Source organism: Heterocephalus glaber, unplaced genomic scaffold (assembly GCF_053883595.1).
Source record: "Heterocephalus glaber isolate CG9 unplaced genomic scaffold, H.glaber_assembly_v1.0 deba00001600, whole genome shotgun sequence".
NCBI classification, from domain to species: domain Eukaryota; kingdom Metazoa; phylum Chordata; class Mammalia; order Rodentia; family Bathyergidae; genus Heterocephalus; species Heterocephalus glaber.
Window position 1 is genome coordinate 24,614,384 of NW_028258372.1, and position 72,089 is coordinate 24,686,472.

General features: G+C 35.6%; 1 pseudogene; it reads right to left on the bottom strand.

Annotated features, from left to right (window-relative positions):
* Nucleotides 1-23,709: 23,709 nt before the first annotated feature.
* On the bottom strand, nt 23,710-24,258 carry LOC101697063 (PRELI domain containing protein 3B pseudogene; annotated as a pseudogene).
* Nucleotides 24,259-72,089: the final 47,831 nt, after the last annotated feature.

Genomic DNA, 72,089 nt, shown 5'->3' on the forward strand with positions numbered 1-72,089 from the left:
CATTGCACTGTGGTCTGATAATATACAGCGGGAAATTTCAACTCTTTTACATTGACTTAGACATGACCTCTGAGCTAGCATGTGGTCTATTTTGGAGAATGACCTGTGTGCACCTGAAAAGAATGTGTATTCTGATTTTGTGGAGTGGAACACTCTGTAAATATCTATTAAGTCTATTTGTTCAATAGCTTGGTTCAGTTCTAGAATTTCATTGTTAATTTTTTTTCTAGATGATGTATCTATTTGTGATAGTGGGGTATTGACGTCCCCCACTACAACTGTATTAGTGCTTATTTGGTTTTTCATGTCCATTAATATTTGTTTTGTATAGTTGGGGGCATTCGTATTTGGTGCATATATATTTAGGATTGTCATCTCTTCCTCTTGGATTGTTCTCTTCACAAGGATGTAATGACCATCTTTGTTTCTCTTAATTAGTTTTGGTTTGAAATCTACTTTGCAAATAAGATTGCTACTCCTGCTTTTTTCTGGGTTCCTGTAGCATGGAGAGCCATTTTCCATCCTTTTACTTTCAGTCTATGAATTTCTTTTTGAGTTAGGTGTGTTTCTTGTATACAGCGTATTGCTGGATTTTGCTTCTTAATCCATTCTGTCAGCCTACTTCTTTTGATTGGTGAATTAAGGCCATTAACATTGATAGTTATAATTGAGAGATATTGACTCATCCTTGTCATGATGTTTTACTGTTGCTGGCTCTTATTTCTTTTTCCCCCTTTCCCTTTAGTTTCTTACCTTGTCTGGTGGCTTCGCTCTGTTGAGCCTCATGGCATTGCGACCTTCGTTGCCTTTTTCTAGGATATTGCTTAGAATTGTTTGGAGTGCTGGTTTGGTGTTCATGAAATTTCTCAGGTGTTCTTTGCCATGGAGGTATCTAATTTGCCCATCAATTTTGAAAGATAATTTTGTAGGATACAACAGTCTAGGTTGGAAGTTATTTTCTTTTAGGGCTTGAAATACTTCACTCCAGGCTTTCCTTGATTTGAGAGTTTGTGTTGAGAACTCTGCCATGATTCTGATGGACTTTCCTTTATAGGTGATTTGTTTCTTTTCTCTAACTGCCTGTAGGATTTTGTTATGCTGCTGGGTTTCTGGAATCTTGACTATTATATGTCTAGGTATAGATTTTTTTTAATCATGGCTGGGTGGAGTTCTATATGCCTCGCTTATCTGTATGCCCAATTCTCTTCCTCTGTCTGGGAAGTTTTCTACTGTTACTTTGGTGAACAGTTTTTTATCCCAATTGTACTTTCTCCTGTTTTTTCGTGGACTCCTATGAGTCTTATGTTATTCTTCTTTGCATCATCTAGCATCTGCTTGATCGATTTCTCATGGTCCCTTACTATTTTTAAGAAATCTCTGTTTTCGTGGTCCTTCACCACAATCCTGTCTTCTATATCTGATATTATATCTTCAGATTCTCTTAATATGCTCTACATGCTTTCAATGGAGTTTTTAATCTCCTGAATATCTGTTTGAATCTGTTTCATGGATTCCATTTCTTCCTTATGTTGGGCGATCATGGTTTCCATTTCTTTCTTATGCTGGGCATTCCTGGCTTCCAGCATGTTTCTGAGCTCATCTATTTTTTTTTTATCAGTTTCTGTTCTAGAGCCTCTAATCATGTCTTTCACTCTGCTTACCATCTCTGTAGTTATCTGGGAGATTATTTCTGCTTTGAATTTTTCTAGAGCCTCATTCTTCTGTTTTGTTACTTCCTGTGCTATCAGTTCAGGTTGGCCAGGTGGTTATCAGACTTTTGCACCTCATTTCCCCCAGAAATTGCCTTTTGTGGGGTGCAAGTCTGGGTTTGTGACTTGCTTAAATGTCTTCTCATTTTTGTTTTTGGTACTGTCCCTGGTTTAGTTCCTAGGTTGATATTATGAAGTTGTTTATTGTAATTATCTTTGTTGATCTATTTAAAACCCTTATGGAATGATTGCTTCTCAGTTATGTCTACCAGATATAGCTGGTCTTTACTAAGTTTTGAGTCTCTGATGACTCTGAGGCTATCTTATTTTCATTATACCAGGAAGGAAAACTGTTTAGATCAATCATGACACCTTAGACCAAGTCATACAATCAGCAACACCATAGCATCAAATACTTCTTAAAGAATGACAATTTGTGGTAGTTATTAATCGATCACCTTTAAAAAATAAAAGGCCTCCTTCAAGGTGTGTCTCTGCTGTCACAATAGACAATGTGGGCAGCAGTGTGCCATTATAAGTCAATGAGTCTCAGTAAGCTAGTCCCAGACCCATGAGATTCAGGCAGATTTCTGGTTGCAAGTCCCAAGTTGAGCTCCCTGTTCTCCTGCAGGGTTGCACTCTGCAAGTTTCTACTGCAGGTTTCAGCTGCTTTTCCCCTGAAGAAAATCCAGTTTCGGATGGGAGCTGATAATCCCTCCAATTTACCAATCATGGTGGTCTGGTGTGCCTTTATTGAAGAGATTTCCTTTACTTTTCCAGTGGGCTTGTTTTCATCAGGGAGTCTGAGATAGGCACTCTCTCTGTTGTTCAGTTCTGGAGCTCAGGACAATGGCTTTTGTCCCCCTGTGCCTCTGCAGTGCGTAACCAAGTAGCTGCACAGCCAAAAAACCAGAGGCCAGGGTGGGGTGGGGTGGGGGTGTATTGTTGGAGCTGCCTGTGCGGCCAAGCCCTCAGCTGGTGGACCTACCCAGGGGTGTCCTCCTCACCCTGTCCTGGTTGCTGGTGGAAAGCTGGTGGAGCAAGCCGGAGCAAGCAGGTCCCTGTCAGCCTGCAACTGCTCAGCCCCACTCGGCCCCACTGGATCCGTTTGGCCTAGCTGTCCAGTTTTTTTCTATTTTTTCCTTTTCCTTTCCTTCCTTTCCCCCTTCCTACTCCCTTGTCCTCCTTCCCACTTGACCATTTTCTTCCTATTTCCCAATATCTATTATACATTTTGGATCTTATTTACCCTTTGAGTTTCTCACACAAGAGAAACAATGCAATATTTAAACACATGTATCCAATTTATTTCACTTAAGAGTATGATCTCAAGGAGCATCCATTTACATGGAAATGTCTCAAATTTATCCTTTTTTATGGCACTCTCTCTCACTGAAAGAGAAACTAGAGAAACCACATCTTTCTCAATTACATCAAAAAATTAATACTTAGAAATCAATCTAACAAAGGAAGTAAAAGATCTTTACATTGAAAATTACAGTAGTCTGAAAAAGAAGAATGAAGAGGATATCAGAAAATAGAGATATTCCTTGTTCTTGGTTAGGTAGAACCAATATAGTGAATATTGTTATACAGACCTAGTGCAATCCCACTCAAAGTAACTAATAGCATAGGAATTAGAATTAAATCTCACAGAATTAGAGAAAACAATCCTAAAATTCATTTGGAAACAAAAGAGACCTAGAACAGCAATTCTGTCCAGGAAAGGCAAGGGAGGGGGCATCACAACCCCTGACCTGAAATTATACTACCAAGCTACTATGATAAAAACAGCATGGTACTGGAAAAGTAAAACAGCTGAGGACCAAGGAAACAGATTAGAAAATGCAGAATCAACTCCAAACAAATTTAGCCACCTTATCTTTGACAAAGGGACCAAACCTTCACTGGAAGAAAGATAAGCTTCTTTAATAAATGGTGCTGGGAAAACTGGCTTTCCACATTCCAAAGACTAAAACTAGACCCATGTCTCTCACCATTCACTAAACTAAAATAAAAATTGATCAAATATCTAAATTTTAAAAGAGAAACACTAAATCTGCTGGAAGAGAGAATAGGTAGAACTCTTCAAGACATAGATATAGGCACAGAATTTATTAACAAAATCCCAATCACACAGGCACTATCAAAATCAACAACTAGGATCTCATCTTATTAAAAAGCATTTGGATAGCAAATAAATCACCAACAGAGTGGGAAAAATTTTGCCAGCTGTTCCTCAGAAAAGTGACTATTACCTAGAATATATAAAAATCTCAAAAGAAAAATCAGACCCCTCCATTTTTAAAGACCTAAACTAAAAGTGGGAATCTCAAATGAATAGATACTTCTCAGATGAAGTACAAATGGCAAATAAATATATGAAAAAATGTCCAGCATCATTGGTTATTCAAGAGATACAAAATTAAAACAATGCTGAGATTTCATCTCACTCCAGAAAGAATGGCTAGTGTCAAGAAATCAAAAATATCAAATGCTGGTGAGGTGGTGGGAAAAATGGAACACTTCTCTACTGTTGGTTGGAGTGTAGACTGGTACAACCACTGTGGAAATGAGTGTGGAGATTCCTCAAAAACTAGGACTAGAAGTTTCTTTTGACCCAAATATTTCCCTTCTTGGTATCTTCTCAAATTAATAGCATCATACCACAGTGATATATGAACATCCATGTTTATAGCAGCACAGTTTGTAATAGCTAAATCTTGGAAACAGATCACATGGCCATCAGCTGATGAATGGACAAAGATTTTGAAAAATTTACAAGCAGAATTTGGAGTCTCCCTTTGTGCTTTCCTTGAGACGTTTAGGTGACTTTTAATGTGCATTTTGTCCTCACACTCTTAAGGCCAGAAAGACTGAGAATTTGTTGTCATGAGTGCTACAGTTTTGAATATTTGTCCCCTCCAAAAATCAGGTTTAAATTATTTTGTGCTGATATTTGGAAATGATACTTTTAAGAGGTTTTATGCCATGAGGGCTCCCTCTTCATAAATAGATGAATGCTGTCATTTTGGAGGTGGGTATATTTACTTTGGTGTTTATCTCTCTTTATCTTTATCTTTAGCATTTATCTTTCCTTGCCTTTCTGCAATATGCTTCTTTCCACCATATCACAACACAGAAGGAATGCCCTGAAAAATATTGGCCCTTTGGACATCAACTTTATGCCTCCAGAACTATGAGCCAACAAGTTTTGTTCATTATAAATTAACCAGTCTGTGATATTTTTTTATAGTAGCACAAAAACATACTAAGAATCACAGTTGTAGCTGTCCTGTGGTGTGAGCTGCAACCATCCCTCAAGATATAATTGTAATTTTCACAAATTAAATTATTGAGAAGACTATACAGATCTCATAAAAATAGCTATTGAAATAGTTTTATATATTGAATATTTAGGAACCAGGGTTTTGTAAAAGAGAGAATAATATGTATAAAATGCAACAACAACTCATAGCTATTTGTCTAAACTCATGATAATTCTAAAATAGATTGATTTAATTTGTATGCTTAATTTTAAAAGACCCATGTAATGAATAGTGAGTAGTGAGTGTCAGCCAATGATCTACCCTGAGGAGCTGCATTTTTAAATGATTGAGTAAAACAGAGGAAATAAATAGAAAACTACAAGAGCAATTTCTCCTAACTCTCAATTCAGAAAAAAAAGGTTTTTTCTTTTAATATATTTATTTAATAAGATTTTCACCATCTTATAGTTTCATAATCACTTAATCATTTAAGTAAATTTTTTTTATTCATTAAAATTATTGGTACATTTTAGGTATACAATATGATCGTCATTCATCATTGGGAATTTGTACCTTTACATGGTATATCTTGGTTCTTACTTTTTTCCCCATTTCTCTATCCTCCCTTCAACCTCTCTACCCCTTCCTATTTACAAAGACTGTTTCATTTCTTTCTTTTTCTCATATTTATTCCTTTCCCTTCTTTTCTTTCCCCTACCCCTGCCAATTCCCCCTCCCCTTTGGACCCTTTCTTCCTATTTCAAATTATCTATGATACATTTTGATCCTTATTTCCAGTTTTAGTTTCCTATAAACAAGCATCACCTTGATGTCAAAAGAGAAAGACACAACTGAAAAAGAGAACTATGGGCCAATCTCCCTAATGAACATAGATACAAAATTCCTTAATAAGATACTGGCAAACAGAATGCAGAAGATCATCAAGAAGGTCATACACCCTAACCAAGTGAGATTCATCCCAGGGGTGCAGGCATGGTTCAACATACACAGATGAATAAATGTAATACAGTATATTAACAAAGCCATGGACAAAAAGCATTTGATCATCTCAATAGATGCAGAAAAAGTGTTTGACAAAATCTAACACCCATTCATGATAAAAATCCTACAGGAAATTGGAATAGATGGTCTTTATCTCAACCTTATAAAAACCATCTATAAAAAAACAACAAACAAAACCGTTATCATACTAAGTTGTCAAAAACTGAAATCCTTCATGCTAAAATCAGGAACATCACAAGGATCTCCATTATCACCACTCCTATTTAATATAGTTCTGTAAATATTAGCCATAGCAATTAGATAAGAGAAAGAAATAAAAGAAATAAAGATAGGAAAGGAAGAAGTTAAACTGTCATTATTTGCTGACAATATGATACTCTACATAGAAGACCCAAAAAATTCAACCAAAAGACTGCTACACTTAATTGACAGATTCAGTAGAGTAGTGCTATATTGTATCTCTAGTTATTTTTTTCTCTTTTAAATTCCATTTCAATATAATATACAAATTAGCTTCTCAGACAGATATTAATTTTTAGTTTCACTTGTTACGTATAATTCAATGGACAAATAGAATACAATTTAAATATAAGAACAGCTTTTTTGAACTGACAAATTCTTTCAAATAGGCATTATTTTTAATGTAATATTTGCCTTTTTCTGTACTACCTTTCTTTTTTAAAACAACTGAATTGAACTGCAATGATGTATCAAACATTACAGATATTTAATACATAGAATTTTATGATACGGCACCAACATACACCTGTATAACCAGCAATATAATCAATGTAAAAATCAACAATTCAAAAACTCCTCTTCTGCCTCCTTGCTTTATTTTTAAAATAACAACAATAACTGAGATTTATCTTTTAAGAAACGTTTAATTAAAAAATAAATATCATAAGTATTACAGTATTTATGTCAGATAGGGACTTGGTATTCAGTGAATATGACTGAAATTTTGTAGACGTTTAACATCTTCCCATTTCCTTCTCCACAGGCTCTGGAATCCACAGTCTATTCTCTGTTTCTATGACTAAGGACTTATGCATAGAACCTGAAAATGCTAAGCCCTTAGAAGGAAACATAAAGGAAAAGCTTCTTCAGGTTGGGCTTAGCGGTTATTTCTTGATGTGACAACAAAAGCACAGGTAGCAAAAGCAGAAATGAACCAGTAGAACTACATCAAAACTAAAAAATTCGTCAGAGTGCAAACAACTGAATAAAAGAGCAATCTATATGAAATAAGAGAAAATATTTGCAAACCATATATATAGACAAAGGATTACATTTTAAATAATGTATAGAAACTTGTACAACCCTACAGCAAAAAATAGATAACCTGAATGTTAAAAAGGGACAATTATTTTCTTCAAAGAAGACATAAAAATGAACATGTATATCAAAAGGTGGCCAGCATTACTAATCACCAGAGAAATGTAAATGAAAAGCACAGTGAGATAGCTCTTCATACTGGTTAGGATGGCTATTACCCAAGTGTGGGCAAGGATGAGGAAAAACTGGAATTCTGTTATACTGTTGGTGGAAATACAAATTAGCGTAGCTGCTATGGAAAATAGTGAGAATGTTACTAAAAATCTAAAAATAGGACTAACATGATTCAACAATTCCTCTTCTGAGTATATTTTCCCTCTCACATTTGTTGCAACATTATTCATAATAGAAAAGATATGGGAAAACCTTAATTATCAAGCATCAAGTGAAGAAATAAAGAAAACATGGTATATTCATATAAAGGAATATTATTCATACATAAAATGAAGGGAGTCTTGCTATTTGTAGTAACAGGGATGAACCTAGAGGGCATTATGCTATGTAAAGGAAGTCATTCAAAGAACAATTATTGTATGATTTCACTTATATGATGTATGTAAAATATATTTTTCTTGATGTGTCAGAAAGTGATTAAATGTTTTTTCCAATATACCTTTATCAAAATTGATTTCAGAACCATATCTAACTTTATGTTTAATTTTACAAACATTGGTATCAAATAAGACCACTTTATATATAATTATGATTAACAGACAGCTTCTTTGCCACATTTCAAAGTGCTTTCTTAATATACTCATTATTTTTCTTTATTTAAAGATATTTTACAGAAACTTGTGGGATGTTTTCCCACTGTTAATCCTAAATAATTTGCTCAAAAGCAAATGTTTTGTACATTTGGATAATTGAGGCCTTTGTACTTGAACTGTTTATTTTATATTCTGCTGTCCTTACTGGAAAATGTTGTTTCCAAAACAGTAACTTGGGATTGATCTCCACCCCACCCCCCTCATGGCATTTTGGCTGCTTTTACTAAAGTGTCAAGAAACAAGCCCATTTGATTTTTTTTTATTCTTTGAGTTTATTCATACATTTTAGGTATACAATACGATGACATTCATCATTGGAAATTTGTACTTTTACATGATATGTCTTGATTCTTATTTTTTCCCCCATTCTCCTGCCCTCCCCTGCTCCCCCTCCCTTTTCACAAAGACTTTGTTTCTGTTTTTTCCTTTTCCCATATTTATTCCATTCCCTTCTTTCTTTTCCCCTACCCCTCCAACTTCCTCTTCCCCTTTGGACCCTTTCTTCCTATTTCACATTATGTTGAATTTAAAGTGCTTAGTTATGAAATTTAAAATGTCTCTGGACACTGGATTTTTTCCTGCAAAATGTTTGGTATATGTGGGGAGACATGCCTTATCTCATCAGTCAACATTATTTTAGACATGGTACTTGCTTCTCACTAGGTGAAATATGTGCCGATTATCCAGAGAAATTTGATTTTGTTGCTTGCTGCTTCCGGTTCTTAGGTATGGATCAACTATTTGACAGACCATTCTTGATACGCAGCAAATAGTCTAGACATGTCGCCCTCACCTCTATGAGGCAAACAATTTTGATAAATATTGCACTCAAGCTTCAGAAGTAGTCTAAATGTAGGGGACACATATGGCTTTGCTAATTTTTTAAATATATTTTGTGATCAAGATACTTCTGAAACATAAACACATATACTGTATGAGAATAGTAGTGATTGAAGCAAGGTTATTGCCCTAAAATTTTACTTTGTTTTGCTCTTTGAAAACACTCACATCCTATAGTAAGGACTCTTTGCACTCAGAATACATATTTCATCTTAGATTGTCACAGTGCGATCATCAGTCTGAAGGCTGAGTTAGTGTTACATTCACTTCTTAAGTATCTATAGTAAAACCACTGCGAAATGACACAGCAAACAATTGAAAAAATAAGTTGAATCAGTCAAAATGGATGCTCACTGACCACATAGCAAACTTTGATTATTATGCCGCCTCATTCTATTTTCATAGGTTTGACTGAATTGATTGTAGATTTGAGAGTTAGGTTTTATTCTTTGATCATGCACATGTGACAATATGCTCTTCAGAACTTTGCTGTATTCTTTTCTTTTTTCTTGGTACCGGGGACTGAACTCGGGACCTTGCGCTTGCAAGGCAGGTGCTGGAACTACTGAGTTAAATCCCCAGCCCTTTTGCTGCATTCTTGCAACTAACTATATAATCAAATTCTATTATAGTGTCAGGAAAACTGGTCATCCTGGTTACTCTACCATGTAAAGTGCAGGAAATTTATTATCTCAACATAGGGTGAGAATATTCTTAGACAGTTGTCTCAGTCACTTTTTCTTTGCTGGGACAAATACCAACACCCACATCTTAAAAGAAGAGAGCTTTATTTGGGCTCATGTTGTCAGTCAGCTGGCTCAAAGGCAGGAACACTGTGGTCAGTATGTTATGGTGGAAAGGCCTGAGTGAAGGAGATCTGCTGGAGCAGTGAGGAAGTAGAGAGTAGGATGCAGCTAGGACAAGGACACAGCCTTCCAGTTCTCGGCCCCAGTGACCCACCTCCTAACAGCAGGTCAACTGTGTAATCACCTTCCCCCATCTGCACTTCTGAATATGTGAGTTTTGAGGACATTCTAGATCTAAACCATAGCAACGGCCTCTATTCCTGTGTGTATAGATGTGTTTTTGATATTTAGATTGTTATAGAATATTACACTTAATCATTTCACTAGGCTGAAAATGAAGAAGTGTTTTTGTGATGTATTTGGCTAAAACTTACATATTTATGTAAGTCTGTGCCATGCCCAATTTGAAACACTGCGAAAATTAGCTTTATTTAATCTTCATACAACTCAAAATAGATGGACATTATTATTTTACCCATTTTAAAGGTACAGAATACATGGAATAGTTAAATAATGAAGCCAAAGTTACAGCTCTATTACCTGATAAACTGTGATTTTTTTCCCTAGTAAGTATGTTACCAGGTTTCCTAGGGATAGTTTTAATAATGAAACATCAATAAATGTGTTCATAATTTATTCTTAGTGCCACTGTCCTGGCACTGGAACAAAATATTCAGTGCCTACAGGTTCAAGGAGGAGAGGTTTATTTTGGTGCACCGTTTCAGTCCATGGTTGATTGCTCCGAGGTAGAGGGGAATGATGGAAGAAAGGTGCTCATTCAATGACGGCCAGAAGCAGAGAGAGAAGGGAGAAGCTGAGGAGCGCACCTTCATGGTACACCTTCAGTGACCCACCTCTCTGAGCAGTCTGAGCTCCCAACAGCACAGTCAGCCATGAAATCATCAGTGGGCTAATCCAGTGAGGAGTATAGCACAGCTACAACTCCAACACCTTAGATCTAAATCAACCCTTCGATTCTGGCACATGAGTAGAAAAGATAATAAGTGTATTAATTGATTATTAACACTCTAAAATTAGAAGTCACCTATTTGAATACACACACATATTTTATTTTGTGTATCTAAACGTTATTCCACTTCTTCTTAAAGTTAAACCACCACAGGTCACTTGTGAACAAAATAAAACATAAATCATGCAGATTAGAAGTTGTGAGATTCCTAAAAAGAGACATCTAACTTACCTCTAAATATTAAAACAGCTAAAGAGAAAAAAAGATTGGAAAAAAGAGTCAAGGACAAAGGTGATAAAGTAGGATGGCTGATGTTGTAGTTTTTAAAATTGTTTTCATGTATATTCTGATTTGACCTTCAATAAAATCCTTGAAGAAAGGCATATCATCTTCAGTGCATGAAACAGAAGGAGCAAAACCAGAATTTGGACCTGCTTAGCAAGTGCAGCATTGTTTTATTCCATTTTACCTCCAATGTAGAACGCATCCACCTAACTTCACTACCTGACATAAATTCTCTGCATCCAAATTTCCCATGGAATTTATTTCTTGAAACTTTGAGTAAGCAGTGATGAATACAAAAGTGGACAATACCTTTGGCTAATCTTTTCTAAAGACTATAATGTAGCAATTTAAGTGGATGATTTTCGTATCTAACCCATATTAAATGATTGTCAAGATACATCTGCCAGAGGGGTGAGTGTAGGCAAAAGGAACACAAGGGACATATTGAAGGACCCTAGCTAGCAAGACAGACTCCATATTGCTGCTTGACCCACCTGCCTGCCCTTTAGATGAACTCAGAAAGAGGAAGCTTAGAAACCTCCTCCCCTTAGAGAGTCTCTTAGAAACAACAATTAATCAACTATTGTTTTACAAATGTTCTAATGACCTGGATTCTGCTTCTGTACCTTTTGCTTGCTTTGCTAGTTCTATCCCATAGGGGGGCCTAGAAACTGCTGGCCTCAAAGGTGTATAAAACATGTTAATCTCCCCCCATTTGAGGCTCCAGTCCGAGGCTCAGCTCAGGTCCTGGCTGGTAATAAACTCCTGTGTGGATTTAATATCGGTCTCTGGTTGGTTCTCTCTCACTGGGTACAACACATATAAAGCAGGACAATTCATACGAAATGACCAAAGATGCATTGGGATCTGATTGTTGAAGGAAGAATGAAACTTAACTTACCAGATACCTAGAGGAAAACATTGCAAAAGAGGAAAAGTAATAAATATGAAGGGCTCAGAAAATGCTAGTGTGATATAAAAATGCACTTCTTCCCACAAAGCAGCTTCTTAGTATGTATGACCTCGTTACAACTTTCCTGAATAATAGGTATCATTATTAGCATTTTAGAGAAGAGGAAACCAACTGAGTAGTATCGTAGTATGGGTAAATAAATAGAAGAGGGAAGTAACAAATTACATATTAATACACAGAAATGCCTGGCAGCTGAAGGGAGATCTTAGGAGGCAAGAGCTGACTAGGGAAAGTGAATTAAATAACTAACCGTTATGCTGTACTCATGGGATTCTAATCATTGTAGATGAAATTTCCTATTTAAAACTTCATGGAACTTTGAGAGCTCTAGTATTATTACCATTAATGTTTGTATATTTTTTTAAAAAAACTAAAACAGAGAAATTAAGTAAATTTCTCATTGTTACAATGCTTCTAGCACAAATCTCTTGAGATTTCACACATTTTTCTGCAGATGTTTTTATACACATTTTCTGGAGAAAGATTTTGTAGCTATTATCAGCTTCTCAAAGTATTCATGATTTTTATTTATTTATTTATTTATTTATTTATTTATTTTGGAACCGGGGATCGAACTCAGGTCCTTTCGCTTGCAAGGCAGGCAGCAGAACCACTGAGCTAAATCCCCAGCCCGGTATTCATGATTTTCAAAAGTAGTTAACCTCTGTGTTGGTTCAAGGAGGGCACAGGTACAGAGGGGCATAATAATAGTAGAGCAGAGATGGAGTCCCTGTAGGAGGAGCTGCCAACCTGCATAGCTACTGGAAGTGTCTGCAGCTGTCTTCATAGAGAAAGACAGAGAAAAAATAATCTGAAAGCTAATGGAGGTTGTCTTTTCCAAATAGGACAAAGGCTTCTTACAAATATTTTCCTAGATTAGCCCATATCTCAATTACTATTGTAAAATATAAAGATATACATCTGTTTGGTAATTCAAATTGATTCAGATCAGAATTTACTTTACAGTAATCTAAGGGCAAAAGTAAAGTAATTGCTAAATTTCAGGAAACTTGTAAAACTCTAGGTAGTGCAATAACTGCTTTCTGTAAATGATGATGAATCCAATAAAGTTGTTAAATAAGTTGCCACAATAATTTAGTTTAAAGGACTCTGTTTCACCACTGATTACTGTGAGTTTATATGCATTTGTGACAGAATCAAGTAGGTGGTGTTTTTGACTCAAATTTTCTAGATATCCATGAGGAAGAGATTGAGCTGAGATATATCTGTTTTTCAAAAACAAAGCCTCTTGTGGGAAGTGACTGGATGACACCTTCTTTGTAGTCTTGTTTCACCAGGGATAGAAAGAATACTATGATATTATAGGGAACTCTTTGGAGGAACTTAAGGATAGTTGGCATGCAAGCACATATCAACTTTTGCTACCAGACTTTTTCTTTCAAGACAATATGTTGCACTGTCTAAAAAAAGAAGTATTTTATCATACAGAGATAGGCCTAGAGCTAATGTGCTCCACACATCTGTCACCTACAGAGGGATGAGTCAATTGGCAGAAATGTTAGCAAACTAAAACCCAGGCTTAGAAAGGCTTTCAAGAGATCTGGTAGCATTGCATTTGTTGAGAAAGAGGTATGACTATAAGCCCCAAAATGACTCATCTCAAATTCCAGTAGAGATTTGAACTGACTACAGTTAGAAATACAAAGTAGAAGCCCTAGAAAACAGCATAGATAAAAGGAAAATGGTTACATAAGGCAAACAGAGAATTTGTGATAAAAAAACATATCATACAATTGCCAGTAAAGGGAATAATAGAGTGGATAAAGTTTAATCAAAATAGAGCATTCAGAAGAATGCATACCCTTTAAATATTCAGATACAAAAAATACATACCCCTAAATACTCAGGCAACCTGATGAGAGTGCAGTTTATTTTTTACACATTTCCCTTATTTGAATGATTAAATGTTTTCCATTTTATAGGAGATTTGATATTGGGAGAAATGTTAAAATATTTTGAAATGTTCACAATTAGAATTATTAAAAACAAAGCTTTGTTTTTAAAGACTTTACTAATTTTACTTTTTTCTTTTGGTACTGGGGATCGAACTCAGGACCTTGCACTTGCAAGGCAGGCAGCAGAACCACTGAGCTAAATCCCCGGCCCAAAAGGCTAGCTGTCACTTAATTTTTTTTTTTTTTTTTGTAACAGGGATCGAACACAGGTCCTTGAGCTTGTTAGGCAGGTGGTGGAAACACTGCGCTAAATCCCCGGCCCTAATTTTACTTTTTGATTGACTCATAATACCCATACACATGAGACACAATGTAATATTTTCATTTTGATGTTTGTATATTTTGGGTATTGATCAAATTGGGGCAATTAGCAAATGCATTTCCTCAAACATTTAGAATTCTTTAGGGTGAGTAGATTCAAATCCTCTCTTCTAACGATTTTGAGCTACACAATGCATTACTCTCAAAAGTATTCACCCTACTGCATAATAGAACACTGGAACTTCTTCATCCTAACTACCTGTAACATTATACCCATTATCTCACTCGCATGTGACATCTAAAAAAAGCTGATCTAATAGAAATTGAGATAGAATCATGGTTATCATAGATGGGGGAGTGTAGGAGAGAGTGGACAGAAGAAGTTGGTCAAAGGCTTTAGAGTAGTTCACAGCAAAATTGAAGGTAATATTGGAAAGTACAGAGATTTTTCATTTGTCTCTACTTCTCTGCATTCATTGCCTCTCTAATTCTTAACACTTCCGGCACAGTATGCACTTATAATTAATAAATCTACATTGACACATTATTATGACCCAAGTCCATAGTTTATGTTTTAGTTCACTCATGGTGATGGACATGTATGGGTTTGTACAAAGGTGTAGCAACAAGCATCTACCATTATATCACACAAAATAGTTTCACTGCCCTAAATTCTTTTCCAGTTTCTGTCTTTTTGTCTTTTCCAGAGTATCATATTGTTGGACTTATACAGTATATAGTCTTTCAACATGTCTTGATAGCTCACTTCTTTTTAGCATTAAATAACATTTTATCGTTGGGTGTTTATATATGAATTCACTTGCTGGTGGGTATCTTGATTGCTTCCGAATTTCAGAAATTATGAAAAAAACTTGTGATCTGCAGCAATCCTTGTCCCATTGTTTGAGAACCAGATGCATAGCACCAAGAAACTGAAGTGAAGAGGTAGACAGATCCAGAATTTCACAGAACACAATTTTAGGGTCTGAGAGGGGAAGAGGTCATGAAAGGCAGCAAGACCAGTCAGATCCTAGTGATTTGTGTCAGAAGTGAGGGTGTATATATGAGGACACAAAGTAACTTCTTCCAAGGTGGAATGTACCCAGTGTAACTTAAGTTACTATCAAGGAGTCAAGTGTGTTCCTAGCACTGGAGTCCAAATGCCACTCTCATGGTTTTCTTCATTTATGTAGTTTCTTAAGAAGCTATTCAGGGAAAACCATCAGGGCTTCTCAGGGACAGTCAAAGTAGTTAAGGTTCAACATGGTTGCATTCATGACAAACTGAATCTATACAACCTGCTGTAACACATCTGTGCAGAATTTTGTGTGAACATGAGTTTTCAACTTATTTTGAGTAGACAGGAAGGATGCAAATGCTGGATCATATTGTATGAGGATGTTTAGTTTTATAGGAGACTTCCAATTCTTCCAAAGTGGTATAGAAGTTTGCATTTCCACCAGCAATGATTGAGTGTTAATATTGCTCTATATATCAGCATTTGATAATGCCAGTGTCCTGGATTTTGGTCATTCTAGCAGATATGTTATAATATCTCATTTTAATATATATGTTTCTGATAGTATATTATATGGAATGTCTTTTTATATACTTATCAGCCATCTGTATATCTTCCTGGGTATGGTATGTATTAAGGATTTTTGCTCACTTTTCAATTGGGTTCTTTGTGTTATCAAGTCTATAAAGTTTTAAGAATTTGTTTATTATACGTGTCTTTTGGAAAAATTTTCTTCCAATCATGGTTTATCTTCTCACTCTCTTGCTCTAATGTTTAAAGAAGAGAGCTTTTGGGATGGCAATTTAGCTCAGTGGTGCCACCACCTGCCTCACAAGCACAAGGTCCCGAGTTCGATCCCTGTACCAAAAAAAAAAAAAAAAGCAGAGCATTTCAATAATTTTTTCTTTTTCTTTCTTTTTTTTTTTTGTGTGTGTGCCTGGGATTGAACTTGGGACCTTGTGCTTGTGAGGCAGGTGGCAGAACCACTGAGCTAAATCCCTGGCCCTTCAATTATTTTTTCTATGGATCATGGTTTTAGTGCTGGTTCTAAAAGTCATCCTCCTACACATGTTCATCTGGATTTTCTTTTATGCAATGACTATGTAGTTTTAAAGTTTTATAATGTATATTTTAAGTATTCAATTATTTGAGAGTTAATATTTGTGAAAGGTGTAATATTTTGTGCCCAATTTACTTTGCTTTGTCATGTGCATTTCCGGTTTTTCTCAGCACCATTTACTTAAAAGATTAATTTTACTACATTTCATTTTTTTTGTTCCTTTTTCAAAGATCAGGTGACACTACCTATGAAAGTTCATTTCTTGCCACTCTACTTTCTTCTATTGATCTTGATTATTACAGGTTTATAGTAAGTGTTGAAGTCAGACTTCAGACTTTTTTCTTCTCTTTCAATGTTATGTTGGCTATTCTGGATATTTTGCCTCTTCATATAAGCTTCAGTCACAAAATATCTTGATGCTATTTTAATTGGAATTGCAATTACTCAATTTGTTGAGAGTTTGTTGAAGATTTTTGCATCTATGTTTGTTACAGATATTAGTCTGTAGTATGTTTTTGTGATATCTTTATCAGTTTTTGGTATTAGGATAATTATAACTTCATAAAATGAGTTATAGTCTGTGCTTTTATCATCTGTAAGATTACAGAGAATTGATATAGTTTCTTAAATGTTTACTACAACTCACAAGTGAATCTGTCTGGGACTGGTGCTTTCAATTTTGAAGGTTAATGAATAGCAACTCAATTTCTTTGGTAGATACAGAACACTCAGATTGTCTACTTCTTGCTTGTTGTATGAGTTTCAACATATTGTGTATTTCAAGAGACTAGTCTATTTCATCTACATTATTAAATTTGACGAGACAGAACTATTCATGTCTTCTTGTATTATCTTTTTCATGTCCAAGGGTTCTATGATCTTTCCATCTTTCATTTCTGATATTAGTCAAGTAATGATGTTTCCTCTTTCATGTTCAATATTGTTAATATGTGTCTTCTCTTTTCTTTCCTTAGTTTGCCCAGCTAGTAGCTTTTCCCTTTTATTTACCTTTTCAAAGAGCCAGAATTTGTTTTTATTGATTTTTCTCTGTTGAGCTCTGATTTTTGGTTTCACTGATTTCTGTTTTCATTTTTCTTATTTTCTTCTACTTATTTTGGATTTAATTTACTATCCTTTTTCTTGTTTTCTAAGTGAAATCTTACATGATTGATTTTACGTCTTTTCTAATACAAACATCCAATACTTTAAATTTTCCTCTAAACACTGCTTTCATTCACAAGTGTTGATAAATTTTATTTTCATTTTCATTTTATTTATTTTAGTTTATTTTATTTTCATTTTATTTTCATTTTATTTTCATTTAGCTCAACATAGTTTTTAGTTTGGTTTTTTTTTTTTTTTGAAATTTCACCTTTGACCTGTGTAGTATTTAGAAGTATGTTGTTTAATTTGCATATATTTGTAGGATTAATTTTATTGTGGTGTGAAAGCAGACGGTTTATGCTTCCATTCAGTGTAAGGTGTATTTTATGTGTTAGAATGTGATATGTCTTTGTGAAGGTTCCATACGAGCTTAAGAATAATGTGAATTATTCTGTTATTGGATGAACTAGTCTGTCAATTTCAACTGTATTCAGTTGGTGTTGAGTTTAACTATGTTCTTTTTTGTGGAATAATGTCATCATTTAATACCTTGCACTATTTTGCCAGCCATCTTAAGAAATGAAATAATGTAAAAATAAAGCATTCAGCCATTTTTACTCTGAATAACGCTTACCTCTCTCTGTCCCCTCACTTGATTTTAGGATTTGTTATATATTGCGATTATGTCCTGCCTCTCTCTAAAGTAGCAACTCTTTCCTTATTGAAATTCTTCCTGCTTAATCTGTACATTTCTGATAAAGTGATTTGAAGTCTGCAACTTTAAAACTTAATTCATTTATTTCTTCTTGCTGTTCTAACTGTGCCTTGTCACTCAGTTTTATGTTCTGTCATTATATGCATATGTGTTAAAAATTCTTATGTCTTCTTGGAGAATTGGTGCTTTTACTACTAAACAATTCCTTATTTTATCTCTAATAACTTTTTGTTTTGAAGACTATGTCTGAAATTAATATAATTATTCTTACTTTTGATTTATGTTTTATTTTGTCTGTTCATTTACTTTCCGCCTATATTTAAAACAGATTTTGTGCAGACAGTTGAATCTTGTTTGATAATTTATTCTTAAAGTGTCTTTTAAGTGGTACATTTATACCACTGCTATTCAAGCTGATTATTAATATAGTTTCTTAGTAAATACTGTGGGCTTTTAAATATATATATATATTTATTGGTACATTTTAGGTATAAAATATGTTTACATTTATCATTGGGTGTTTGTACCAGAACATGATATATCTTAGTTTTTATTTTTTCTCCCATTACCTATGCGCCCTTTACCTCCTCCACCCTTCCCTATTTACACAGTTTGATTCCTTTTTTTTTCTTTCTCATAATTTTTCCTTTCCCTTCTTCCCTTTCCCCTTCCCCTCCCACCATCCCCTAACCCTTGGACCTTTTCTTATTTCAAATTATCAATTATTCATTTTAATCATTTTCATCCTCATTTACACCTTCAATTTCTCACACTAGAGAATCGGTATTTACACGTGTCCTATTTATTTCACTTAAGAGTATGGCCTCAGTATGCATCCATTTAGCTATAAATGTTTCTAGTTTCTCATTCTTTATGGCTGAGTAGTACTCCATTTTATAAAAAACCCCACATCTTCTTTATCCAGTTTCCAGTCGATAGGCACTTGGGCTGTTTCCAAGCTTTATCTATTACAAACTGTGCTGCTATAAACATAGGTGCACATACATCGCTGTGGTATGTTTCTTTTAATTCTTTGGGGGAAGATTCTCAGTAGAGGAGTAGCTGGGTCAGATGGGACCTCTAGTCCTAGTTCTTTGAGGTATCTCCATACAGATTTCCACAGTGGTTGCACCAGTCTGCACTCCCACCAACAATGGAGAAGGATTCCTTTCTCTCTACACCCCCACCAGCATTTGTTATTGGTTGATTTCTTGATAGCAGCCAATCTCTGTGGGGTGAGGTGGAATCTCAGTGTTTTTTTCATCTGCATCTCTCGAATGACCAGTGATGTTGAACATTTTTTCATATATTTAATTGCTGTTTTTACTTCTTTATCTGGGAAATGTCTGTTCATTTCAGATGCCCATTTTTGGATTCGGTCTTTTAATTTGCGGGGTCTGATTTTTTTCAGTTCTTTGTATAGTCTTGATAGTAGACCTTCGTCTGAGGTACAGCTGCTAAATATTTCTTCCCACATTGTAGGTTGTCTCTTAGCTCGGTTAGTAGTTTCTCTTGCAATGCAGAAGCTTTTTAATAAGATGAGATCCCAGTTGTTGATTCTTTGTGCTAGCTCCTGTGCTACTGAAGATTTATTCATAAAGTCTTTTCCTATGCCAATGTCATCAAGAGTTCTACCTAACTTATCTTCCAGCAAGTTTAGTGTTTCTGGCTTGATATTTAGACCTTTAATCCACTTCAATCTTAGTTTAGTGTGCAGTGATAGGTATGGGTCTAGTTTTAATCTTTGCCAGGTTGAAATCCAGTTTTTCCAACACCATTTATTAAATAGGCTATCTTTCCTCCAATGAGGGTGGTTGGCTCCTTTGTCAAAGATGAGGTGGCTGAGTATGTCTGGAGTTGTTTCTGCAACTTCTAATCTATTCCACTGATCTTTGGATCTGTTTCTTTGCCAGTACCATGATGTTTTTATCACAGTAGCTTTGTAGTATAGTTTCAAGTTGTGATAGCCCCAACCATGTCTCTGTTGCATAGAATTACTTTTGCTATTCTATATTTCTTCTGTTTCCAAATGAATTTTTGATTGTTTTCTCTAGTTCTGTGAAGTATATTGTTGGAATTTCAATCGGCATTGCATATAGTAGTTTTGGAAGTATGACCATTTTCGCTATATTGGTTCTTCCTACCCAGGAACAAGGGGTATCTTTCCATTTTCTTATATCCTCTTCGATCTCCTTTTCAGAGAGCTGTAGTTTTCAGTGTAGATGTCTTTTGCTTCCTTTGTTAAATTGATTCCTAGATATTTCATTTTTTTAGATGCTATTGTAAAAGGAATTGTTTCCTGAATTTCTCTCTCAATGGGTCTGCTATTTGTGTATAAGAAGGCTATTGTTTTTTGAGTGTTGACCTTGTATCCAGCTACTCTACTGAATCTGTCAATTAGGTCTAGCAGACTTTTGACTGAGTTTTTTGGATCATCTACATAAAGTATCATCTCATCAGCAAATAATGACAGTTTCACTTCTTCCTTTCCTATCTTTATTCCTTTTATTTCTTTCTCTTTTCTAATTGCTGTGGCTAATGTTTCCAGAACAATATTGAACAGGAGGGGTGATAGTGGGCATCCTTGTCTTGTTCCTGATTTTAGCATGAAAGTTTTCAGTTTTTGACCATTTAGTATGATGTTGGCTGTTGGCTTTTCATAGATAACCTTAATCAGGTTGAGACAAAGCCCTTCTATTCCAATTTTCTGTAGCATTTTTATCATGAATGGGTGTTGGATTTTGTCAAATGCTTTTTCTGCATCTATTGAGATGATCATGTAGTTTTTGTCCTTGACTCTGTTAATATAGTGTATTATATTTATTGATTTATACTGTGGTTCGCTTTTTACTGTTTTCTAGTTGCTACTCTTGTTCTTTGTTTTGTATTTGCTTTCCATCCCTTTTCTGCCTTTCATGATTTTAATTGAGAATTTATATGAGTGTATTTTCTCTTCTTTCTTATGATATAAATTATAGTTTAATTTTTTTGGTTGTTTACCTGAAACCTGTGTTACACATTTACAACTAATCCAAGTCCATTTTCTAATAACCCTGTACTGCTTCACAGGTAGTGTGAGTACCTTATAGTAATTCTAATAATAGTAATTCTTCCATCCTTTCTATCACTGCTGGCATTCATTACCCTTAATCATATAAAAGCAAAGACTTCGTTGCTATTACTTCAAGCAAACTCATCTTTTCAGCCAATTAACAATAAAACCAAAACTTTTTATTTTATCTTCATTTATTTCTTCTTTGATGTTCTTCCCATCTTCATGAAGATTTTTCCAAGGTATTTATTATGAGAACCTCATTGAGCTCCTGGAGGTCAAGCTTACAAAAGTAGCCCTTAAGATGGAGAGGCAACATCCAAACTACATTCAGAGTCAGAAACTGGAAGTTAATTGCTTTTCTTCTCTGCCTACTTCTCAAAGATCATTTTTGGAACCAGATTTTCCAGGCACGGGGCTCTGAAGCTCTCTGATCTCCCTATATAACTTTTATCCTGGTTATATCATCCCAAGTATCATTTCTTTTTACTTCCTGTGCTATCTCTGGAAAGAGCTTTGGCTTTAAAATCAACCAGATCTTATTAGAAACCATATTTTGCTTATTCTTATAATTTGAGCTCATATATTGTTACTTATATATCCATATGTAAAAATAGTTAGTTTTGAAAAAATATAAAGACAAACCTAATTGCAGAAAGGAATGACAATACTATGGCTTCTAACAGAAGGATCCTGAAGAAGAGAAACTAAAGAGAGCCTGTAGAGGGCCAGGGATTTAGCTCAGTGGTTCAGCCACCTGACTGACAAGTGCAAGGTCCTGAGTTCGATCCTTGGTAAAAAAAAAAAAAAAAGAGATAGCCTGTACATCATAGTCTGACTTATGATTTGAGCAGGTAAAGTAGTGTCTGTAGATTTCATTTTTTTCTCTGAGAGACAAAATAAAATTGTAGAACTGTTGAGGGTTAGTTTGCAGTTACTTAAAATATAGATCAATAGGTTGGCTGGCACAATATCTAGTTTGCTTTGGTGTCAGTTAATAACAATGATGATAATAACTTTGCTCACCACATGTTAGAAGGAAAATAAGCTATACAAAACTATATGAACTGCTAAAGATTAATTTTAATAGCTATTTGAACTTAAAAATGAAACAATACAATAAAGACATCAATGTATTTTTAAGAATATTTGCTAGGAATTTTTAATGTGCTGAACAAAATTTAAGTTATATCACATAGACTTCAAGTGCCTTTAGAATAGAAAAATTATATAAAACACATAGACTGTATGTATAGTGATAAATCTGACACTATATGAGGATCATTTTCTTCTCCTTTAGAAAAAAGTGTAACTCCATTGACTGTATTTTAAATTTAAATATATAGATATTTTAAATTCATGCATATGGAAACTCTGGTTAAGTAAATTCTCTACATATATTCATATCCTTGAAAACAAACCTTTAAGGCAAAATTATATAGTATGTTCACCACTGAAATGTTAAAAAACACTTTTAGTCTGTATTTCATCAGGTTGATATAAATATCAATAATAGAAATAAAACAGCAGGGTAAAATTTCCAAGGGACTGAAATGATGTTAGGTCAAAGGAATATTGAGATTTGTAAAGAAAATAAGCTAGAAAGTCATCAGGAATATATTTATAAATACCACATACTTCATGGAGATATGTTAAGTATATAAGAAAAATGAAAAATAATTTGCATGCTCCTGTTATTTCCTTTCTGCCTTCCTCCATTCCACTTCCCTCTCTCCCTCCCTTTCTCCCTTCCTCCCTCTTTTCTTCCCATTCTATTTCCCTTTCCTTCTTCTCTTTTCTTTTTTCCTTCTTTGTTTTTTTTCCTCAGACACTAATTTTATTTTTTTAGTTACCATAACCAGCATGCTGTCATTAAGTACAAATCCAAGGAAGGTAATCCCTTTACTAAGTTACAAAACTTTTAGCAAACCAATACAGTACTCTTTAATACAATAAAATAATATTTCTGTTGAATCATATATTAGTTTAGTGATAATTTTCACTCCAAAAATATCATTTTAGTACCAAATCAAAACGCTGTGGTTTCTAGCAGAGCAAGTTATTTTATACAAATTAATGTCTTTTACAACTATGCAGTTTCTTCTTTTAAAGGGAGTTCCTCATGCACACAGTTCTAGTTTGCAGCAGCAGGGCGACTGTGAATACGTAAGGGGTGTCTCTGCTTTGTTCTGGGGTTGGTCCACAGCCGGGTGAAGTCCAATTCCTGAAAAGCTTTAACACTCTACCTTAAGAAGACTCACTGTCAATACTAATTTTTTCCAAGTACTTTTTAAAAAATGGTTACATTTTCACATAAATACTGGAACCCTAACAACAAGTCATTTCACATCCTACTAACATTAGATGATCCCTGTGATTTAGAACCCCTGTATCTTTGTTTGATGAAAATCACATAGCCTCACTCCAGCTTATCAAAAAAAAATACTACCTAAAATATAGTTGTGTTTAAAATAACAACTGTATTGTCAGCTTGGAAAAACCTGGGGGACCTGGTGCTGTAAACCAACTTCCTTATCATTTCTCTACAAATGGGCTGCTGCCATCGGTGTCCTTATGCTTCTGCTTGCTGAAGTTGCCAATTCTTCAATCTCAGAATTTAATTTATGTATTACCCATTCCGTTGCTGCTCAGCCTTTATTAGGACTGGAAGATATCATGCTTGCCATCAGTCCTTCAGGGTAACTGCTGAGGCTGACTTCTTTCACTGTGATTATGGGTTCCTCAGTCAAACCATTTTTGTCTGGGTCCTGAGAATGTGGTTTGTATATAAGTCTCTCATCTACTGAAACCATATTTGTAAATGAAATATTAGTAGATTTAAGTTCCCTTGTTTTCTCTACAGGATCAACTACAGAATGTTCTTGCACATATGTTTTGGTTCCTGCTGGATCAATAATAGACTTCACAATGGAAGGCAGTCCCCACTCTGTGCTGAGAAGTCTGTGGCTATGCAGCTTTCCAGAGGAATCTATTTATCCATCCAGTACATCACCTCCAACCGCACTCTAATTCATAGGGCTCGGGTGTTTCTGCATTGCAGCTGTTGTTACGGTTTCCCAGGGGTGGTCAGATACGTGTCTGAAGTTCAGATCTTCATGGTGCCATCTCTTTCCTTTTTCTTAATAGCTGCCATTGATGATATTTATATTTGAAGGCCATCACACTGTTTATATGAACTTTACAAATTAGTAACAGTAGCATGGTAGTTATTCACTTCCCTGCCTAGAACAAGATACAGATCATTGCCTAAATCTCAGACTCTCTTATGTGCCCTTTTATACTCATATTCCTATCTCCTTCTTTTCTTTGTCCTCTTTCTAATTATTTATATATCCATGAGTAGCAAGATAATTTTGAAAAAAATACATAGCCAAAACAGCTGTACCTCAGACAAAGGACTATTATCTAGAATACACAAAGAACTGAATAAAATCAGACCCCCAAATTCAAAGACCCAATTCAAAAATGGGCATCTGAAGTGAACAGACATTTCTCAGATACAGAAGTAAAAGCAGCAAATAAACATGAAAAAAAAGTTCAACATCACTGGTCATTCGAGAGATGCAGATGAAAACAACACTGAGATTCCACCTTACCTCAGAAAGAATGGCTGCTATCAAGAAATCAACCAATAACAAATGCTGTCTGGGGTGTGGGGAGAAAGGAACCCTTCTCCATTGCTGGTGGGAGTGCAGACTGGTGCAACCACTGTGGAAGTCAGTATGGAGATACCTCAAAGAACTAGGACTAGAGGTCCCATTTGACCCAGCTATTCCCCTGGTGGGTATCCCCCCCCCCAATTAAAAGAATCATACCACAGCAATATATGTGCACCCATGTTTATAGTGGCACAGTTTGTGATAGCTAATGCTTGGAAACAGCCCAAATGCCCATCAACTGGAAACTGGATAAAGAAGATGTGATTTTTAAATAAAATGGAGTACTACTCAGCCATAAAGAATGAGAAGCTAGAGATATTTATAGCTAAATGGATGCATATTGAGGCCATACTCTTAAGTGAAATAAATAGGACACACATATGTAAATACCGAATGGTTTCTCTAGTGTGATAAACTGAAAGTGTAAATAAGGATTAAAATGAATAATTGATAATTTGAAATAGGAAGACAAGGTTCAAAGGGGTAGGGGAAGTTAGAGGGGAAGGGGAAAGGAGAGAAGGGAAAGGAAAAGTTATGAGAAAAGAAAAAAATGGAAAATACGTAAATAGGGAAGAGTGGAGGGTGTGAAGGGTGCACAGGTAATGGGGAGAAAAGAAGAACCAAGATACATCATGCACAGGTACAAGCACCCAATGATAAATGTAAATGTATTGTTTACCTAAAATGTACCAGTAAAAGAATTTAAGGGGGAAAAAAAAAGAACATTTCAATTCCTGCCTGGATAATTCTGCAGCCAAAAGTCTGGGAACCGACTGGAGCAGTATGGCTTGAGCTCTCAGTATTAACTTTTCAATACACATATGGCCAATTAATTACCTGGGTGTGCCTTCATTACTCATGTTGCCCTGTATGCCTGCCCCTAATCCAGAGCCTTCTGTTTTACTTTCTGTGATGACCCAAAGGCAATGTAACTTTTGGTCTTTTCTGTTCTGGAAGGGTCCAGATCTAACTAGGTATCTTTCTTGCTGCCTCTGCTTGTGTCTTACTGGTTCTGTACTGGTGTTGGGCTGTGACCTTGGGTGGAAACAACTTCTCTGTCAAGGTGGTAAACCCTCTTGGATGTAGCTGCCCAGCCCATGCCTGAGATCTTTTCAATGCCTCCTCTTCTCAGAGTATGTGAACCTCCAAGTGTTTCCATGCCTGGAACAGAGAGTTTCTCAGTAGATTAAGTGAAGCACAGCCCCTCCCTCAGATAACACTGTACTGCCAAGATAAGTTTGAAGTGTCAGCTAGTAGATTCAGTCTCTCAAATGATTTCAAAGTGCTAACTGGGGAAGGAGCTGATTGAATATGCCTCCTTTTCCAAGAATCCAGCCTGGGAAAAGAAAGATGTAGATATAAATATATTTGACAAACACTGTCAGAACATTTAGCACACACCAGGCATGATTTTAAGTGTTTTAATTGCTTTAGCACTTAATCTTGATAACACTTTTATTAGAAAACAATTTTACAAGGTGAGAATTATTATTCCTGGATAATAATAGGGGAAATAATGCAGGAACTGAATCTCAGAATAATTTTACTCAGGTCTTGGGGCTAATGAGCAATGAGACCAAAAGTGGATGCTCATATAAACCACTGTGCTGTGCTATGCTGCCTCCAAGTTTAACTCTGCTTTGTCTCAATTTCGCCCATAATACCTACCTCTCATTCTCTCTGTAAAGAATAAAGTCTTTATTTTTGCTGATGGTAGGATGGTAATTGTCAGGAGGTGGGAAGGGAGGTATGGAATGGGAAGTCATGGTTTCATGGGTGTAGATATTTCACTTTTATGAGATAGAGTCAAGGATGTGGATGGCAGTGAAGGCTGCCCCACATGGGCAATGCATTTACTCACACTGACTTGTACATGTAGAAGCTGTGAAGAATGGTAAGTTTTTTTGTGATTCATTTTGCAGTGTTAAGGGTCAAACCTAGGGACTTTGAACATGCTAGACAGACAGTGTCTCCACTACTGAGCTACATCTCCAACCCCATGTAATGTGTATTTTACCACATAAGCTCTTGTCATCAAGGCCTAGTTTTAAACAAGAACAAATGTAATAAGAAATCCTTTTTATCTCCTGACATAGCCACCTTCATGTAGCTGCTGTCTTGCCAAAGAAGTCCAAAAAATCAGCGCTGTCTTGCTAAAGAAGTCCAAAAAATCAGCTCTGAAATCCAAAGTTCACCAAAGAGCTTTTAAAGTTAATTTACCCTAGTCTTCTCTCAGACAATACCTTAGCAAAGAATGGTTTTAAGGGAAGATAGTGCAGTAGTTACACATCTGCAAATTATTAATCTTGCTGCCCTAGACAGATTAAAATGAGCTCAGAATGGTGTAGCATCACAAGCACCATAAAGTGAAAGGTACTTGAAATGGAGTGTATGATTAAGTTTTAAATACAAGTTGGGGAGAAAGTGGATTTATAGTTGATAAAAGGTAACCGACCTTTGAGAAGTGCATAGCTGAATAATGAGATGAAAGTCTCTAGCAGAGGATGAGATAGTAGGGCAATGAGACAGCAGGTATGTCTGGAACATTGAAGGTGTCTAACAATGGAAGGGAAGATAAACTCACATTTGAAAAATATCAGGTATGGTACACTGGTTGTATAAATTCGAACGTGTCCTTTTGACAAAGAATTAAAAAAAAAAAATCTGAGAAACACAATTACCAAGAAAAATAAAATCTGATTGTTAATGCTTAGCAGCTGCAAACCTAATTGTTCTACTTCAGTAGTTCTCTAATTATTTCTCTTAAGATTTCTTTACATCCTTTTCATTTTAAGCACTAAGGTGTTTCAAAGGGACATGTTGATAGAACTAGCCACATCAGAACCAGAAAGAAGGAAAGGTCAAAAATTCCTACTGGCTGTACCTTGCAATGATAGTTTACTCAGATTTCCCATGCTGATTAATGAAGTACCAATTTAGAAGGCTAATGAGAACATTTATGATTTGTGCTTGACATTACTATGCTAAACTTGAGTATTTAATTATCAAATTAATTTTAGGATTATAACCATAGTATTGCACAATGTTTATGTTGTAAACATTTGGGGACTTTTAAATATAAAAATGCTTAATATCCCTAAATCGTTCTAGTATATAAGGAGCTATCAAATTTAAAAGGTCTAAAAAACATGCCAACAGCTATAAAATAAATATATACCCTTGACATAGTACTACAATTTGTACAGCACTGTTGCCTTCCTAATATCATTTGCCCTTGGATATTAGTTGTGCTTTACGTGTTGATGCACCTGGAAATTTGGTATTGTCTGAGCAACAGCTGGCTCGGACATGAGGCAATAACAGTAGCATTTCATGATAATTATGGTGAGGACAGCTTTCATGAAAGGTTGTTGCCTCCAGTTAGCAAGTCCCCAAAGACTTATTAACAGTCAAAATTTACTATCCTATTATTAAAGAAGAAAAACACTCACCCACACAACCAAATGAAAATAAAACCCTACTTTGCTGAGCATTCAGTGAACACAACTATATAATTGTGTTTAGAAAATGGAAAATGGAAATGGAGCCAAATAATTTTTTCTTCTCTATTAGTATATACATTTGTGATACATAATAAATACATTTATAGTGAGGAATTGGTATATATTCATATTGTATCTTGCACCTTTTTGCTTCCCCTTTCCTCACCCTTCCCTGGATCTAAATTTTATTTATCAGCCTTCCATTATTTGTGTTTAGAAAGGCAGTGACATCATGCTATTCAGTCATGCCAACTGTAAAGATATAAATAAATATAGTAGCAATGGTGGAGGATATTCCACTCAGTGTACATGGTGTTCTCATAAACCACATGCTTTTCTGGAAATCCCAACACAAATAGGATAGAGAGTAGGCTGTAAGTGTGGGCTGCCTCTGCTGCCCTGAGATTGAGACCATCATCATTTCTCATGAATCCCATGTGAGCTCTGGGACAAGAAATTTCCATTCCAGGATCAAACAAGTTTGTAACAGAGCTGAGCTGCTATTTGAAGTTTTATTCTTTTATGTTGTGTACTTGTGCTGTCCATATGTGACTGTTTGCCTTAGTCACCTTTCTGTTGCTGGGACAGAATTCCCAACACCCATAACTAAAAGGATAAAAGTTTTATTTCAGTCTGGTCAGCTGGTTCCAAGGCTGGCTGGGGTAGCACAGGGGCATGGTGGAGGAATAGCTGCTCACATCATGGCAGCCAGAAAGAGAAGGAAAGGAGGACCCAGGAAGAGAGATCTGCTCTACCAGCTCAAACCCTCAATAACACATACCTTCTGCCAGTCCCTACTGTAACACCAAGACGTTGCAGTCCTCATAATCCATTCAGCTTCCACATGCCCTGCCTTTGAGTGCAATAAGCTTTGGGGGAACATCCAGATATAAGCCACAACATCATTTAAATCTAAATTAATTTACATTAAATAAAATTTAAAATTCAAGTCTACAGTTGTACATACTATATTACAAGAACTTAGTAGTTCTGTTTACTTGGTGGCTACCATATTGGACATCAAAGATAGGCACCATTTCCATCATCTCGGAAACTTCCTTTGGGGAAAAAAAACCTTCCTTTGAGTGGTTCTGCTTCAAATTTAGTGTATAAACTAATGCAATATACACACATTCTAATCAGTTGTGTAACCCTAATTATAGAAGCCTATGGAAATAAAGTTCTAAGCTGAGTGTGGTGGTGCAAACCTATAAACCCAGCACTTGAGAGGCTGAGGCAGGAGGATTGCTACAAGTTTGAGGCCTGCCTGGGCTACATAGTCAGTTCAGAGCCCACCTGAACTGCAAAGCAAGACCCTGACTCAAACAACAACAAGAAAGAAAGAAAGAAAGAAAAGAAAGAAAGCAAGAAAGAAAGAGAAAGAAAGTTCGAAAGTTCTAATATATAGGCATCTCTAATATGGGTCCATATATAGTAAGAAATCTAGTGAAATAATAAGAAAACTAAATGCTAGGAAAGCTAATTTGGATAAACAGATAAAAATAGCACTGTGTGAATAAAATTTGAGTGACACTGTAGTGATTATTTGGGGAATTGAACTTTTAGAAATTTGAAATCACAAAGGAGAAAGCAACTCTTTATTACCTCTGTGCTATTGCTATCCGTTGTATATAAAGTTCAAGGTATGCAAGATGAGCAACACCTAGAGATCTGGCATAAGCATAGTACTTATAATTAATAATGTTGTATTGTACAGTTCCAAACAGGGTGTCAAGTGGTATACATACAAAAAAAAGGTAACAAAATAAAAAAAGAAAAACTGTGAAGGAACACAGCAAAGTTTTGAGGTTATAGATGTAGTTAGTACCTTACTTGTAATGATGGCATCACAGGATCAATACACATATAAATTAATTGAAGCACATACATTAAATATGTATAATGTTTTGCATATCAGTCATACTACAATAAAGCATACATTTTTTCATTCATTTAAATAATCACTTTTCAGTGGCCTCTAAGCTTAGCCCCATAATATTAAGTTACATTTGGCAGTTTTGCACATAATTAAAATTCTTTTCAAAAGTCTAAATCAGAAATATAAGTATTAATCATGTTTGCACTATACGTTTGCCTGAGGAAGTAAAGAATCAAAAGTAAAATTGTTTATACCAGACAAGTAGAAGAGAAAGCCATTGTTGAATTTATTACCTGTATAGCATTAAGGACTAGAGAGTAATAAAAACAATATATATTACCTTTGTTGCCTGAGTAAGTTAGTGCTCCTTCCTAAGATATAAACTACCAATGAGTGATTATTCAACTGAGCAAAAACCTAGCTTACAAAATGTAATTTACAGTAATTATCTCAGTTCTTCCCTGCAGGCTTTTTCAGATGATTTTTAAAGAAGTCCAAGTAAATACTATTTAAGCAATATTATCTGTAATTAACAGTCTTTCACAATATTAATCACATATACATAAACATGTTATTTTCCTTTAAATATAATGTAGTAGAGTTTTTAAATAACATACATAGTGTCTTGGATAGTGTTAGTTATAATTTTTAGATAGTGAAGAAGTAGAACTTTTAAAAATGTATTTTGTAATAAGAGGATTGATTTTACAGGAGGACTGCAAGGCTGAGGAACTCGTTTGTTTTAATGCAAGTGGATAAATAATGTCAGAAGAGTAAGGACAGAATTAAATTAGATAGGATTTGTGCCTTTAGAAGGAAAGAAATGATTAGAGCCTTTTCCTTCTCTGTTACATAAAGATACAGTGAGAGGATGGCCACCTCATTGCAGCCAGAAAGCAGAGAAAGAAATGAAAAGAGCCAGACAGGAGGGAGACAGGGGCCAAGGTTACAACCCCATGTCCTTTCCTTCCACTAGACTCCTAAATTCCATTACTCTCACATAGTTTCATAAAACTATGATCTCATCAATGGATTAATCCATTGGTTAAGTCAGAGCCCTGGTGATCCAATAAACTTCTGAAAGCCCCACACCTGAACACAAGAGGCTTTTGAGATGTTTCAGATCTAACTATAACAATTAAGCTGCTTGTTTTCATATGTCTCACAGCAGGAAGTGGATCCACATACAGGGAGCAATGTAAGCTATTTTGATACTTGGGCATTATGATCCAGAAGTTCTTTGTGCGAATCTATTTAGCAAGCCTCAATATTAAAATAAGAGTCCAGAGTCCTAAGACTTTTCTGGAAGGACTCACCTCTTCTAACAATAAATTTTGTTCATGGAAAATCAGATGTTCTTCGTTATTCAAGCACTAAGTGACTATGCACCCCCAATTGCCTATTATGAACTGAATATTATCTGGTCTACTCAACCATGAAATTGAATGTGCACAGCACCATTCTGCTATAAAACAGAAATGGTATGTAAAGGACAGAAACTGAGCAGGATCCGAAGGAATGAGTAAACAGCATTGGTAGGTGGCTCATACTTCCATTGTATCAGCTCTCTCTACATTGCTGGTTCTTTCTGAAACCTTTGGTCACCTGTGGAGTTATCTAGGATTAATTAAACATTCGTGAAACCTGAACAATATACTGGAACTAGCTAGGGATGAACAGCTGCTCCATTATAGCCAGTTCAGGAGAAGACCTTAAAAAAGGAGTGAAGGAAAATCACACAGTAAACAGTCAGTATCACATGAAAGAGTTTCACTGCCCAGAACTATCCCTGTATCTCAATGATGCAACTATCCCTCCCTCTGCCTAATCTCCTAGTGACCATGGATCTTTTTACCATCTTCATACTTTCATTTCCTAGAACATTTTATAGTTAGGGCTGGAGATTATATCCTCGCCTTATCTTGCTTAGAAATATGGATTTACAGACCGGGGCCCCCACTGGCTCCGAGTGGCCGAAGGTGGCAGCACTGAGGACCTTGTGGGCCCTGGGACCTACTAGGTCCCAGTCCTGAAGCAGAGGGCAGCAGATGGGTATGCACCATTTCTTTCTTTGACTGCCAGAGAAAGTACTTTTACTGTTGTCTCCACTATTGCAGAAGATGTCCCAGGTCCAGGACACTGTAATATTTCAGAAGCACAGTGTAATATAAAAGGAGGCCGTAGTCTTCAAAACCGAGAGAAGCATTTTAAGAAGTTTATTTCAGATAACCCAGGACCTGCAAGTTATGGACAGTCTTATTGTGGAACACTAGATATCCTGAAGAGAAAAATACTAAAATCTAAAAAGCATCTTCAATCAAAAATTTCAAGAATACCTACTGTTACCAGAAATGTAGATGTTCTTTCAATTCCTTCTTGTGGACAGTCATATGGTTATCATATTAATGAAGATGGCAGAATTATAAAATGCTTTCCACCTGCAAATGATATCATGCTAGGACCAGCATACTACAAACCTCAATTTGATGTTTCCATTACAACTTTGAAATACAAAGGTATACATTTTGGCAGCACTTCAGGAAGAAAAGAGTTACCTAAAATGTTAGGTCCTGGTCCTGGACAGTATGAAATAGTCAAGGAAAAGACATTACATTATGAAAATATTAATATCAAGAAAGATCAACAGCAAGATTATTGCTCAAATATCCCACGATTTTATGAAGCAATAGAATTGCAAGAGGAAAAAAAGTTTCCAGTTTTTCAGTGAAGTTCTTCAAAGAGGAAAAAAAATGTTTCAAGAGAGATGAGAGGAAAGGATTGAATAAAAAGAAGTGGACAAACTTATGTGTGGGGAAGAGTGAAGAAGAGGTTGAAAATACTTATTGCTTAAAGAAGGATTCAGTATATTTTGGAGCACACACTGTCTTCAAATGCAACTGTAAAGTAGTTTGTACTGTTATAATTGATTTTTATATTCTAAAGTCATATTCAAGGTAAATGTTAAGAACCATGTAAAATAAATAAAACCTACTTGGGTTTATTCATGGAAAAAAAAGAAAGAAATATGGATTTATACTTGATCCATTCTTTTTTATGGCTTTATACTTCAGTTCTTTTGTTTTTAATTGCAATACAAATATGCATAAAATTTACTGTCTTGAATATTTTGTGTATAGATAAGTTCATATTTCTATGCAACTATCTCTGCCAGCTACTCCAGAACACTTCTATAAATTCCTTATTTTCCCTTGTCCCAGAAACAGATTAGTGAAACAAAGAGTTGATTTTTGAAAAGATAAACAAAATCGAACAACTTTAGCTAGACAGAGAAAAAATACCTTAAAAATCAGAAATGAAAGAGGAAACATACAAGTGATACTACAGAAATATAGAAGATCATAAGAGGTTACACCAATGTATTGGACAACCAGGAAAAAATGGACAACTTGCCATATACAACCTACCAAGACCAAATCATGAATAAATACAAATTCTTACCATGTCAATCTTGAGCAAAAACATTAAAACAGTAATTAAAAGTCTACCTCAAAGAAAATCTTAGAAACTGATGTCTTCAATGACAAATTCTATGAAATATTAATAGAAAGCCTAGTAAAATTCCATCTTAAGCTCTTACAAAAATTTTGAAGAGGAGGGATTACTTTCAAAGTCATTCTACAAAGTCATCCCACCTGATCTTAATACCAAATCTAGAAAGAACACTTTAAGAAAAGAAAATTACAGGCCAGTATACCTGAAAAATATATATGCAAAAGTATTCAACAAGACACTACCAAACTCTTTAGCAGCACTTTGAAAGGGTCATTCATATGATCAAGGAGAATTTACACCTAAAATGCAAGGAGGGTTCAAAGACAAAACAAATCAATAAATGTGATACTCCACATTAGGAGAATGAAGGATAAAAAATCTTATGATCATCTCATTGAAAGCAGAAAGGACAGTTGATAAAATTATACATTATTTCATGATAAAACTCTCAATAAAGTAGGTAGAAAAACTGTAAGAACTGTATCTCAGTGTAGTCAGGGCCATATGAAACAAGCTAATTACTCAATGGTGAAAAGTTGAAATCTTTTTCTCTGTCAGAAACAAATCAAAGATGCTTACTCTCTGGTCTATTTAATTCTGTTCAATGCACTGCTGGAGATTCTAAGCAGAGATTTAGGCTAGAAGCGAAAAACACACCCAATTTAGAAAAGAAAAGTCAAATTGTCTCTGTTTACAGACAATATGATCAACACTAAAATGCCATCAAAAAGCTGTTAGGAATAATTTGTACTGTCCAAGAATGTACTAGGAAATAGATACTTTTTACAGAAAATGTGAAAGAAAATTGGATTAACAAAAGGTCTTGTCCCAAGCTGTTCATCATATACAGCAGATGCAAACTTTGTACAATAAATTTTATTTCCTAAGTAAAAAAAAAAATTAACAAATTCAGTAACACTTTGGTAAACAAATTATTTATGAACCAGTAGCATTTCTCTTTGCCAACAATGAGCTAATGAAAAAGAAATTAAGAAAACAGTACAAACGTAGTAAGTACAAATTAAAATACTGAAGAATAATTTAACCAAGGAGAAGAAAGATCTGTACACTGAAAACTAAAATATTTATGAAAAATAAAGAAGATAAATAGAAAATAAAATCTGTGTTCACTGATTGGGCAAATGAACATTTTAAAAATGCCCAAACTATCTAAAGTAATCTACAGAATCAATACCACCCCTATTAAAATTTCAGTGACATTTTTCACAGAAACAAAAAATTCTGTAAACATTACATGAAACTGCAAAAGAGCCCAAATAGCCAAAGTGGTCTTCGACAAACAGAACTACTCTGGAGGTATCACATTACTTGATTTTAAAATCTACTACAGAAACTATTATCCATGTCACAACAGCATAAAACAACCACAACAACCAATAAAACCGAGTAGGGAATCCAGAAATATATCAATACATTTGTGTTGAATTGATTTTGGTGCAGATGTACACAAGCACACAAAAATAAGTTTATTCAACAAATGATGGTGGGAAAACTGTCTATCTATGTGCAAATGAATGAAATAGACCCTTATCTCACATCATATATAAAAGTCAAATCAAAATAGATAAGAATGTCAAAACTTAAGGGGAGTCCAAGACATTGATCTTGATGATGATTTTTTTTTTGGATATGATGCTTGCCATCTTCTGAAATATTTTATAAGAGATTTCTCCCTGACACATGTTGGGCTGTGGTCGTCTCCTGGCATAGGTTATAGCCACTCACAATTGTGGCTTTATTCACAGCTTATGTACAGCATGGCAGTACACTGACATGCTATAATTCATTGTTTGTGCCTGTTTTTTTCTTCTAGCCTGCCTAGATGTTTCTTGTCATTATATAAATTGTACTTGGAATTAATATTTTAAAATGTATTTTATTAGTGTGTATACATTTTAAAAAATATTAGGTTTCACTATGGTATTATCATACATGTAAATAACATGTTTTGATCAAATTTGTTTTTCTTGTTACCTTCCAGTAAGCCTCCAAACTCCTACTCTTATTCCTTTTTTCTTGCCTAAAAATTATCTCCCTTCTACTTTTATGCCATTAGCTTTGACAGATGAGGGAATAAATGTGATCCTTATTTTTCTAAGTCTGGTTTATTTTGCATAACAGAATGATCTCTGTTCCATCTGTTTTCTAGAGAGTGACATATTATCATTCTTCTTTATGGCTGAACAATACTCTATTATGTGTATATACCACATTTTCTTTATTCATTCTTCTATTGCTAAACACCTATACTAATTTCATATTTTAGATATTGTGAATTGTGCTGCAAAAACATAGTATGCTGATTTGCCCATTTACTGATTGAACCTATTTGAGATTGGCATGTGTGTGTGTGTGTGTGTGTGTGTATGTGTTTTAGTTCACATTCTAGAAATTGATCTTCTATCAGAGAAATAATTATCAAAAATCTTCTTCCATTCTATAGCTTTTTTCACCCTGTTAATTGTTTCCTTTTCTGTGCAGAAAATTTTCAATTCAGTGTAGTTCCATTTGTTGATTCATGTTATTATTTCCTGTACCATTGGAGTCCTAGTCTGGAAGTCTTTGCCTATAGCTATGAATTCAAGTGTTTCCCCTATATTTTATTCCAACAGTTTCAAAGCTTTAGGTCTTTGATCCATTTTGAATTGATTTTTGTACAAGGTGAGAGGCAGCGATTTAGTATCAGTTTTCCACATATGGATATTCAGTTTTCCCAGCACCATTTGTTAAGGAGATTGTTTCATCCCAGAGGTAGTTTTTAGCCCCTTTGTTAAGGATCAGATAGCTGTAGTTGCATGGGTTTGTTTCTGTGTCTTCTATTTCAATGGCATATGTGTCTATTTTATGCCAGTACTATGTAGGTTTTTGTACTATACTTCTGTAATATAGTTTAAAATTAGGTATTATGATACCTCCAGCCTGGTTTTGTTGCTTTGGATTTCTTTGGATATTCTGGGTCCTTTTTGTTTCCATATAAAATTTAGGATTGTTTTTCTAGTTCTGTGAAAAATGTCAAATGAATTTTTATAGGGATTGCATTGAATCTGTAGATCACTTTTAGTTATGTGGTAATTTTAACAGTATTAGTTCTGCCAGTCCATGAAAACTGGAGGTCTTTTCATTTACTAATTTATTATTCATCTGCAATAGAGAAAATTTTACTTTCTCCTCTACTATTTGTAATTGATTTCTTGTTTTTCTTCCTTAACTTCTTTGACCACATTGAACACGAGTGTTGAGAATAGACATGTTTGTCTTGTTCTTGACTAGAGAAAATGATTTCAGGGTTTCTCCATTCAGTGTGATGTTGGCTATGAGTTTGGTGTGTATAGCATGATATTAACCTCAATGAATGAGTTTAGAAATGTTCCTTCCTTTTCTATTGCATGGAGTAGTTTGAAGAGTATTAATATTTGTTCTTTTTAAAGGTCTGATAAAATTCAACCATGCATCTTTATGATCCTGGACTTTTCCTTGTTGGGAGACTTACTGTTTCAATCTTATCAACTATTTTTTTTTTATCTGTTTGGGTATTTGATATCTTCTTGCTTTAGTTTGGTAGGTCATATGTTTCTAAAACTTCATCCATTTCTTCTGGATTCTCAAATTTATTATTTTTTATTTTTAAAATAAATTCATGATACTCTCAATTTCAGTGATGTCTGTTGTAACATGTCCTTCTACTTCTCTAATTATATTGACTTAGGCTTCATTTTTTTGTTTTGTTAATTTTTCATTAGTTTGGCTAAGGGTTTATAAAACATATTCACAAACTCTTGATTCCTGAGTGTCTTTACAAAACATAATTAAAAAAAATATACAATGAATGCTATCTCGGAGAGCCAAGCAAAAGAAAGGCAGGCTCATAAAAACATTGCATGTTCTAAAATCAGGAACAAGGCAAGGATGCCCACTATCATCATGCCTGTTCAGTATAGTTCTGGAAACATTAGCCACAGCAATTAGAAAAGAGAAAGAAATAAAAGGAATAAAGATAGGAAAGGAAGAAGTTAAACTCTCATTATTATCTGATGATATGATACTTTACATAGAAGACCCAAAAAACTCTATCAAAAGACTTCTAGACTTCATTAACAGATTCAGTAGAGTAGCTGGATACAAGATTAACACTCAAAAAACAATGCCCTTCTTACACACAAATAGACTCACTGAGAGAGAAATTCAGGAAACAATTCCTTTTACAATAGCATGCAAAAAAATGAAATATCTAGGAATCAATCTAACAAAGGAAGCAAAAGACCTCTACACTGAAAACTACAGCACTCTGAAAAAAGAGATAGAAGAGGATATAAGAAAATGGAACGATATCCCTTTCTCCTGGGTGGGAAGAACCAATATAGTGAAAATGGCCATACTTCCAGAACTACTATATAGATTTAATGCAATGCTGATTGAAATTCCAACAATATACTTCACAGAACTAGAGAAAACAATTCAAAATTTCATTTGGAACAAGAAGAGACCTAGAAGAGCAAAAGCAAACCTAAGCAACAGAGACATGGCAGGAGGTATCACAATCCCCAACTTGAAACTATACTACAAAGCTACTGTGATAAAAAAGCATGGTACTGGTAAAGAAACAGACCCAAGGATCAGTGGAATAGATTAGAAGATGCAGCAACAACTACAGACATACTCAGCCACCTCATCTTTGACAAGGAGCTAACCATCCTCACTGGAGGAAAAATAGGCTATTTAATAAATGGTGTTGGAAAAACTGGATTTCAACCTACCAAAGATTAAAACTAGACCCATACCTATCACCATGCACCAAAGTAAGATTGAAGTAGATCAAAGATCTAAATATTAAGACCAAAACACTAAATTTGCTGGAAGATAAGGTAGGTACAACTCTTGAAGACATTGGCATAGGAAAAGACTTTATGAACAAAACCTCAGTAGCATGAGAACTAGCACAAAGAATCAACAACTGGAATCTCATCTTATTAAAAAGCTTCTGCACTGCAAGAGAAACCACCAACAGAGCTAAGAGACAACCAACGATGTGGGAAAAATTTTTTAGCAGCTGTACCTCAGACAAAGAACAACTATCTACAATATATAAAGAACTGCAAAAAATCAGACCCCCCAAATTCAAAGACCCAATTCAAAAATGGGCATCTGAAATGAGCAGACATTTCTCAGACAAAGAAATAAAAGCAGCAAATAAACATATGAAAAAATGTTCAACATCACTGGTCATTTGAGAGATGCAGATGAAAACAACACCAAGATTCCACCTCACCCCAGAAAGAATGGCTGCTATCAAGAAATCAACCAGTAGCAAATGTGGCGAGGGTGTGGGAAGAAAGGAACACTTCTCCATTGTTGGTGGGAGTGCAGACTGGTGCAACCACTAAGGAAATCAGTATGGAGTTACCTCAAAGAACTAGGAGCAGAGGTCCCATTTGACCCAGCTATTCCCCTGCTGGGGATCTTCCCCAAAGAATTAAAAGTATCATACCACAGTGATATATGTCCACCCATGTTTATAGCGGCACAGTTTGTAATAGCTAAGGCTTGGAAATAGCCCAAGTGCCCATCAACTAGAAAGTGGAATAGAAAATGTGTTTTTTTTTAAATAAAATGGAATAGTACTCAGCCATAAAGAATGAGAAGCTAGAGACATTTATAGCTAAATGGATGCATATTGAGGCCATACTCTTAAGTGAAATAAATAGGACAAACATGTATAAATACTGAACAGTTTCTCTAGTGTGAGAAACTGAAAGTGTAAATAAGGATTAAAATGATTAAAATGAATAATTTATAATTTGAAATAGGAAGAAAAGGTCTGAAGGAGTAGGGGTTGTGAGAGGGGAAGGGGAAAGGAAAGAATGGAAAGGAAAAATTATGAAAAAAGAAAAAAATGGAAATGAAGTCTATGTAAATAGGAAACTGTGGAGGGGGTGAAGGGCTCACAGGTAATGAGGAAAAAATAAGAACCAAGATACATCATGTACAAGTACAAACACCCAATGGTAAATGTAAATGTATTGTATACCTAAAATGTACCAATAAAAGAACTGAAGAAGGAAAAAAAAAACATTGTGTGTCCTAATCCACCTTATTCTCTGGACCTGAGATCCTGTGCCTTATGGCTGTTTCCTAAAGTCAAAATAACTATGAAAGCTAAACATTTTGAATTCATTCAGGACACCAAGACAGCCATGACAGCTTGACTGAAGAGATTTACAAAAGGAGACTTCTAGAACTGCTTCAGAAATTGACCAAAGCAGCAGAGTAAGTGTGTTTGAAGTGAACGTGAATATTTTGAGGGACATTAATGACAGAATAGATATCTAATGTCTATTTTTTAATTTTAATTTTATAAGTAGTATTTTGAATTTTTTTAAAAATTTACTTCTTTTCTCCTAGTTTTACTTTTTACTCTCCTCTGTTCTTGGTGCGATGGAGGCCTCTTTAGTCATTATTTTACTGTGGAGGCTCAAGATTTAAAATTTTACTGATTCTTAAATTATAAGTTAATTTAACTTCTGAATATTCTGGTTGTATGACTCTCATACAATAACTTACTCAGCACTTTAAACATTTGCTTAAATTTGAATTTAAACATCATATACTTTTATCTCTGTCTGCACAATCCTTGTTTTGTTGTCATTCATTTTCGGAGCAGTACTCTTTTTTCCCCATTTCTATTGATGTATATTTGACAATTACAAATTACATGTGTTTAAAGTTTATGATGTATACTATATGTATGGTTTAATATACATATGGATAATAAAATGATTACCAAAATCCAGCTAATTAACATATCTGTCTCCTCACATACTTACAATTTCTTTTTTTGTTTACTGTATGAATACTCATAGTCAACTCTCTTAGAAAATTTAAAGTAAGGGATGGGGATTTAGCTCAGGGGTTCCGTGACCTGCCTCACAAGCACAAGGTCCTGAGTTCTATCTCTGGTACCAAAAAAAAAAAGAAAATTTAAAGTAAGTTTTACAATATTACTGACTATATTCATTATATGGTGCATCAGATCTCCAGAATATATTAATTCCACATAAATGAACCTTTGTACCCTTTGAGCAACTTCCTGTATTGTTTATTAAGCTTTGAAATTTTCATATAACATTAATGAAAACACCTCACACATATAATTAAATATATAATTACCTATCTTAAAGTTGTAACTATTTATATTCAACTTTTAACCTCAAGAAATACAATATAGCAAGGAAGCAAAAACAATAAGTTGTTTTGTGTTAAAAAGAATAAAACAGTATGAATGGGTTATAACTTTAACAATCAAATAATGGTGTTCTTTTCTTTGTTGTTAACTTCATTGATCTACCCATTATGCTGCTTTCCTACTAAGAAGTTGAGAGAAAAAGAACATAGTATTGTGAAACTCCAATACATTCAGAATGACAAATGTATATCAAAATATGTTAAAAACCAATTGAGAGCCTGCTGAAGACAGGCAGGTTTGCGGATGCAGTCCTGAGGTCTCCAGTCCTGTGGAAAACATCAAATCAGCCTGCACCCTGGCAGCAATCCACTGGATCCCCCCCCCCCCCGTTCCTTTGGCCTCTTCTCTGTACAGCCACCTGGTTCCACACTACAAAGACTCAAAGGACACTGGACCACCAGACCACTGTACTGGAGCTAATCAAGTTCTCAGCATTTAAGGAAATCCTGCCCAGAGGTAGGGGCTTCTGATCTGCCGTCTCACTGCTCCTGGTCCAGAGGAAGGGGCTGCCCAGCCACCATCCCTCCTGCCACTCCCAGACCAGAGGAAAGGTCTTTTGGACTGCTGTCCATTCTGCTGCTCCTGGTCCAGAGGTAGGGGCTTCTGAGCCACCATCCCACTGCTCCTGGTCCAGAGGAAGGGGCTTCCAGGCTGCCAAATGTCCTGCCCCTCCCAGCACAGAGGAAGGGCCTTTCAGGCCACCATCCCTACTGCCGCTCCTGGGCCCTGACCCACCTCGTCCAGCTCAGAGGTGGTAAGCCACATGGATGCCAACAGCACCCTTCCTGCCTCCACAGTTGAAATGAGAAAACATGTAAATAAGTCTCAAAACCAGACTTCCAGATCACCTACAGCAACCCCAAAGGGAAATGAGATGGAACACTCTGATACTCAACCACCAGGACCCACTGAACTGGCAACAAAAGAGATCTGGAAAAAATGAAATCAGAAATAATTTCACAGGTAACAGGAGAAATTGTGCCCCTAGTGCAAGACATGATTAATAAATCTAGAGAGGAGCTCAGGAACATGATGGAATCCCAACATAGGAAACAAATGGAATCCATAAAACACATGCAAATAGATTTCCAGGAGATGAAAAACTCCACTGAAAGTCTACACAGCAGAATGAGCCAATGTGAGGACAGAATTTCAGATATAGAAGATAAGATTGCAATTAATGACCAGGAAAGGAAAAATTGCTTCAAAATTATAAGGGAACATGAGAAATCAATCCAGCAGCTGCTAGATGATGCAAAGAAGAATAACATAAGACTGATTGGAGTCAATGAAGAAACAGGAGAGAGTACAGATGACATAAAAATCTTTTCACAGAAGTAATGGCAGAAAACTTCCCAAGCAGGGGAAAAGAACTTGACATACAGATAAGTGAGCATATAGGATTCCAAATAGCCTTGATCAAAAAAAATCTACACATAGGCATATAATTGTTAAGATTCCAGAAACTCAACAGAAGAACAAACTTCTACAAGCAGTTAGAGAAAAGAAACAAATCACATACAAAGGAAAGCCTATCAGAATCACGGTAGACTTCTCAACACAAACCATCAAGGCAAGAAGAGCTTGGAGTGACATATTCCAAGCCCTAAAAGAAAACAGCCTCCAACCCAGATTGATGTACCCTGCAAAACTATCTTTCAAAATGGATGGAGAAATAAAATACTTTCATGACAAAGAGCACCTTAGGAACTTCATGAATACCAAACCAGCACTCCAAAGAATTTTATGCAATATCCTAGGAACAGACATTGAGGATCACAACCCCAGGAAGCAAAGCAGAATGAACCCATCTGGCATGACAATAAATTAAATGGAAAGGGGGAGAACCCAACAAAAAGAAAAAGTCATGGCAATGACAAGTCAATATGTTTCAGTTATAACCATCAATGCTAATAGTCTCAATTCACCAATCAAAAGAAACAGACTGGCAGAATGGGTCAAGAAGCAAAATCCAACAATATGCTGCATACAAGAAACACACTTAATTCAAAGAGAAACTCATAGACTGAAAGTTAAAGGATGGAAAACAATATTCCATGAGACAGGAACCCCCCCAAAAAAGCAGGAGTAGCTATCCTCTTTGCAGATCAAGCAGATTTCAAACCAACACTGATTAAGAGAGATGAAGAAGGACACAACATCCTTGTAAGGGAACAATCCAAGGGGAAGAGATGACAATCATAAATATTTATTCAGCAAACACTAGTGTGCCCAACTATATAAAACAAATACTAATGGACATGAAAAGGCATATATGCACTAATACAGTTATAGTGGGGGACCTCAATGCCTCATTGCCACAAATAGATAGATCAACTAGACAAAATATAAGTAATGAAATACTAGAACTCAATGGAACTGTTGAACAAATGAACTTAACAGATGTTTACAGAGTCTTCCACCCCACAAAATCAGAATACATATTCTTCTCAGCTGCACATGGGTCATTCTTAAAAATAGACCATATACTCGCACATAGAACATATTTAAGTAAGTGCAAAGGAATTGAAGTTATCCCCTGTATATTATCAGACCATAGTGCAATGAAATTGGAGATCCATAGTAAAAGAAACTCAAAAAATTTCATAAACATGTGGAAACTGAACAACACACTTCTGAATAACCAATGGATCATAGAGGAAATTAAAGAAGAAATCAGACAGTTCCTTCAATTAAATGACAATGACAATACAGCATATTGGAATCTATGGGACACAATGAAAGCAGTCTTAACAAGGGAAATTCATAGCAGTGAATATGCATATTAGGAAAACAGAAGGAGCCCAATTAAACAACCTGATGCTGAACCTCAAGCTTCTAGCAAAAGAAGAGCAGGACAAACCCAAAACTCATACATGGGAGGAAATTATAAAGATCAGAGGAAAAATCAATGCAATGGAGACTAAAGAATGATGTAAAAAAATCAATGAAGCCAAGAGTTGGTTCTTTGAAAGAATCAACAAAATTGACAACCCCCCAACTTTATCAGGAAAAGGAAAGAAAAGGCCCAGATCCATGCAATTAGGAATGAAAAGGGTGAAATTACAACAGACCCAGCAGAAATCCAGAAGATCATCAATACCTACTTCCAGAACCCAAATGCCAATAAGATGGACAACACAGAAGAAATGGACAGATTCCTAGATACATATGAATTACCAAAGTTGAACAAAGAAGACCTAAAAATTCTAAACAACCCAATATCAACCAATGAAATTAAAAACGTAATTAAAAACTTAACAACTAAAAAAAGCCTGGGCCCTGATGGCATCACTGCTGAATTCTACAAGACATTTAGAGAGGAACTACTGCCACTACTGTTTAAACTCTTCAATGAAATTGAAAGGGAAGCAGTACTCCCAAATTCATTCCTGGAAGCAAGCATCACCTTGATCCCCAAAGCAGAGAAAGACCCAACTGAAAAAGAGAACTATAGGCCAATCTCACTAATGAACATAGATGCAAAAATCCTTAATAAGATAATGACAAACAGATTTCAGAAGCTCGTCAAGAAGATCATACACCTTGATCAAGTGGGATTCATCCTAGGGATGCAGGGATGGTTCAATATACACAAATCAATCAATGTAATACAATATATCAATAGAGCCAAGGACAAAAACCATATGATTATCTCCATAGGCGCAGAAAAAGCATTTGACAAAATCCAACATGCATTTATGATAAAAACCCTATAAAACATTGGAAAAGATGGTCTCTACCTCAAACTGATAGAAGCCATCTATGAAAAACCAACAGCCAATATCATACTAAATGGTCAAAAACTGAAATCCTTCACACTAAAATCAGGAACAAGGCAAGGATGTCCGCTATCACCACTCTTGTTCAATATAGTTCTGGAAACATTAGCCATGGCAATTAGACAAGAGAAATAAATAAAAGGAATAAAGATAGGTAATGAAGAATTCAAATTGTCATTATTTGCAGATGACATGATACTCTATATAGAAGACTCCAAGAACTCCACCAAAAGTCTTCTAGACTTAATAACCAAATTCAGTCAAGTAGCTGGTTACAAGGTCAACACACCAAAATCAATAGCTTTCCTCTACACCAATGACAGACTCACTGAGAGAGAAATAGGGCAAACAATTCCTTTCACAATAGCATCCAAAAAACTGAACTACCTAGGAATCAACCTAATGAAAGAAATCAAAGACCTCTTCTCTGAAAACTATGGCACTCTGAAAAGAGAGATTGAAGATGATATCAGGAAATGGACAGACATCCCCTGCTCCTGGGTAGGAAGGATTAATATAGTGAAAATGGCCATACTCCCAAAACTGCTACATAGATTCAATGCAATTCCAATTGAGATCCCAGCAGCATACTTCACGGACCTTGAGAAAACAATCCAAAAATTCATTTGGAGCAAGAAGAGACCCAGAATATCAAAAGCAATTCTAGGTAACAGAGACATGGCAGGGGGTATCACAATCCCCAACCTGCAACTCTACTACAAAGCTACTGTGATAAAAACAGCATGGTACTGGCAAAGAAACAGACCTGAGGACCAGTGGAACAGATTAGAAGATGCAGGAACAATGCCAGACACACACAGCCATCTTAGCTTCCATAAAGGAGCCTAACACCCTCACTGAAGGAAAGATAGCCTCTTTAATAAATGGTGCTGGAAAAATTGGCTTTCAACTTGCCAAAGATTAAAACTAGACCTATATCTCTCACCATGCACTAAACTAAAATCAAAATGGATTAAAGATCTAAATATTAAAATAGAAATGCTGAACCAGTTGGAACAGAGTTTAGGTAGAACTCTTGAAGACATCAGTGTAGGAAAAGATTTTATGAACAAAACCTCAGTTGCCCCTGAATTAGCACAAACAATCAACAAGTGGGATCTCTTCTTATTACAAAGCTTCTGCACAGCAAGAGAAACCACCAGCAGTGTGAAGAGACAACCCACAATGTGGGAAAAAATCTTCACCTGGTTTTCCTCAGACAAAGACCTACTATCTCGTATCTATAAAGAAGTTAAAAAGATCAGACCTCCCAAATTTAAAGACCCAATCTGAAAGTGGGCATCTGAAATGAACAGACATTTCTCAGACAAGGAAGTAGAAATAGGAAATAAATACATGAAAAAATGTTCACTGGTCATTCGAGAGATGCAAATGAAAGCAAGGCTGAGATTCCACCTCACCCCAGAAAGAATGGCTGCTATCATGAAATCAACCAATACCAAATGCTGGTGGGGCTGTGGGGAAAGAGGAACCCTGCTCCACTGCTAGTGGGAGTGTAGACTGGTGCAAGCGCTGTGGAAATCAGTATGGAGATGCCTCAAAGAACTAGGACTGGAAGTCCCATTTGACCCTCCTATTCCACTGCTGGGGATCTTCCCCAAAGAATTAAAAGAATCATACCACATTGATATATGTGCACCCATGTTCATAGCAGCACAGTTTGTGATAGTTAAAACTTGGAAACAGCCCAAATGCCCATCAACTGGAGTCTGGATAAAAAAATCTGTTCTTTTTTTTATAAAATAGAGTACTACTCAGCCATAAAAAATGAGAAATTAGAGACATTTATGCTAAATGGATGCACATTGAGGTGATACTTTTAAGTGAAATAAATAGGACATACATGTATAAACACTGAATAGTTTCTCTGGTGTGAGAAACTGAAAGTGTAAATAAGGACTATGATATATAATAGGTAATGTGAAATAGGAAGAAAAGGGCAAAGGGGAAGGAAGTGGGAGGGGTAAGGGAAAGGAAAGAAGGGTATGGAATTAATATGAGAAAATGGAAAAATAGGAACAAAATCTTTGTAAATAAGGAGGGATGGAGGGATTGAAGGGAGGGCTAGGCAAGGGTGAAAAATAAGAACCAAGAGAGTCTATGTAAAGGTGCAAATTTCCAGTGATTAATGTCATTATATTGTATACCTAAAATGTACCAATGATTAAAATGAATAATCAATAATGAAAAATAGGAAGAAAATGTCCAAAGGGGTAGGGGTAGTGGGACGGGCAAGGGAAAAGAAAGAAGGGAAAGGAAAAATGATGAGAAATGGAAAAAATGGAAATAAAGTCTTTGTAATAGGGAAGGGTGGAGGGGGTGAAGGGAGGGCTAGGAATGGGGAAAAAATAAGAACCAAGATGCATCATGTAAAGGTACAAGTTCCCAATGAGAAATATAATTGTATTGTATATCTAAAATGTACCAATAAAATAATTTTTAAAATAATTGAATATCAGGCTGGCGATTTAGCTCAGTGGTTCCGCCACCTGCCCTGCAAGGTTCCATCCCAAGTTTCCATCCCAGGTACCAAAACAACAACAACAAAAACAATTGAATATAATGAAAATATTCAAAGGAGAGATGAGATTTGTTGATGTTAAGATTGTATGATTTTAATATATTTTACAATAATATTTAAAGCAAATACAATCACAATATAAAAAAAGTAAAGAGCTGGGTTTAGGGACAAACATGCTTTCTTATGAAAAATTATTACTCTGATTCAACCTCGCTGAAAATTTGAAAGTTTTTATTCTCAAGAGCTTCCAAATATATACATATCAATGAAGAAAGGCCTCTGTATACTCCACCAGGATGGGATCTTCATAGCACAGATACAAAAGCAAAGATTGGCTTTCTAAGAAATGCAATCGTCGCGTAATTAGATTTGTAACTCTGGATATATAACATTTTGAAATCTTTTCTCTGAATTAGTATCTAAGCTTCTGCTGAACATAAGTTTCCCTGTTAGGCCTTTTTACAATATATCAATTTATTTTCATTGCAGCCAACTCTATTTGATATAAGCCTTGCAAAGACTAGTGGTGATTTCAAAGATGTTTTTCTGAAAAGCTTTGTTAAATACAGAATGCTCTCCTTAGAACACTTCAATTTTTCTTGTGATAAAGAATAGCAATACATAAAACAATTTCAATGGTTTCCTAGGTTTAGTTATTTGATCAGTTAAAACTGTACATATTATTTGTGGACATAGTCTAAGGATTCTATTTCTTTTGTAAGCATCTTGATTTCTTCACCTAATCAATCTTGCTTAAGTTCTCTACCTCTTTTAGAATTACTTGTTAAGACATCAGAAAAGGCACTCATATATAATTAATCATTAAATACTAATAAAATAAAAGCCACAGGTTAATCTAAGTTCCCATTTTGACCCAGAATTTTCTTGAGGTACTCACCAATGTTTTTCAACCTGATAACTATTATATAGTGTAATTAAAATTAGTTACTAATAATGTAGGTTATGTAGTGTAAAACTAGAGAATTTGGAGATTTGTTATGGTGCATTAATTTATTAAAATTCCTTTCCATCCAATTCGAGTTTTCTGTCATTTTTACCTAGAGAAGACAACTCTCCCTTCTCTGAGGGTTTCATATGTGTAAAAAGACTGGTAAAATGTACCTCCCATGTCAAGAACTAAACTCACCACAGTTACTCACCTAACAGTTTTTGCTTCTCTTGTTCACAAATACAGAAAATTCTTGTTCGTACAGAAAATGTTGCTAGTTAGCAAGCCATTGCTTTATAATTGTTTATCCACACCATTCCCAGTTCAGTAGAAACACTTTTTTTTAAATATAAGAAATTAGAAACTTATCCAGACCTTAGCAGGAAATTGGGGATGGCCTGCAAGGAGATAGATAGCTGGGCCCGATGGACTGGTATAGTTTAGACTGTAACATTAACAAGCTATGTGGCATGGGGCAAGCTGTACAGCCACATTAAGTATCCTAGTCAGTCAAATGTTGGTAATGTTAACAGCCACTTCATATGCCATTGTTCTGCAGATAAAATTGAGTAACGTATCTTACAAAGAAGAAGCAGTCATTGACAGTGATTGTTTTTGATGTTATTTTCCTACCACAAACCAGAGTATTGAAATAAAATTATCTTTCATTTTACTGCATACCACTTGTCTACATGTTGCATCATTTCAACATAGATTGCTGTGTTACCTTTTAGACTCAATAGGCTTGGTAACAACCTTTTGTTGTTCATAAAGGAGTTAGGTAGTCTCTAAATCAAAACTAAGAAAAAAGTAAGTATTTCCAGAGACAAATTCAGAGCTGTCAAGAATGCTCTTCATCAAGTGAGAATGGAAATTTCTGTGTCTTGGTTTGTTTGTTTTGTTTTGTTTTTCATACAGGGTCTCACTATGTAGTTCAGGGCTGGCCTAGAACTCATGGCAATCCTCCTACCTCAGCCTCCAGAGTGCTATGATTACAGGTGTGAACCACTATGCCTGGCAAGACTCTTTGTTCATATATTCTTTTTGGATTTGGTATTTCAAGACTCTTTAGCATTAAGGACAAATGCAAAATATGTCCTCTATGAAACAGAAAACACTCAGGAACCAGCAAGGGAGCTGAAAATAAACAATTGCCAGCCAGATTATTTACCACCCTATTACTATCTGTTGATTTTTATTCTTTAGGTTCAGTAAAATGATATGTAACTTTTTCAGAAAAACTGGATGTTGAAAACCCATACTGTTGGACTATGCTATGGATGACAAACTTACTTAGTGAGAGATTTCAAAAGTGAATGAGAAACCCAGAGGTTAAGATCTAAGCATTACCCAGCTAATCCTCCTGAATGAAGACATTATGTCTATTGCCAAACGTAACTGGTTGGGATTTGATTTTATGAAAGTTTTAAATACATTGGGAATAACTAGTGAAAGCTTATGTGACACCCACAGTCAGTACTTAAATTGCAGTCAGTAGGAAGCCTAAGCTTCAGGCTCTAAGCAACTCCTGCTGTCTGGAAAGACTTCAGTTCATCAACTCCATCAAGGCCTTGAGGTATAAGTGACCTTTAACTTCCTGATGAGGGAGCTTTATCAGAGGCAGTAGGCACACAAACAACACCTGACAAGCAAAAGAACATGTCACCTGCAGTAAAGCTATCTCAAATAATTTTTGAACATTGTTATCATATCTATTTGATATAATAAAGTATTATATACTCTGGTTTAATTTCAAATCATATAAATCTTTTACATTTTATAATAGTTTTAGTAATATTGAAAGAAAAATTATATTAGAAAATATGAAAAATTGAATCCAAGATTTAATTCCATGTTATATTTTAATGACATCAGTCTTAGCAATTAAACTGTGGCTTTTTCATCTGTAAAGCAGTTTATGTCTTCACCTGTTTATCTGAAGATGATACGATAGGAGAATTAATGTGAACTTATAAAAATCCCTCACTAAACACTTCATTAAAAACAATTCATTAAATTTATCAGGTAAGAAAAATTTGTGCTGCTTTCTTGTCTTAAAATAATATAAATATGAAGCAAAATCTCAAATTAGAATTTCAAAAAATACTCTGAAATTTTTTTGAGAAAAGATCATATTATATAATTGGTAGAACATGATAAAGATGTTTAAAATCGTTATGGTCTTTAAAATCCAGTTAATTAATCCTTTGATTACAATTTTTTTTAAATCCTTAGAAATATGAGTGATTAATGGGAGAACTAGAAAATTTCCCTGAAAGAAAATTCAGTACATTACAATAGAAAAATTACAAAAGCAAAATTCATAAAGAACATAAATTACTGAGAAAAAAATGATCAGAATAAGTATGAATGATGAATTAAGCAGGACAATTATAGTTAATAAGTACAAAGTTTGTGGAGTTGTGTTATTAGCCTGGGAGAATATGAACATCAAATCCAAGAACAGATTTATCCTCCCATAAAAAAATGTACATAGATTTTCTGACTCCACTCACTTTTTTTTTTTTTTTTTGCCAAATACATTTGAAATGTTGAAATGAACTACTGGATGAGAGAATGTTGATTATAAGATGTATTAGCTTTACCACGGTGGTAATGTAATATCTGACACTTAGAATTTAAGGGAGGAGAGGCTTAGTTTGGCTCAGAGTTCGGGAGATTCAGTCCATGGTTGTTTGGCTCCAAGACAGAACCATCATGGTGAAAGGGTATAGTGGTGGAAAACTGCCCATCTCATTAAGCCAGGAAGCAGAGAGAGAGAAAGGAGGAGCTGGAGAGGAAGATATACACTCCCAAAGGCAAGCTCCTAGTGACATATCTCTTCCAACCAGGCCTATCTCCTAAAAGCACATTTAACATTTAACTCATCAACAATTCATCCCACTGATAAGTACAGTGCCCATGATCCAAACACCTTCCAAAATCTCACCTTTGGACACATGAGGCTTTTGGGGGACATTCTAGGTCTAAATCATAACATGCTTCAGGTCCCCAAAGGCTCTTATCCACACATTTTTTTCCAGTACTGGGGATCGAACTCAGAACCTTGCACTTGCGAGCCAGGTGCAGCGCCACTGAGCTAAACCTCCAGCCCCCAAAGGCTCATATACATCTCATTATGTAAATTTTATTTAGTCAATGTCTAAGAGTTTCCAAAGTCTCAACAGTTTCTTAGTGCTAAAAAATCCAAGACTCTTCTGAGACTCTGAAGAAAACTCCTAGCTGTGAGCCTCTATCAAAATCAATAGCAAGTTTTAAAATCCTAAGGTACAATCACACAATTACCATTCCAGGAATTACAGGATAGAAAAGAAATCAAAGCAAGGCTGAAACCCAGCAGGGCATATAGTAAGTCCTGTAGCACCATCTCCAGAATCAGGAGCATATGTAAGAGAAGAGTTCCAGAAGGCATCAACTTCCCACCGCTTATGGCATTGCTTGTTGCCACTCACATGGCTTCTCCCTTAAGTTCACTCTTGGCTTGTACCTTTCCTCAGCAGATATTCCACAATCCTGGTGTCTCTGACTTCCTGGGGTCTGCACTGTACCTTTGGCATTATTTGCACAGCTTCATGCACTGCCCTCTCAGAAGCTCTTTGCCTTTCTATGAAATCTGGGTAAAAGCCTCCATGATATTCACACCTTTTGCATTCTTCATGGTGGTAAACTCACCATCACATGGATTCCACAAAGGTCTGCCACCAGTGTGATTAGCAACCAGGCACCCTTGGACAATGGAAGCAGCAGCCTCTAAGTGCCTGGATGACTGATGAATCCTGGGGAAATAATCCCTATGAAGCCCTTCTTGGGCAAGGGTTTCGGGGGCTCACTTCTCAAATAAAAGGTTTATACTTTTGCACCTTTAAGCTTGTGATGAGTGAGTTCTTACTGACTCCTATGATACTCTAAGGCATCTTTCTTCTTGTCTCTGTACAAAGTACTTAGTTCTTTTTTCACCTTGCTAGTATATTCAATGGTGACACTTCTTTTGGCCTCAAAGTTATATAGATTCCTTCTAGGACAAAATTTAAGTTTTTCAAAAATTTCTGCTTGTCTTTTGCTCCCAGTACTCACTATAAAATTACTAAAAGCAGCTAGCAGCACCTATGCCACAGCCTGAATGTTGAGCTGCCTTTAAATTTTCTCTACCAGTTTAGTTAGTCCAACACATTCAATTCCAATCTTCTCCAAAGTCTCAAGATGTGGGCCTAATGTAAATAAATTTTCTGCTAGAGCATAACACACAATGGAGTCCTTGTTCCCAACTGAAACCTTCTCAGCCTGACCTTTACTATTTATATTTCTTTCAGCATTCTTTCTTCTGACCTCTGACCAGAATTGCCCATTAGGTTCTTCTTAAACTATTCTAAGGGTCCTCCCGTCTGCATCTCTAAACCTTTCTAAATTCTTCCCTCAAACAGTTCCAAAAGCTTCTAAGCCACATGATGAGGTACAGTTACAGGAATTACCCCACCCTTAGGTATACTTTTGTGTGTTGAGATGTACAAAATAGTGTTCAAGACAACAGATCAAGCTAAGGTTTACAGATACTCTGTAACCTGGAATCAAGACAGCTAGAAAAAAAGGCTTAATGAGGAGAAAGAGAAGAAGAGCCTCAGGAATCAAGAAGGAGGAAGCAGAAAAGTGAAAAATCATTAATAAATAGGAAGATATTGTAGTAATAAGAGTGCAGTAGTCTTCAACACCAACTCTGGCTCCTGAAGGGGTGAGGAAACATACTCCTCAAGGACAAGGCCCCAGAAGAAGGCTGGTAACTAAGAAGATATCATATAAAAGTCAAAGAAATATCCATCACAATAGACACACCAATCTTAAAATGGAAGTATAAGAAATATGAAAAAACAAGGCAATATGACTCCTCCAAAAGTTCATAACTCACCCGTAACTGAATGCAATGTTATCAAAATGAGTTGGACAAAATATTCAAGAGAAAGATTTTTAAAATGATTAGAGAAGATACAAATAAATAGCTAATTGACTCAAAGAAGACAGTGCCAGAAATGAAGGAGTAATTAAACAAGGAGAGAGTCTAAAGAAGACCCAAATAGAAACCTTGGAAATAAAAAAGCATAATAAGTCAAATCAGGAACTTACTGAACAGCTTCACCAATAGATTAGATCAAGCAGAAGAAAGATTTGTAGGGCTTGAAGATAAGGTTGGTTATGGCACTCAGAAACTAAACAAAAATAGAAATGTATGAGGAAAACATTCAAGAATACTAGGGCATGGTTAAAAGACAAAACATAAATGTTTAGTGTAGAAGAGGGCACCAAGGTTCAAATTAAAGGCATAAAATTTATTTAATTAAAAAATATTAGAAAACTTCCCAAATAATGGGAACAATGTGGAATTTTAGATACAGGAGACATTTATAACTCCTATACCTTTCTATAACAACTCTGAAATCAAATTTATTTTCTCCTCAGTCTATTAAAGAACACTTTTTTTTTTTTCTCAGTACCAGAGATTGAACTCAGAACCTTGCACTTGCAAGACAGGTGGCACCACTGAGCTAAATCCCAGGCCTTAACACTTTTTAAGATTATTTCACTAATTTTATTAGTCAAATTAGAATTGATAGCAATTGGATAGTGTCATAGAAAGTAATGGCTTTCTGTACCAATGTATCAACATAACACATTTGCATCTTTTTAAAAAATTAAGTTTATTGGTACATTTTAGGTATACATTATGATCACATTCATCATTGAGAATTTGTACCTGTACATGATATATCTTAGTTCTTGTTTTATTCCATTCTCCTGCCCTCCCTTCCATCCCTTCAGGTCTCCCTATTTACAGAAGCTTTGTTTCCATTTTTTCCTTCCTTTCTCATATTTTTTCCTTCCCTTCTTTCTTTCTTTTCCTCCACCTCTCCTACTTCCCTTTCTCTTTTCTTCCTATTTCACATTATCCTTTATACATTTTGGTCCTCATTTACACTATCAGTTTCTCACACCAGGGAGACAATTCTGTATTTACACATGTGTGTCCTATTTATTTCACTCAAGAGTATGGCTTCAATATGCATCCCTTTAGCTATAAATGTCTCTAGTTTCTCATTCTGGCTGAGTAGTACTCCATTTTATATTTTTTAAAAAAGTACATCTTGTTTATCCAGTCAACCAGTTTGTGTTGTTTCCAAGATTTAGCTATTAGAAATTCTGCTGCTATAAACATGGGTGTGCATATGTCACTGTGGTATGATGCTATTAATTCTTTTGGGAAGATACCCACCTAGCAGAGGAATAGTTGTGTCAAATGGGACCTCTAATCCTAGTTCTTTGAGGTATCTCCATACTGATTTCCATCGTGATTGCAGCAGTCCACACTCCCACCAATAGTGGAGAACAACCAGTTCCTTTTCCCCCTCATCCCCACCAGCGTTTATTGGTTGATTTCTTGAGAGCAGCCTATCTTTCTGGGATGAGGTAGAATCTCAGCATTGTTTTCATTTGCATCTCTCAGATGACCAGTAATGTTGAACATTTTTTCGTATGTTTATTTGCTGCTTCTACTTCTTCATCAGAGAAATGTCTGTTCATTTCAGATGCCCATTTTTTGATTGGGTCTTTAAATTTATGGGGTCTGATTTTTTAAAGTTCTTTGTATGTTCTATATAGTAGACTTTTGTCTGAGGAAGATCCAGTAAGATTTTTTTTCCTGCATTGTGGTTTATCTTTTCACTTTCTTGGTGGTTTCTATTTCTGTGCAGAACCTTTTTAATAAGATGAGATCCTAGGTGTTGATTCTTTGTGCTAGTTCTCATGCGGCTGTGGTTTTGTTCATAAAGTCTTTTCCTACACCTATGTCTTCAAGAGTTCTACCTAACCTATCTTCTAGCAGGTTTAGTGTTTCTGTTTTAGCATTTAGATCTTTGATCCAATTCAGGTTTAGTTTAGTTTATGGTGAGAGATACAGGTCTACTTTTAATCTTTGGCAAGTTAAAATCCAGTTCTTCCAGTACCATTTTTCAAAGAGGCTATCTTTTCTCCACTGAGGGTGTTTGGCTCCTTTGTCAAAGATGAGGTGGGTGAGTATTTCTGGAGTTGTTTCAGCATCTTCTAATCTGTGCCATTGATTCTCGGTCTGTTTCTTTGCCAGTACCATGCTGTTTTTATCACAGTAGCTTTGCAGTATAGTTTCAAGTTGGAAATTGTTATATCCCCTGCTTTGCCTTTGTTGCTTAGAATTGCTTTTACTATTCTAGATCTCTTCTGGTTTCAAGTGAATTTTTGGATTTTGTCTAGTTCTGTGAAATATGTTGTTGGAATTTCAATTGGGATTGCACTGAATCTATAGAGCAGTTTTGGAAGTATGACTATTTTCATTATATTGGTTCTTCCTACCTAAGAACAAGGAATGTCTTACCATTTTCTTTTATCTTCTTTGATCTCTTTTTCCAGAGTGCTGTAGTTTTCAAAGTAGATGTCTTTTACTTCCTTCATTAGATTGATTCCTAGATATTTCATCTTTTTGATGCTATTGTGAAAGGAATTGTTTCCTCCATTTCTCTCTCAGTGAGACTGTTTTGAGTGTTGAGTGTTGTGAGTGTTGAGCTTGTATCCAGCTTCTCTACTGAATTTGACTATTAAGTCTAGAAGTCTTTTGGTGGAGTTTTTGGAGTCTTCTATCTAGAGTATCAGGTCATACACAAATAATGACAGTTTAACTTCTTCATTTCCTATCTTTATTCCTTTTATTTACTTCTTTTTCCTAATTGCTGTGGCTAATGTTTCCAGAAATACATTGAACAGGAGTGGTGATAGTGGGCATCCTTATCTTTTTCCTGATTTTAGCATGAAGGATTTCAGTTTTTGACCATTTAGTAACATGTTGGCTGTTGGAATTTCATAGATGGCTTTTATGAGGTTGAGATAAAGACCACTTATTCCAATTTTTGGTACAGATTTTATCATGAATGGGTGTTGGATTTTGTTAAACACTTTTTCTGCATCTATTGAGATGATCATATGGTTTTTGTCCTTGGCTTGGTTAATATAGTATATTACATTTATTGATTTACATATGTCGATCCATCCTTGTATCCCTGTGATGAATCCCAATTGGTCAGGGTGTGTTATCTTCTTGATGATCTTCTGTATTCTGTTTGCTAGTATCTTATTGAGGATTTTTGCTTCTATGCTCATTAGGAAGATTGGCCTGTAGTTTTTTTTTTTTTTTTTTTGGTAGGGTCTTTCTCAGCTTTTGGAATTAAGTTAATGGCTGCATCCAGGAATGAATTTGGGAGTAGTATTTCCCTTTCAATTTCATTAAAGAGTTTGAGCATTAGTGACATTAGCTCTTCTTTAAATTTCTAGTAGATTTCAGCTGTGAAACCATCAGGACCCGGGCTTTTCTTCATTGATAAGTTTTTATGTTTTAATTTTCATTGATATTGGGTTGTTTAGAATTTTTATATCTTCTTGGTTCAACTTTGGTAACTCATATGCATCTAGGTATTTGTCCATTTCTTCTGTGTTTTCCATCTTACTGCAATACAGGTTCTCAAAATAGGTATTGATGCTCCTTTGGATTTCTGCTGAAATCTGTTGTAATTTCACCCTTTTCATTCCTAATTGCATGGATTTGAGCCTTTTTCCCTCCTTTTTAAAATAAGGCTGGCTAAGGATTTGCCAATTTTATATATTTTTTCACAGAAACAACTCTTTGATTCAGTGATTTTTTTGTACTATTTTCTTAGTCTCCATTGCATTGATTTGTCTTTCTAATTTCCTCCCTGGTATGAGCTTTGGGTTTGTCTTGCTCTTCTTTATCTAGAAGTTTGAGGTTCAGCACTAGATTGTTTATTTGAACTTGCTCTGTTTTCCTAATATGGATATTCACTGTTATGAATGTCCCTTGTAGAACTGCTTTCATTGTGTTCCATAAATCCTCATATGTTGTATTTGCATTGTCATTTAATTGTAGGAACTGTCTAATTTTCACTTTCATTTCCTCTGTGATCCATTGGTTGTTCAGGAGGGTGTTATTCAATTTCCATGTGTTTTTGAAGTCTTGTGTTTTCTTTTGCTATTGATCTCCAATTTCTTTGCACTATGATCTGATAATATACAGGTGATAACTTCAATTCCTTTGCATTTACTTAGGCATGGTCTATGAACTAACATGTGGTTTACTTTAGAGAATGAACTAAGTGCAGCTGAGAAGAATTTATATTTTAATTTTGTGGGGTGGGACACTGTAGATATCTGTTAAATCCATTTGTTCAAGAGTTTACTTCTGTTCTAGCATTTCACTGTTGAGTTTTTGTCTAGTCGATCTGTCTATTTGTGACAGTGGGGTATTGTGATTCCTCACTACTATTGTACTAGTTCTTCTTTGATTGATCACATCCATTAACATTTGTTTCATATAGTTGGGTGCATTAGTATTTATTGCATATATGTTTATGATTGCCATCTCTTTCCCTTGGATTGTTCCCTTTACAAAGATGTAGTGACCTTCTTTGTCTGTCTTAATTAGTCTTTCTTTGAAATCCACTTTGTTTGCAAATAAGATAGCTACCCCAGCTTTCTTTTGGGTTCCTGCCACATGAAGTACTGTTTTCCATCCTTTGACTTTCAGTGTATGAATTTCTTTTTGAATTAAGTATGTCTCTTGTATGCAGCATATTGTTGGATCTTGCTTCTTGAAACATTCTGCCAGTCTATTTCTTTTGATTGGTGAATTGAGTCAATTAACATTGATGGCTATAACTGACATGTATTGACCTATCCTTGTCATGATCTTTTCTTGTTGTTGGATTTTTTCCTTCCTTTGTATTTAATTTCTTGCCTTGCCTGATGCACTCATCTTGTTGAGTTCATGGAGTTTTGACCCTCATTGTCATTGCCTAAGATATTTTTTAGAACTTTTGGAGTGCTGGTTTTATATTCATGAAGTTCCTATTGTTCATTGTCATGAAATTATTTTATTTCTACATTGATTTTGAAAGATAGTTTTGCAGAATATATCAATCTGGTTTGGAGGTTGTTTTCTTTTAGGGCTTCAAATACTTCATTCCAGGCTCTCCTTGCTTTGAGGGTTTGTGTTGAGAAGTCTGCTGTGATTCTGATGGGCTTTCCTTTGTATGTGGCTTGTTTCTTTTCTTTAACTGCTCTTAATATTTTGTTCTTTTGTTGGATTTCTGGAATGTTGACTATTATATGGGTAGGTGTAGTTTTGTTTTTTGTTTGTTTGTTTTTGATCATGGTTAGTTGGAGTTCTATATGCTTCACTTATCTTTATGTCAAATTCATTTTCCCTAGTTGGGAAGTTTTCTGATTATTTCTGTGGAAGTTTTATTTATATCTTTTGTGCCATCTCCTACTCATTCACTGACTCAAATTGATCTTAAGTAATTCTTTTTCACATTATCTAGTAGCTGTTGGATTGATTTCTTAAGGTCCCTTACTATTTTTAAGAAATCTTTGTTTTCATGGTCATTAGCTGCAATCCTGTCTTCTATATCTAAAATTATGTATTCACATTCACTTATTCTGCTGCAGAAACTTTCAGTGGAATTTTACATTTCTTGAATATCTACTTGGATATGTTGTATGCTTTACAATTCTTTCCTATCTTGGGTATTCATGATTTTGATCATTCTCCTCAGTTCCTCTATTTTTTTGTCTGTGTCTACTGCAGAGTAATTAATCATGTCTTTCATTATGGTCACCATCTCTGTTGTCATCTGAGAAAATATATATGATTTCATTTTTTCCAAATCATCTTTTGTTGCCAGTTCAAGGAGTCCAAGTGGTTGAGTTTCTGATTATGCCATCTCATTGCCCCTTGGATGTGCTTTTAGTGATCTGGAAGCCTGGTTTTGAGTCTTGTTTATATGTTTTCTCCTTTCTATTTTTGTTGTTGATGTTTTGGGTTTAATTCCTGGGTTGCTCCTTGTAATTTGCTTATTGTGAGTATCTTTATTGCTAGTATTTAGAACCCTTATGGAATTGCTACTTCTTGGATTGTCTTCCAGGTTTAGTTGGCCTTTGGGTTTTGAGTCTGTAGTGGCCCTTAGACAACCTCAGTCTTGGTATAACAGTAAGGATAATTGACTAAAACAATTGCATCACTTTGGCCAAAGTAATATAATCAGCATCAATGATAGCTCAAACATAGCCTAGAAAATGACAAACTGTGGTAACTATCAATCTTCCACCTTGGACTGCATGTACTAGACTTGTGGTTATATTTCAAAATCTAGAACCAACCAGAAATATATCTGCAGTAAATAGGCACTTTAGTATAGCAAATTTTCCCTCTGGGGAGATTTAGAAGGAGTTTGGAGGGGGATAAAGAAATAGAAGGAGAAGGAAAGTTAGAAGTAAGGCTAGAGGACACAGGAAGAACATGGAAGCTTTTAGAAACTGATGAAGACAGAAGGAAAAGAGACAAGGATGGAACAAAAACAAGAACAGAACAAACTAACAGAAACAGAAAAACTAGGAACCATATTCATACTTTTATAAAAATAAGAACAATTGTGAAAAAATAGGACAAAAACAGGAATAAGAAAGGAGAGAAATAAAGGAGAAAAGAAAAAAGAAAAAAATGACCCCTTCAAGTTATGTCTCTCTTGTCACTGGTAGGCAATGTCTGTAGTGTACAGATCTGTTGACTGATCTTAGCAAGCCAGACATAGTCCACTGAAATTCTGGCTGGTTTCTGGCCGTGAAGTTAGAATTGAGCTCCCTGACCTCCCTCAGGTTTGAAATCTGTGGGGTTCTACCACAGGTTTGAGCCACCCTTCCCCCAACAAGTCTGGTTCAGGTAGGAGTTGTTGACCCCAACAACTCACCAACCGGTCTGCTGCCCCTTTGTTTATTCACTTATTTAGGTACCAGTGATCAAACTCAGGACCTTGCACTTGCGAGGCAGGCATGGTACCTCTGAGCTAAATCCCTAGCCCTGATGCTCCTTTATTGAAGTGACTTTCTTTGCTCTTCCAGTGGGCTTCAGTTCTCAACAAGCCTCAGAGAGGCTCTCCACTGTGCCAGTTCCTGGGCTCAGAATGACAGCCTTCTGGATCCTTACACTTTGCTGCTGTCCCAATGGGCCTCTGCCTGGGGCCTGCCTGAGTGAGCCACTGGTGTCCAGTGGGCCTTGTGATGGGCCCTGTGGGCTGCACTGCTGGTGTTGTGGTTGGCCTCCTTTTGGGGCCTGTGTGCCCATGCTGCTGGTGTCTGGGTGGGTCTCAACACCTTTGCATCTTATTAATGATTTTTGAAGCTCAGAAGTTCAAGATAATGATTTTACTGACAGGTGCCTCGGGTGCCAGAATCAGTTCATACTTATGCCCAGTGTTGCTTTTCAATAATAGCAGTTTTCTGGGTTTTCCCATTTGCCCTCATCTACTCAGAGAGTAACACTCTCATTATTTGAAAAATACAATATAGCTTGATGTTTGAATAATAATACATGCATGATAGAGAAAATGTAAAAAATACATAAATGTAAGGGAAATGGCAGAATATTCATAACCTTACAGAGAAAGTGCCTACAGTTCACATTTTTTTCTAATTCTTTCTTCTTCTTCTTTTTTTTGGTAATAGGGATCAAACTCAGGACTTTGTGATTGCCAGGCAGGTGCAGCACCACTGAGCTACATCCTGGCCTTATTTCTTTATATATATATATATATATATATATATATATATATATATATATATAAAATTGTATTTTATATATGTACTGTTACCTCATTTCATCTACCATTAACAGTTAACCATGCTATAAAACAGTACTGGTTATCTTAACATCTATATATTTTATTATTCAATCAAGTACAAAGATTTAAAATTGGGTTTATTTTCAGTTTGTAGCTCTTCAGTAAATCTGAGCACAAAGATTTGAATGACAAACCTTTTTTGCATAAGTTCAGGTTAATTACTTTCAGGTACTTATGTACACCCAGAATCCATTGTGAAAGAATATTACTTTGTTATTTTATAATTTTCTCTTCAATTTTTTTCTATAAAGCTTTATAACAGTCCATAGTCCTACTAGTAATGTCTAAGGGATATGAACATATTTCTCATCAAAGATGAAAAAATAATATACCCAACATTTTTCTTCAGGATTTTTTTTACTATCAATATCAGTAAAAACCCAAGGCACTCAAGAAATATTCCAGCATAGATAAGCATTGAGCAAAATAGCAAAATGAATAACTAAAATTAAATGGAACATATAGAATGTGCTGGTTTATAGAATTTTACCAATATACAATTAATAGAATTCTAAAGGAGGACAGGTCTGAGAATATATTCTTGACTATTTTTTGGCTGAGAATTTAGCAATCTTAAGTGTGAAGACAATTTAAAATTAAGAATTTTTCTAGGTAATATTGGAAATGTGTATTTATTTTTACTGAAATCCCATAGTATTATGAGGATATAAAGATTTTCCTATGAGCTAAGATACCGCTGTGTTCCTTAAAATACTTCTTGTGCATGCAAAGCTGTCTAGATAATACGATTTCTCCAAATTCATGTTGAGAACTGAGCCTTCCTGAGGACATTGGTAATTTCATTATGTTTGCCAAATATCTCCCATGCGTTACTTATAAACATGGCAATATTCCACTGTCTGTGTATAAGGCTTTTTCACCTGTAGACTATGGTGTGATGAGACATACTAAATATTACTATTTATTTATCTGTGTATTTATCATTATTGTGGTGTTGGGGGTTGAACTGAGGTCCTGATGCATGCTAGGCAAGTGCTCCACTGCTGAACTACATCCCCTACTCAATATTACTACTTTAAATGAGAGAAATATCTTTGTAATCAAAGCAGAAACATGTATGGTACAACTTTTTCTAAGCTATTAAATGTCCTCACTATCATAGAATATAGCATTTTCATGACTGATCACTTTCATTTCCTTCCCACTTTGTTTTGATTTACCAAAATCTTAACATAGCTTGTGATTAATAAGGAAAATACATCAATTAACTTCCTCAAAAGAGGTTATGGCAGTTTTGAATGTGATTTCATTAATTTGCTTATTGTCTTCCCATATCTTTCCATAGACTTAACTACATCTTTAACATAAATTATCTATAGAAAATTTCAAATACGTTTTACACATTCATATCAGAATTTTATTACATCATCACCAAATTTAGATTTGTGGCAATAACATATTTAATGTATTTTCCCCACCATTTCTTCCTCTCTACAAAACATAGAGTCATCTTCCTTTGATGTTGGGTTGTTTTCTAACTACTCTGCCCCAAAAAGGTATCACACAAATTTATGACAGTCTACCTTCACATATCAATATTATATATCACAAGTAATCTGACTTGTTTTTTCACCATTCTCAAACTATTTGTTGAGATTTACTATTGATTCTCTAGTTGGAGAAAGCATTTCTCTCTGTGCCACTGAAATTGATTTAACTGATAAGTACCCATTTATTCTTTTTTGTTTTTTCCTTTCTTGAGTTCAAGGAGTTCCTTGAAATCCTCCCTATAAAAATAGAAGGCAAAACTTCACTAATCTTCACATCTGGAGTGCTCACATTACTGCAACTGCCTGAATAAAATCAATGTTCTTTCTTGTGTTTTTGAACGGTATTTTTAGAATGATCTCTCCCAATTCATTTCTATTTTATGCAACCAATATTAGTTAGCTCTTTCAAGACTGCTTATCAACCTCACCCCTAGAGTTGTTCTGTGTACTTTCTTATGAAATTCTTCTTGTTCTTTTTCTTAAGAAATACTACATTACCTGAGTAATCAAGTACTTTCAAAAATGTCAACTTCCACCAAATGGATACCTTGTTTTGAAACTCCAGCCCTATAATTTCAAATGCCTACTGAACATTTCCAGGTAAACATACATCTGTTTTTCAAATTTAACATGTCCCAAACCAAGCTCATCACTTTCCCTCTCCTCATTTCAACCTCATCTTCCACATATGTTTTTTTTATTGAAGTCTGTCATTACTATTTAGTTTCTTAAAATAGGGAACTGAATATATCCTTGACTCTTTCCTTAAGCCAAATTCCAGTTAATTTGTAAATCTCTTTATTTCCCTTTTACTGAATCACTCGATATTCTCTTGTTCTCCCCCCTGCCCCGCTTTTTTTTTTGCTTTAAAAAGAATTCAGTGCATTTATATTCATTCCCTCTGGCTTAATTTTCTCTCTCCAGATCATTCTCAACACTATTATTAAAATTGACTTCTGGGATGTAAACCTGATGTTATCTCTTAGCTATCAAAAGACAATATCAAATTCCTTAACTTATACCAAAGATTCCTTGGAATCTCAATCCAGCCAATCTCCCAAAATTCAGGTCTTCCAAGCACAATTTGTGCTCTAGTAATGAATGCCAAAACGTGAGACCACTTCCCATGCACCCTAAATGTTCCACGTCACTTACCCTCATGGTCTCACACTGTCTGGAGTGCTCATCCTCTGTCTGCCTGTCTGAGTCATTTTCCTTTTTGTATATTATCCTCATCTTGTGTTTATTAGTGCATATTAGTTATATAGGCTGATGGGTTACATTTTGGCCAGTCAATTCAGCTGTAATCATCCCTTCATTGTCCCTCGTTTCATCCTTCCCCACGTTTCATGCATTTGGAGGGTAGTTCAATGCATATCATGTATGTCGATCAGATCCATCCCCCATTGCATGCCCTTATACCTGCCTCCCTCCTCCTCATTTCTTTCCTCTTGTCCAGTAAGACTCTTCGATTTTCTTGTCATCCTTTTTAGACTTTCATGTCCTTTTTACAATTATTAGGGATAATATACAATATTTGCCTTTCTGATTTTAGCTTATTTCACTCAACTTGATGATCTCCAGATTAATTCATTTCCTGCAAATGACAAAATTTTTTCCTCTTTAAGGCTGAATAAAACTCCATAGTGTGTATACTGTGTATCTTTTTGGAATTGCTTCTTTATATCCTGCATTGTCTTCAGTTCATTTACCTGTTTATTTCTATCTTCTTTGAAGTCAATAATCATTTTTTAAAATATGAGAAAAGGAAAAACAGAACCAAAGTCTTTGTAAATAGGGAGGGGTGGAGGGGTTGAAGGGAAGGCCGGGGAGTGGGGAAAAAAAAATAAGAACCAAGATACATCATGTAAAGGTAGAAATTCCCAATGATGATGTCATCATATTGTATACCTATAATGTACCAATAAATTTAATGAATTAAAGAAAATCAGTCTTTTAAATTCTTTGCCTGGCATTTCATCCACTTTGCTATCTCTGCATTTATTATTAATTAATTGGACATTTAGGAGAATCATGTTGCTTTTTTATACTTCTTTTGTTTCTATGTTGAGACTTTTGCATCTTTTTGAATGGATATGTCTTCTACTTTTAAGATCTTCTAAGTGTTCAGCCTTCTCAAAGGCCTGATATCCAAAGTCACTCATGAACAAGAAAATGAACAGCAGCAATGTTGATGACACAATGACAAACCAAATAGTGGAATATAGAAAAAAGCAATTAAAAGCAACAACTATATTACCATTAACAATGGAAAAGAATTCAGCAATAACAATATAGAGTAAACTAAATGGCTAAAAATTAATAAGGGTTATACTGATAATTTTAAATGGTGGGATGGAGAAAGGGAAAATTGAAGATATAATTTTAAAAAGAAAGGAATAGGAAGATGAGGAGAAAAGTTGAGTTTAAAGGACAGTCAAAAATTTAAGAGTAAGTAGACTTAGATAAAAGTAATAGAAAAACAATAAACAAATGTGCAAAAGAAGAAAACAGTACAAAACAAACAAACAAAAAAGAGAAATAAGGCCTCCAAATTGTTCCACATCACAGTGTATGAGTGGATTGTTTCTTTATGGGACATGTAGCATTAGCATCCACCAAATATTGGGAAGGGTAGTGAGTGCACCTAGGGCCTGCTGTCTTTCCACACCCTCCTAACTGGCTTTGGCTGTGTGAATGCTGAATCCTGCCCCATACTCCAGCTGGGTGGGGACAGTAAATGGTGTGTTGTCTGCTTCAGCACTGTATTCACTTTAGAGGACTTTTAGTCTTTATGTCCCTCTGTGCACCACAAGCCTCTGTTCTTGATCCCCGTGCTTTTAGAACTAGCCTTCTTGGAAAGGCACAAGCAATGGGTCTGTGTCCTCACCGCAGAGGGTGGTGCTCCCAACCACTGTGTCCTCCTCTGCCTGAAGGGCAGAGGGCTTAAACTTCTCAGAGGTCCATGACTAGCCCACTGCCTCTCCTTAAGTGTCTCCTGTTGCCCTCTCCGACTTAGTCACTGTGCTAGGGTGATCCTAGATTTCTTTAACTGTGGTTGTTCTGTGACTTATTATTCCCACAGTAGTTCAGTCAAATAATAAACTCTCAAAATGGCTCCTGATTATTCCATTCCTAAATATGGGAGGTGCTGCAGTGGATTTCTTCTTCAGAGCCAGCCTGCTAGTGGAAAACTCGACATTGTACTTGCTGTTTATACTTACCATGGATTTTTCCTGCGGCTAGTGCTGTGGTCCATTGTTTATCACTGGGGCTGCTAATCCTTTCCAGGCTTACCTTGTGCTTGCAGAGTGAGGTCCTTCCCACCCTGGGAATCAGGGTTGTTGTACCAGACTGGTTCATTCTTTTCTCTGTACTGTCTTCTGTATCTTCATGAATTTTAGCTGTCCTGATGATTGATTCATGATTCCTGGAGCTCTTCTCTTCCTTCTTGCTAAGTAGTTGCTTTCTAGGTGCCTCAGTTCCAGCTCATGGAAAGCCAGTGATTTGATTCCAACTTCTCTTCTGCCATCTTGAAGCCATGTTTGATGTGGTTTCAGACCGTGATCAGTTGACTGTGATGCTTTTGGGCCCAGGGCAAGACAGCATATTATAGTGGAAGTGCATGGCATAGCAAAGCTGTTCATCTTGTGATTAGTGGAAAGCAAAGATCTGTTTGAGACCTCTAAAACTCCATCCAAAGTGGAACATGGCATGTGCTTGTAATCCCAGCTATTCCAAAGGATGAGGCAAGAGAATCACAAGTTCAAGGCCAGCCTGGGAGACTTAGTGAGATTGTCTCAAAAGAAAGTCAAATAGGCCTGAGGATACAGTTCAGTGGTAGAGTGCTTGCCTAGAATGCAAGAGGCCTGGGTGCACACACACACACACACACACGGAGAAAACAATTTTTTAAAACTCCAAACATTTATCAGAAGGCTTTTTAGAAGCTCTTTAATTTTGGTTATATATTCCTGCCATGTTCTCTTATAACATTCATATCATGATTTATGCATACAAAGTTATGTATGGCAACATAAAAATGAATACAGTGACCTATTCATTTCAATAATTCTATAAATTAACTTACTGCCTTGCAGTTTTCATTTCTAGCCCCTGGAGGGTTTTCCCCACCACTTGTAATACTACAAGGACTTGGGTACTGCAACTACTTAGGGCCATTTGACTCATGCTCATTTTCATGGGGAGGCTGAAAATAAAATCCCAATCCCAATCCCCAATCACTTTATTGAGGCAAGGGATTCCTTATATGAAATAAACAAGAAAACATTTCTCCAATATGAAAGCCTTTCATACAAATATGAAGTCTTATCTTGTGATCACTAGAAAAAGCCACACAGTACAGGTTGGAAGAGAAAGTAGTCATCTTGTGTACAGCAGTTGTATGACAAGCTTTACCTTTTACTGTAACCATTCCTGTACATTTTTATAGGCCAAGAACCAGAGCTGTTATTACTGCTATTACCTTTTTAGATTAAAATAAAAGTTGTCCTTAAAGCAAAAGAGCAGAATGAATGGTATGTATCAGACAATTATTGGGAGTAATCTCAAATCACTTTCCAGAGGTTTTCTCTAACTGCCTGGACTCTAGGCACCATAGTTTTAGTTAACATCCTTCTGTTTTTTTGTTTTTTTTTAATTATCCATGGTTCCTGAGACTAGAATTCTATCAATTTTATTAATTTCCCTGGCCAGTGAAGAGATAACAGATGTTAACTATTTTGACCTTCCCCATTTCAAGTACAAAGTCCTAACCCTTACAGGTAGTCTGAAGAATTGGAATACAGTATTTTTAGTCAGATATCCTGCTATTCTCTTTGAAAACATTCTTTTCAGAGCAATAAAACTCATTGAGTCTCTTCAGTCTGATCAATCTAGTTTAAATTTTTACTCTACACTTAAGAGACTATGACATTTTGGCCAATTTAATAAACACATCTAACACTAACTTTCTCATTGATGAAACAGGAATAAGTATATTGATCCAGCAGCAGACTCATGTCTAACTTACTAACCACTTCCTCCCTCATCCCTAAGAAACTCTAAAATTAATCAGATACTCAACCACTGTCTACATATCCATGCATGTCAAGTAAGGATCATGTGACTTTCAGAGCCAGGTCTAATTATAATCCCATTTCCCTTTCCAATAATTGTTTTAGTATTGACCTATGTTCATATAGTCTAATTCCCAATACACTATAGGCCCTGCTGAGATTTTATTCATCATTGATTGGGTGGGTAAGGGAATGGAAATCATTTGCCTAACTACCACCCAGACTCATTCTCCATTCCCCTTTCAGCTTACTCTTAGGTGCTACAAAGACTAAAAGTTGAGGCTCTCTTTGAACAGCAGTAATTTTTTCCACTTTTTATTTTGTTCTGAATCTACAATGGAAGAAGTATTTTTGATTCAAGTTTCTGCTGACTCTGTTGACATAGGGTTGGTAGGAAGGGTGTAAGTATCAAGAAAGTTGATAAGAAAGAAAGATTTTTCCAGGAATTACAGATGGTTTTGCGTTTTCCTACATTTTCTTAAAAATTTTTTAAAAACTCACAAGAATTTTTCTTGCTAATTCTTCATATGTATGTATAAATATTATATATATATACATATATATATATATGTATGTATGTATACTCATGTTTTCCATGAATCCATCATAGTTGTATTCCCTAATGAGATACACACAGTGGTTGAGGCAGTGGACAAATTAGCTTTCACTGACCTTAGGATGATCTTCTGACCATGTAGTACAGTAGCATGGAGTTTAATTGGTCCCACCACATTTCAGAGTGATCATATTCTGGTCTCCATCTGAATTTGGAATTCTATCTAAATTCTCTCTCAAAATGGAATTCTCACTCAAAATGTACCCCTGTATCAATGTTCCACAAGATTGATATTTTCATTATCTCCCAAATATATTTGTTGGCATTTCGTATTCTGATCCACCCTTTCCTCTAAATGTTGAGACTACGTTTATAAGAATTCTTCTCTGCAAAGCTGTCCACAGAGGAGGATATTTTGGAGGTAAAAACTTGCCCCTAAGCCCGCTCACCTATGAACTGAATTTATATAGAGCTATCAGAGTAGATTGAGTTGCCTACTGAAGGTTCTTTGACAGATATCAGCAAGGAATTCACTGAAATAGAAAATTACCTGAAGGAAAAGAGTTGTTTGGGCTGAAAACCAAAGCTCAAAGAACTGCCCCATTGGAACTTAGATGTGTTAGTGCTGTTTTGGGAAACAATAACTATATATGAGAGTTCTTTCATTCCTGTTTTAATTTTAATTTTTACAGTACTAGGGCTTGAAACCCAGGGTCTTCTCACAGAGCTACAGTCCCAGAATGTTTTTTCAGTTTTCTGTTTTCTTTTTAAATTGGAACAGGGTCTCATTAAGTTGTTAAATTTCCTAGGATTGACTTGAAATTTCCATCCTTCCGCCTTAACCTCCCAAAGTTTGGGATTACAGACATGGATCGCCACACCTGGTTGAGAGTCGTGTCTTTGAAGCACACCATTGGATTTCCCTGTAGCCTATGAGAGGACCTGCACCATGGAGAACACTGTCTCAGAGACAGGACTGTAAAAACCAAGCTTCACTTTCAGTATCTTGGGACAACAAGAAGCAGTAGAAATAGAGGACTAATCCAAATATAATTTTATATGTAAGTGACATTTAGAAACAAATGTACTTCTTTGGACCTGACAAAAATTTGGGAGTAATTTAAAGTAGCCTCAAATCTTTCACCTATGAGAGCTAGGTACTTTGATGACTATGTCAAGATGCTAAAATAAAACAAAGGTAGACATGACCCAAAGAGATTTAAAAATTGAATAGGGGAATGTCAATTATCTGTGGCTAATATCTATTATGACAATAATTTGTCTTCGATTTGAAAGAAAACAAGAGCAATCAATAAAGCTATTCCAGTAAGTTCTCCAGCCAACCAAAACTTGCTTACCAATTGACAGATAAAACTTTAGTAAATGCTGAAAGGTGGTATACATGATTTGAAGGTATGTATGAGGCATGTGTCAACCTGAAAAGAATTGTGATTTGGCATGTGTGGAGAAGCCTATATAAATATTTCCATGAAGTAATAAGCAGTGAGGATTCCATCATGTCAATAGAACTCATCTTTACAGTCAATATTGTTAGTTACCGAACAATTTTAACAGCACATTTTTTTTCTTTTTGCTTAATGTGACTGTAACAGGAAAATCTGCATCTGATAATTATGCTATTGTAAAAACAGTTTTTCTTGAGGTCTTTAAAACAAGTTATAGAGGTAAAATAGTATAGCTCACGGCAAATGAGGAATGTGGCTCATAGGAAAGCATGGCTTGGAGAATATATGCATTCAAGGAGAAGCAAGCAGTCAGCTGGCTTGCAAACAGCCAAGGTTTATCTTTGTGGAAACTCAGAATACTGTAACATTAAAAAGTAAGAATAAAAACTGCTTTCACATGCATTTATTGCCTAAAAATGAATTTTTAAATATCTCTAAGCTTGCACAACTTTTTTTATTTCATAAGTTTTTTCTGTTGGAATGGGAAAAAGTATCATGCTTCACAATCTTCAGCTTAGTGTTATGAATACGATAGATATTTCTACATATATGTGAGAATGCTACAGTAGTTCTTATAACTTTGGAGGTTGATGAGTTTCTCAAAATATGTTTTTTATGACAGCCAAGGGTCAATTTTTCTGGAAGAAGGATAAATTAAGGGCTGAAGAATTAAATTGACATAAAGTCAAATTTAATGGGTTTATTATTTAAAAAACAAGTTTTGGTAAGTGGCTATATTTTGGAATAATGGAAAGGGAATTGACAGCCACATTTTAGTGCCTTAGTAGTTTCTGATGTGCTTTAAGATGGATTTTGTTTTGTTTTGTTTTAAGAGTAGGAAACATTTATTGGGAGAAAGCTTCTGCCTAAGAGAGACAGAGGGGGACCAGAAAGTGGGTTGCCCACCCACCCCACTTTCTAAGCATGTTTTATACAGCAAAGCCATATGGTGACAAAACTATAAGACCCAATGGAAATTTACAAGGTGGGCATGAGGTGGGGTAAAATCATGATCAACCAATAAGACTGCAAGTAGAATCATCCAGGTAATATTGATTAAATGGGGGTCAAATGGGGGAGCAAGTCACATAGCAAGAGTACAGGGATTTTCAGGAAGGGTGGGTCAGGGATATTTCCTGAAGAGGCTGGGTTAAGACCCTGTTTTCCCCACCCAGGTGATTGATACCTGCTTAGAATATCAATCACTGCTATTCATCCTAATGGGTGTGATAGTTTCCTCTCCTTTCACAATGCTGGCCTTCAGTGAATGTGTCTTCCCTGTCCTCCATGATGGCTCATTGACTGTCCTCCATGTTGGCTCCTCATGGGCTGGCTCTGTCTAACTGCCTACAAGATATCTAATTAACTTACCTATCTGCAATATTCCCCCCTCTGAAGAAGTATCCCTAACTGCTGTGAGGGGACAAAGGGTGAAGACAGGTCTGGCTACTTCCGGCTGAAGAGGGTCATAGTTGTGATCAGCAGTTAGAGTTACTCTACAGAGGGTCTGTCTAAAGGCCTTCAATGGGCACCAGGCATTGTCATTTTGGTAGCTGTATAGCTTTGAGTCTGGAGGAGACAAAGCCAAAGAAACAGTTAAGAATACATGGGCCAAATTATAAGGTCAGCAGGATTGCTATGAGTATAGCCAACAAGTGTTTCCACTGGGAGGAACTAGTAATAGCCTCCCACAAAGAGGATAAGAAGGTCCAGGGGACTTCAGAATCCAACATAGGAGTCACATTGTATATTTTAGCAGTAATGAGTTGTTTACAAGGTCAATCTAGAGGATCCTGGTAAAAGAATTCTAGCACATTTGTCATTGGTTCTATTTGTATGACTACTTGGAGTTTGGCAGCCTCTAGGCAAGAATAAACAAAACTTTTAAGAAATTGGAGCATGTATAATCTAAGCATCAGCACATTAGAATGGAAAGGCAGGTTGGGAAGAAAGTCACGCTTAGAAATTAAAATAGTGTTGTAATCTGCTGGCTCTTATAGAGTCTATCATAGCTTTTGCTAATGATCCATAACTGTGGTCAGCTACTGGTGTAGCTAGAAACTGGCAGAAGGGGTCAGTGACTGGAGCCCTTTTTATATCTAGCTTTATTACTATGGCATTATTTTATACCTCTTTTGGTTATTCTTTTCTGCTGGGTGTTTAAGACCAAGTTAAAGTGAGACCTGTGTCAATCAGGCTGAATCTCTTGCTATCTATCAAGGCCAGTAAAGCATCCTCAGGCATTACTTTGGAACCATGCATAGAGCCTCTCAGCTCCTCTGTCAGTGTCAGCCATCAAGATCGGTCACAGCCTTGGTTGCTCGACCATGTTGCTTTCAGTGAAAGTATGGGAGATTTTTCCTCTTTGAGACCCTCCTTTGGCACATGGTACATTTGTCCTCTGGTGCCCAGCAATCTCCC